The following is a 72,089-nucleotide window of genomic DNA, read 5'->3' on the forward strand; positions in this document are numbered from 1 at the left end:
TTGTATTCGCCGTTTGTTTTGGTCGCATTAGTGGGCGTGTCCCAAAAAGCAAAATGACTTCAGCATCCACGCCAAACAACCACTCTCTAACTTCTTACCTCCATGTTTTTTGTTTTGACTTCAACTGTTAACACAGCAGAGATTACACACACCTACTCCCTAACTTCTTAACTCCATGGTCCTTACTGGGAAGCCTACATTTCACAAAGGGTTGAGGACCAACCCGAACATGCCCGAAGACTTCACCTTCGGCCAACTTCGTGACTTTGTTTTTATATTCATAACAGCACGGCCATGTTGGTGGATATCAAAAACACTTAATAATAATTGTGAGGTTAAGTGTTTAATTCATAGAAAGAAAGTGCATATTTAGTAATAATCTTAAGATTATTATTCACTGTTATATTACAAGTATTCGTTATGTTCAGGATCTTTCAACGCACTAAATTAAAACAGCAAGCATCATGTACCTCGGGATCAAGTGAAAAACTTGGATATGCGATATTGAATTTTAACTAACTTTCAGATTTGCGTGTAAATTAAGAGATATGTATCATCATTTAGTTCATATTTTCTCTCTACAGGTTTTAAAGTTTAGCCTAGGTTGACGTAATTTGTTTCGTATCACGTGTCCAAATTGATCCCTTGGTTTTGTGGTACAAGATGCTTGCTGTTTTAATTTGTTACGTCGAAAGAGTATGGACATAACAAATACTAGAACATCACAAGACAAACAAATTATCTCAGGTGTTGTGAAATAATTTCTTTTGTAACTGTTTTACATTCATATATAAATTGTAATAACACAAGTTAGTATGCCCATGTTCTTTCAATGTACCAAATCAAAACATCAAGCAAAATGTACCACAGGAACAATGTATACAAGATCATGCCTTCTGGATCAAGGGATGAATTTGAATATGTTATACGGAACTTTTACCAATTTCACTTTCGGGACAAGTATGTATCACAATATCATTATCACATTAATGACGACATTAACATGGCACATTTATGTCATTACCACATCTGCATTATTATGTGACTAGCATGATTATATGGGGGTTTTAGTTGGGGAGTATTCTTATGCTTGTTTTGCACAAAATATGTTTGTGTATTAAACTAGCTTTCTGGTAACGTATTTTATGCTATTGCCATGCTTATTCTAGATTTAGAACATACCTACTACAGTATATATTTTACCTGTGGTATCATATTCTATACTTAAGAACAAGCCCTACCTGTACTAGTATAATAGAACACCATACTGAAGATATATTACATTTCATTATTATTTCTCAAGATATATATCTGATGTAACAGAAGCATATGAATGTCCTCCGTCCAAAAGTTTTTTTTCCAGTGTTTGTACTTTAAGAACGTACAGGTATGTGTGAATGCACAGGTATTATAATGTAAGCTTTAAACTTTGATTACTTGCTAACCTGTAGGAATTTAAAGTCTGTTTTCAGGATAAATTCAGGGCTATGACTAGTGTCAAAAAAAGTTTTTGTCTAATTTTTTTTTAGTTTGTGGAAAAGCCACAACGTAAGATTATTACCCACCTCTCTCCTAACAGCAAATAAAATGCACAGAGTAATTGTATTGTTTTGCGGCTTTTAATTGAATAAAGAAAAAAATTCTGAAAAACTTTTTTTCACATCCTGACATGTATCGAAATATTTCCCAAGAGAATGTTGAGGTACTTTAAGTTGTTTATCGTTTTTAAAACTGCACAAGATTTTATTAAGTTTGTTTTAATCAACAAAAGTAAGAAGAGTAGAAATTATAACTTTTTTTTTTACTTCCTGATATGTTTTTCAGTCATTACCCAAGAGAGCAATACTTGCAGCAAGAAACACATAACTCCATATGTGACAAAATCTGATTATGAGGCCCTTGTTTTTATTGAAGCAAGCTTTTTGCAAGCACAGCAGGGACTCGCACATGGCGGCGCTTGCGATATCGCAATCATGAATGTTAAAACTATTAAACTATTGGTAGACTGCTTGATGTAACACAGTGCTGTCTTACAAAATGATTCCAAAGCATTTCAGGAAGCAAAAGGTATTTTGTAATTTTTATTTTCTTGTTTGCAAAAAATCTGATAAACTGTAAAATTACAATGAACACAAAACACTACTACTTAATTACTATAACATTTTATAAAATCATAAAAATAAACCACCTACTTTTCTGGCTGCTTGTCTTAAGTTTACACAAAAAATATTTACTGTTCTGCCATTAATCTCACTTAGTGTTGCAGCATACAGTATCGCAAAATGCAGTCACTACTACAATCACCACACGTTTATATTCTATACATCTACCTGAGAAACATTAAGAGCTAAGTGCTGTTAACTATTGTTACCACTTGTATTTATAAGCAGTAGTAGTTTTTTTTTTTAATTAATGTGTGTAGGTGCTAATTTTGCCATTGCATTAAATCACCAAACACTCTTTGTGATGTAGGTATACAATATTTCCAATTTTTTATGTAACTGAATGTTTGACAAATATTTGACGTCGACCCAAGTGCCTACCTAGCTCCCTACAGGCCGTTATGACGAGGCAACGCCTCTCCTGCCAGTTAGGCATAATGATATACCAGTGTGTGTTGTTTTTTTTTTCAGCGGACTGTCATCTTTTATATTTTTGAAGGGTATTGTTGTGTTTGTACACCGGGCGACTGAGGTCCCGCCCTGCCTGCGAAACGTCATGTGCTCCGTGGGAGACGTCGAGGGGAGGGAGAGACGCGCCGGGAGGGGAAGCGCCGCGCGCGGAGCGCTCAGTCGAGTCAGTCGCGAGGGAGACACGGTCGCGAGTAGTCGCACAGTCGCTGGGCAGACGGCCCCGAGGAGTAGTCGCGGAGTAGTCGCTGGGCAGACGGCCCCGAGGAGTAGTCGCGGAGTAGTCGCTGGGCAGGCGGCCCCGAGGAGTAGTCGTGGAGAGTCGCGTGAATCGCGGGAGATTTTCGTGGCGCGGTTGCCTAACAAGCGGTCACGATTGAGACGCGGGAGAAGGCTTGCAACCTACAGAGACTTAAAACCTATCCTGAACATCGGGAAGTTAATAGTTATCGTGTCAGTGCCAGCGTCGCACGGACTTTCGGTGCGGTACGGAACGGCGTGGCACAGCCCACGGAGCCGGGCTTCACCCCAGACGGACGCAGGCAGGAACGGGGCCAGCCCCAAGTATTCCGTGTTAGTGGGCTAATAAATCATGAGTCGATCGTTGAATTTGGTATTAGTCATTTCGGGCACCAGGTTGACGTTCCCCGGAGGCCACGAGGCCTGAACCCCCTCTACCACGAGCAGCCGGGCAGCTGCACTTTTCCTGGGGAAAAACCTGGGCGACGACAAGTGGCGCTCAACTTGTGTGGCTACGAACTTTACACAGGGTAACGAACAGTAGTGAGTAATTTCAGTGACGTGCAGAGTCGTAGGACGGGCCGTGAAAGTACGCAGGGAAGCAAGAGGCACGGGGAGCGGAAGCAGGCGCGCCAGTGCGGCGCGACAGCGGGCGAAAGCACGTCGCGTCTCACGCCGGGATCAGATCGCGCGGCGAGATAGCGAGCTACGGACGATAGCACGTCGCGTCTCACGCAGGGATCAGATCGCGCGGCGAGATAGCGAGCTGCGAGTGAAGTGTCGCACGGCGGTGTTGAGTGTCGGCGCGTATTCGCTTACAAAGCTTATCGCGCGAGCGATAATGGACGGGCCTGCCGGTTCAGCCGGGTCGGAGGGACGCAGTGGCAGCATGGACTCCGACGCAACAAAGATGGAAGGGGGAGATAGGTGCGCGTGGTGCGGGCTAGTTTTTACCGCGAAACTGGGCGGCGTAAAAACGGAGGACAGTGAAGTGTGCACCTGTCCGTGGAACAAGACAGGGAATCCGGGAGTGACGCGGGAGAGTGACGGACAGAATCACGGACATTCACCTATAGTGATGCGAGTGACAGAGGTCGCCGTCGTGTTGCCGGAGTTTTCGGGAGAATTACACGAATGTCCGCGGGACTTCCTAGCCGCATGCCGGGACAGATTGGCGAGTGTGCCGAGGGACAGTTGGGTGCCCAAGGTCAGCGGGCAGCTACGGGGCCGTGCACGAACCTGGTGGACGGACACCGGCGATTACCTCACAGGATGGGAAGAGTTTGTGCGGACATTCGAGAGGCGCTTCAACGGGCCACAGGCGCGGGCCAGCTGTCATCGGCAGCTGTACTGCACGACGCAGGCGGACAGTGAAAGCGTCGAGGCATTTGTGCACATGAAAATGCGACTCTATCGCCGTTTGGACACTGGGAGGCCGACGAGCGAGATCCTCCCACTCATCTGCGAGCAGCTGTCACCGGACTTGAGACCATTCATGCGGGGCGCGACCGATTTGGAGCTGTCCGAGTTTGTCGAGCGGGCAAGGGAGGTGGAAGGCGACTTGCGTGCCAACTGGGAGGAGAGGACGCCGTTGCGCCCGAGGCGCGAGATTCGTGTTCAGGGACAGGTGGCGCCAGGGGACGCTATGGCCTTGGTGCCCTATGGGGCCCAGCCTCCCCCACGTCACTCAAGACCGCAACTCGAGGCTAGACCGGAACAAGCAGCCAGGCGGGACGGGCGGTATGCGGACAGAAGGGCGAGTGGCAGCAGGCCACCGCGGTGTCAATATTGCACCTCTGAGCAATACCACTGGCACGTGGACTGTCCGACACGGGAACAAGTGTGGCGGAAGATGGAGGCCGAGGGACGCCGGCCGGGAAACTTCCAGTAGGGGGCAGCGATTTAGTCGGCTACTGTCCCCAACGCACCCGCCCGACGATCACGAATCAGTCACTGTCGGCGGACAGAGAGAGGGGTCGCCGACAGGAATCTTCAGCCAGATTCACGGGGAACAGGACGAACGGGCAAATGTCATCAGAGGTCGCGACGTCATCCGCAGCACATCAGGGTGTACCAACACAGCTGGCACCACCAGACGTCAGCGGCGGGCCGATACCAGCAGTCGCCGGCATCACGTCATCGGCCGGCGCGGCCGAACCCACCCGGCCGCCAGTCGCCCCGGCAGCCCCCACAGCGAACTGGGCCGCACCTGTCTGCCTGGGACGGCTGGGGGAAGACGAGGCTGCTCTGCTCCGAGTCCCGGTGCTCCTGAACGGGCACCCCGTCCATGCTCTGGTGGACACGGCGGCGAGCCACTCGTACGTCGCTGCCCACCTGGTGCCGGAGGGGGAACTGGAGCAGTACGAGGGGACCGTCCTACTGGCCACCGAGGGGACCAGCGCGCCCACCTCTGGGCGCGCCCAGGTAACCATCGGCATACGTGACCAGTCTAGTCAGACGAGCGCCCTGGTCGTCCAAGGACTCCGAGATGACCTGATCCTGGGCCTACCCTGGTTGGTCCAGGAGGACGCCACCATCGACATCAGACAAGGTAGGCTGCACGTGGGTCGACGGGGCCGTCGCACGGTGTACGGCGTGGGTCGAGCAGTTCCCGCCCCGCCAGCCAACCTAGTCTGACTGGCGGACATTGCCAATGACGTGCCCCCTGAGTACGTCACCCTGTTCGAGGACATGTTGTCACAGCACCCCCAAGTCTTCGCAGCCACGGACATGCTAAGGCGCACGACAATGGCAGAACATTCTATACCTACCAGGCCCCACCAACCTATTTTTGTAAAGCCCCGCGGTTTTGGACCAGTCGAGCGGGGAGCCATACAGAAACAGATTACAGAAAAGCTCAGGGACGGGGTGATCGAGCCGAGCGAGTCCCCATACAATAGTCAAGTGGTTATGGCAAGCAAGAAGGATGGGTCTCTTCGTTTTTGTGTGAACTTTAAGCCAGTGAACTCAGTAACAATCCCTGCACCCCCACCCCTCATAAACATTGCAGATTCCCTAGCGGGATTGGGGGACGCCACTATTTTCACATCACTAGACTTAAAGAGCGGGTACTGGCAGGTCCCTGTCAAACCCGAGGACCGCCCCAAAACAGCCTTTACCGCCCCGGATGGTCGCCGATTCCAGTTCTGCGCCATGCCGTTCGGGCTGATGGACGCCCCCACGACGTTTCAGACCATGATGGTCCGCGTCCTGGATGGGTTCGTGGGCGAATTCGTCACGGCCTACCTGGACGACGTGATCGTCTGGTCCAGATTGTGGGAGGACCATGCACGACATCTTGCTTTGGTCCTCGAACGGTTGGCCAGGCACGGCCTCACCTGCGCACCACATAAGTGTCACATCGGGGCGGCGGAGCTCGAATACCTGGGGCATATGGTGGATGCCGCGGGTTGCCGACCTCTACCGAAGCACTTAGACCTCATAGAAACTAAGTCAGCACCACGCACGAGGAAGGAGTTGCAGCGCTTAATGGGCCTCTTAAATTGGCTACGCTCCTTCGTTCCGGATTTCGCGATGGTGACTGCTCCTATCACCGACTTGCTCTCGCCCAAGACAAAGTACAGGTGGACAGCCGAGAAGACTGCGCCCTGGAGGCCGTCAAGCGCCTGTTCCGGAGAAGTCATGTCCTCGCCCGTATGGCACCAGGGGAGCCCCTGTACCTGCAGACGGATGCCAGCAAGGTGGGTATGGGGGCGGTGCTATACCAGGTCGGCCCCGACGGCGAGCGGAGAGTGTTGGAGTATGCCAGCTCCAAATTCGGGCCGGCCGCGAGGAACTATGACGTAAATGAACAGGAATGCTTGGCGGTAGTGTGGGTGGTTAGTCGCTACCGGCACTACCTTGAGGGCAAAGAGTTCACTCTTAGGACAGACAGTCAATGCCTCAAATGGCTAAACACAATGCAGGGCCGCAAGTCTAAATTTACCAGGTGGGCCATGACGCTACAGAACTATGCCTTCCAAGTCGAGCATGTGCCGGGGAAAGCGAACCAGCTCGCGGACGAGCTTTCCCGGCACCCTGACCCGGCAAATGTCTACGAGGACGGAGGATCCTGGGAGGACCTGCTTCCTCCACAGGGTCACTCCTCAGCTATAGGGGAGTCATCCGGGCGTGCCGCCCTGTACGCTGTGACTCACCAGCCCCAGAGACTCGGTCGCGAGTCTGTAGACACACTAGCCGACCTCATCAATGCTGTTCAGCAGGTACAGCTGGGAGACGCCGCCGCCAGGGCCGCTGTCGAGGCGTGTGGCGCCCAGGTGACACCGTACCAGAGGGTGGTAGACGGGGTCCTGCAGAGTAGGGCACCTGGGGATATGGAGTCAAGGCGAATTTACGCCCCGGAGGGAGCCCGATCCGCCATCCTCGCCTACTTCCATGACCACCGGCTCGTGGGTCACCCCGGCGCAGAGCAGACGGCGGAGGCGCTGCGCACCACGTTTCACTGGCCGGGGGTGGCCCGGGACGTCCGGGAGTATGTGAGGAATTGTCTCCGCTGTCAACACTGCAAGGCGAGGAGGACAGATGGTGAGGAGCAGCAGCGACCGAGGCAGCCCCAACACCCCTTCCACACCATAGCGCTAGACATCATGGGTCCTTATCCTCGGAGCAGCAAGGGAAGGAGGTTCCTCGTGGTAGTCACAGACTTGTTCACCAGGTGGGTGGAGGCCTACCCTGTCTCCAACGTCCGTTCGGGTACACTAATCGCCCTGTTGGACGGGGAGGTTTTTCCCCGGTTTGGATACCCGGCAGTAGTTTTGAGTGATAATGGATGCCAGTTCACGGGTGCCAGATGGAAGCAGGCATGTCGAAGATGGGGGGTGGACCATCATACTACCCCCACATACCACCCAAGGGCCAACCCAACCGAGAGACGGAACCAGGAAATTAAGGCACAGCTCCGTCTCCGGTTGGGCGAGGACCACAGCAAGTGGGACTTGCATATTCCGGCTCTCCTGTACAGTCTGAGACGAAGGACGAATGCGGTTACGGGGTACACACCGGCAGAACTAGTCCAGGGGCAGAACTTGGCGCTGCCAGGCGAGTGCCGCGTGGCGGCGGCCGCTACAGCAGGGGAGTGGGGCGAGTCGCTGCGGGCAGAGCTGTCGGAGAAACGGGAGCAGGCAAGGCAACATCAGGAAACCTACCTCCGCAAGCACACGCCACAGACGGATAGGCCACCGCCCGTGCTAGCGCCGGGGGAGCAGGTGTTTGTGCGCCAACACCACCTGTCATCTGGAGCCAAAAAGTTCTGCGCTGGGTTAGCGCCAAAATGGGCGGGGCCCCGGCCCATTCTACGTCAGGCAGGACCAACGTCGTACATAGTACGGACGCCCAATGGAGGGCGTACCAAAATTCATAGGGACGACCTCAGACGTGCAACGGACGTGGAAACGGACACAGAGCAGCCCGGGAGTCCGGATTGGCCGCCAGCATTGCCGGCGAACACGCCCCAGGGAGCGTCCCGGACGTCAGAGCCACGTGGTCCGATAGGCCCCCAGGCCCCGGGGGAGGCAAGGGAAAATGTGCCAGACGTTACTCCCACAGACATCACTCCAGCACCAACGTCCACGGACATACTGGAGACAAGGCCAACAGACGCGACAGAGGACGTGATCCCGGATGACGAGACACGAGACGTGACTTCTGCGGCTGCGGGAGACAGGACACCAGGCAGGGCTGAAGGGGAGGAGGCAGAGCAGTGGCCTTATAGCCGGGAGCTGTGGCAGTACCTGGAGACAACGTTGGACTCTCTGGAGAGGGGTTGGAAGGGGTGGCCCGCCCTTGACACGGGGCGGCAGGCGTACCGGGACGGGTCACGGGAAATTGTCACGGAACCAGAGTCGGATGATGAAGAAGAGGGGGTCAGTGAGGAGCAGGGCCTTCCCCGCCAAATCTCTGGGGGCGGTTGCGACATTTCTGAGTGTCTGGGAACAAATGTTGAGGCGAACACAGGGGACGAGGAGGAGCGCCGCCTGCGCCAACAGATGCAGTGGACCGGGGGTGAGTGCCGTTCGGATGACCCGACCCCCACCCTGTTCGACCTGTTTCCACAGGCTGCATCCACACCTAAGGCGAGTCCGCACGCAGATTTTCCCCCTCAGGCAGGCCCCGCCGCGCTCGTAGTAAGCAAACCCGCTACACCATCTCGTCCCTCCAGGACCCGCATGGCCCCTGAATATCTGAAAGATTATGTGTGCCCCACTCTGACCATGCCAGTGCGCCGCGACGTACCCATACCCAGGTGCAGCGTGATGAGCCTGTTACCCTCCTGGGAGCAGTGCGAGGTTGACCCCCAGTGTGACCACACAGTGTTTGAATTATCCCCAAGTGCGTCGAGTGATACCTAACTGAGAGACGTTGCCGCGCATAGCGGCCTCGTGGGAGGGGGGGCATTTGACGTCGACCCAAGTGCCTACCTAGCTCCCTACAGGCCGTTATGACGAGGCAACGCCTCTCCTGCCAGTTAGGCATAATGATATACCAGTGTGTGTTGTTTTTTTTTTCAGCGGACTGTCATCTTTTATATTTTTGAAGGGTATTGTTGTGTTTGTACACCGGGCGACTGAGGTCCCGCCCTGCCTGCGAAACGTCATGTGCTCCGTGGGAGACGTCGAGGGGAGGGAGAGACGCGCCGGGAGGGGAAGCGCCGCGCGCGGAGCGCTCAGTCGAGTCAGTCGCGAGGAAAACACGGTTGCGAGTAGTCGCACAGTCGCTGGGCAGACGGCCCCGAGGAGTAGTCGCGGAGTAGTCGCTGGGCAGACGGCCCCGAGGAGTAGTCGCGGAGTAGTCGCTGGGCAGGCGGCCCCGAGGAGTAGTCGCGGAGAGTCGCGTGAATCGCGGGAGATTTTCGTGGCGCGGTTGCCTAACAAGCGGTCACGATTGAGACGCGGGAGAAGGCTTGCAACCTACAGAGACTTAAAACCTATCCTGAACATCGGGAAGTTAATAGTTATCGTGTCAGTGCCAGCGTCGCACGGACTTTCGGTGCGGTACGGAACGGCGTGGCACAGCCCACGGAGCCGGGCTTCACCCCAGACGGACGCAGGCAGGAACGGGGCCAGCCCCAAGTATTCCGTGTTAGTGGGCTAATAAATCATGAGTCGATCGTTGAATTTGGTATTAGTCATTTCGGGCACCAGGTTGACGTTCCCCGGAGGCCACGAGGCCTGAACCCCCTCTACCACGAGCAGCCGGGCAGCTGCACTTTTCCTGGGGAAAAACCTGGGCGACGACATATTAAAAACAAAAAAAAATATTGAAAGCTGTGAATACATGAAGAACAGTATACATTTAAATAAGATAGGCCTACCAAAACTATTGAGCTTATCAAATTATACATATACTTACCAAATGAAATGTGTTGACCATCTGGTGTGTATCATGTTGCCATGAATATTATTTTTCTGCTATATAGTTTCTGTTAAATACTATGTATTACTTTATTGCTCTACAGTTTCTGTTATGGACTTTGTCTCCAGATTGCCATTTATATGACTTATTCTCTACATTCTCAGTACTTGTAATTGTTTCTGTTTGTTGCAGGTATGTAAGGAAATTAGAAAATGAGCTGAAACATTAAACTCCTTGGACACTCCATAGAAAGGAAGAATTATTTTCTGTTTAATGCTGGCATGTGAAGACATTAGAACATTTTCTTGTAGATTAAATTCTTTGGACATTCAATGAAAATGAATTATTTTGTGAATTTTTGTTATAATAGTGCTTTTTTTATTTCACTTAGAATTTTATTTCATTGCCAGTTAATTGATAGTAACTAAGAAAGTGAAATAAATTTTTTTTTTTGGAAAAATAAAGAGTATTTTTTACAACCTAATATTTCATGATTGTCTATCTTCAAAACTTACCAAACTTGGGTGATTCATATGGAAAAAATAATGCTGTCATTTAAAGGAAAGAAAAGTGTAAAGATTTTTGCTGAACGTTCATAATAAATAATTTTACCTTTTGACATGTCAGTTATCTGTAAAACACATTGTAGTTATTAGTATGTACAAGAAAGAAAGTGCAAGATTTTATGCCTCCTTTAAAATATTAGTGTTTAAATATTCAATGTGTCTTCGTTTTTTTCATTCCACAGCACATAAATGAATTTTTTTTATAAAGTAAACATATAAATTTAAATGTAACATGTAACCTTAGTAGTATAGGATAGTATGTTCTGAAACAGGCTTCAGGCTGTGGAGCTGTGTGTCCTATCCGCCATCTTGGATTGTGACGTCACGGTGGCCATTTTTGACTCAAAATTCCTCAAAATTGACTCAAAATGACTCAAAAATTCCCGTTTTAAGAAAAAAATTCCCGTTTTCGAGGGAAAAATTCCCGTTTCGAGGGAAAATTTCCCGTTTTATTCCGTAAAAATCCCAGCAGCTAGAAATGTCCATATGTAGGCTTAAGCATCCATGTCTACAGCCTCAGATAAGCCTAATCATGGATAATGACGTCACCGTTGCAATTATCGTTATGGTCGCCATCTTGAAATCAAGAAACTGGAGATCAACATCTTGTTTTCGTCGGCGAGAGTGCGCTGATGTCATGTTAATTTAATTCTTATCCGGTAGAGTGCAGTAATCAATTTATGCTGTGACACCCGCCATCTTGAAATTTGGACGCCATCTTGAAAATCCGTAATTATTTAGCTATAAATTCGGGAAAAATTTTTAAAATCATTAAAAAAATTATTTAATCGAATAAATAATAAAAATCTTAAAAACCACTGTTGCAGTTATCGTTACGCTCGCCATCTTGAAAATCCGTAATTTTTATGTTAGAAAATCGGGAAAATTTTAAAAATCATTAAAAAAATTATTTGATCGAATTAAAAAAAATATTAAAAACCACTGTTGCAGTTATCGTTACGGTCGCCATCTTGGATTATATAAATGTTGCATATTTCGTTACACCCACCATCTTGGTTGAGTAACATGTCATTCTTACACTTAACGTTACAACCACCATATTGGATCCTATTAATGTTGCAATTATCGTTATGGTCGCCATCTTGAAATTTAGTCACCATCTTGAAATTTAGACGCCATCTTGGAAATCCGTAATTTTTATGTTAGAAAATCGGGAAAAATTCCAAAATTCATCAAAAAATTAACTTAATAGAATTCTGATTGATTATATCGATGTACGTCCTTGGTTCGAAACCGGTGAGGGCAAAAAATAAAAAAAATCAGATCCTTCCTCCACAGAAGCCACCTACAGACTGACCTACCACCACCAATAACTAGGTATTTACCATCAGCTGGTATGATGTCATGTCCGCCATCTTGTCTTTGTCCGCTGGAGGCAACCATCTTGTTTTCGTCTGCTAGAGTGTGCTGGAGACATGTTAGTATAATGTTCTGTTCACCATAACTTTGACCTTGACCTAGAAATTTGACCTTGAACTTTTACCTTGACCTTAAACTTTGACCTTGACCTTAAACTTTGACCTTGACCTTGAACTTTGACATTGACCTGGAAAATTGACTTTGGCCTTTGACCTTGACCTTGAACTTTGACCTTGACCTTGAAATTTGACCTTGACCTTGATGTCCATCATGGATCCGTCATTTTATGTTCAGTACATGCTAGTGGTCATTACCACCATCATGTTTTCGTCTGCTGGAGAACACCATATTGTGTGTACTCGTCTTACCATCATGCTAGTTTTATTCTAACATGCTACAGTGCAGTAATCATTTATTATTACTGAGGTGCCCACCATCTTGAAATTTGACCGCCATCTTGAAATCATGTAATTATTTAGCTAGAAATGCGGGAAAAATTCCAATAGTCTCCGAAAAAATCAATTATTAATTTACAAATTGAATCGATGGATCCCTGTCCACGGTTCGATTCTTGACCAGAGACAGTTGTAACTAATTATTAAATAAATGTTAGGTTCTGTTTTCCATTACCTTTCGTGGAGTTTATTAATCATTCACTTTACGAAAATCAACTCAAGTCAATATACCGGACCAACGAATTAAATCAGTACCGATTAGCCTATTATGAAAGTCTAATTTTTCAATAATCTGAATAACATATAAGCCGTTCATGTACAAAGCCACACATATAGATCAATTGTCTTCAGTCCATGAGACCGAGTCATGTCATTATCAGAAGTATAGGCTAGTCATTTCAGGACCACATGACCTTCGTAATCCATCGTGACATTTTTATACATTCTAAAGGACCAAGTAACCTTGTAAAATATTTTAGTAACACCAAGAGGTGATAAACTAGTAAATATTCAATCACTACATTTTGTACTACGCGCAATCAACAAAAAAGGAAGCACCAACAACGAAAAGACAGCACCACCAACGAAAAGACAGCTCATTTGGAAGCACCGACAACGAAAAGGCAGCACCGCCAACGTAAATACAGTACATTTGGAAGCACCGACAACGAAAAGACAGCAGCGACAACGAAAAGACAGAACATTTGGAAGCACCGACAACGAAAAGGCACCACATTTGGAAGCACCAACATCTAAAAGACAGCACCGCCATCGAAAAGGCAGCACATTTTGGAAGCACCGACAACGAAAAGGCAGCACCGTCATCGTAAAGGCAGTGACCGCAAGACCGGGTCATGTCAATATCAGACATATAGACCATGAACTCAGTACACACAGGAAAAAGGAATGTACACGCAGGAAAACGGAACGTACACGCTGGAAAACGGAATTTACACTCAGGAAAACGGAATGTACACGCAGGAAAACGGAATATACACACAGGAAAACGGAATTTACACTCAGGAAAACGGAACGTACACGCAAGAAAAACGGAATGTACGCGCAGGAAAACGGAAGGTACACGCAGTAAAATGGAACGTACACGCAGGAAAAACGGAATGTACACGCAGGAAAACGGAAAGTATACGCAGGAAAACGGAACGTACACGCAGGAAAACGGATCGTACACGCAGGAAAACGGAATGTTCACGCAGGAAAACGGAATGTACACGCAGGAAAACGGAATTTACACGCAGGAAAACGGAACGTACACGCAGGAAAACGGAATGTTCACGGAGGAAAACAGAATGTACACGCAGGAAAACGGAAGGTACACGCAGGAAAACGGAACGTACACGCAGGAAAACGGAATGTACACGCAGGAAAACGGAACATACACGCAGGAAAACGGATCGTACACGCAGGAAAACGGAACGTACATGCAGGAAAACGGATCGTACACGCAGGAAAACGGAACATACACGCAGGAAAACGGAATGTTCACGCAGGAAAACGGAACGTACACGCAGGAAAATGAAATTTACACACAGGAAAACAGAAAGTACACGCAGGAAAACGGAACGTACATGCAGGAAAACGGAACGTACACACAGGAAACGGAACGTACACGCAGGAAACGGAATGATCACAGGCTCCAAAATTCATTGGCTCCAATATTCATTGACTCCAATATTCATCTGATTTTTTTTATTTTTTGCCCTCACCGGTTTCGAACCAAGGACGTACATCGATATAATCAATCAGAATTCTATTAAGTTAATTTTTTGATGAATTTTGGAATTTTTCCCGATTTTCTAACATAAAAATTACGGATTTCCAAGATGGCGTCAAAATTTCAAGATGGTGACTAAATTTCAAGATGGCGACCATAACGATAATTGCAACATTAATAGGATCCAATATGGTGGTTGTAACGTAAAGTGTAAGAATGACATGTTACTCAACCAAGATGGTGGGTGTAACGAAATATGCAAAATTTATATAATCCAAGATGGCGACCGTAACGATAACTGCAACAGTGGTTTTTAATATATTTTTTTAATTCGATCAAATAATTTTTTTAATGATTTTTAAAATTTTCCCCATTTTCTAACATAAAAATTACGGATTTTCAAGATGGCGGGCGTAAGGATAACTGCAACAGTGGTTTTTAAGATTTTTATTATTTATTCGATTAAATAATTTTTTTAATGATTTTTAAAATTTTCCCGATTTTCTAACATAAAAATTACGGATTTTCAAGAAGGCGGGCGTAACGATAACTGCAACAGTGGTTTTTAAGATTTTTATTATTTATTCGATTAAATAATTTTTTTAATGATTTTAAAAAATTTTCCCGAATTTATAGCTAAATAATTACGGATTTTCAAGATGGCGTCCAAATTTCAAGATGGCGGGTGTCACAGCATAAATTGATTACTGCACTCTACCGGATAAGAATTAAATTAACATGACATCAGCACACTCTCGCCGACGAAAACAAGATGTTGATCTCCAGTTTCTTGATTTTAAGATGGCGACCATAACGATAATTGCAACATTAATAGGATCCAATATGGTGGTTGTAACGTAAAGTGTAAGAATGACATGTTACTCAACCAAGATGGTGGGTGTAACGAAATATGCAAAATTTATATAATCCAAGATGGCGACCGTAACGATAACTGCAACAGTGGTTTTTAATATATTTTTTTAATTCGATCAAATAATTTTTTTTAATGATTTTTAAAATTTTCCCGATTTTCTAACATCAAAATTATGGATTTTCAAGATGGCGGGCGTAACGATAACTGCAACAGTGGTTTTTAAGATTTTTATTATTTATTCGATTAAATAATTTTTTTAGTGATTTTTAAAATTTTCCCGATTTTCTAACATAAAAATTACGGATTTTCAAGATGGCGAGCGTAACGATAACTGCAACAGTGGTTTTTAAGATTTTTATTATTTATTCGATTAAATAATTTTTTTAATGATTTTAAAAATTTTTCCCGAATTTATAGCTAAATAATTACGGATTTTCAAGATGGCGTCCAAATTTCAAGATGGCGGGTGTCACAGCATAAATTGATTACTGCACTCTACCGGATAAGAATTAAATTAACATGACATCAGCGCACTCTCGCCGACGAAAACAAGATGTTGATCTCCAGTTTCTTGATTTCAAGATGGCGACCATAACGATAATTGCAACGGTGACGTCATTATCCATGATTAGGCTTATCTGAGGCTGTAGACATGGATGCTTAAGCCTACATATGGACATTTCTAGCTGCTGGGATTTTTACGGAATAAAACGGGAAATTTTCCCTCGAAACGGGAATTTTTCCCTCGAAAACGGGAATTTTTTTCTTAAAACGGGAATTTTTGAGTCATTTTGAGTCAATTTTGAGGAATTTTAAGGAATTTTGAGTCAAAAATGGCCACCGTGACGTCACAATCCAAGATGGCGGATAGGACACACAGCTCCACAGCCTGAAGCCTGTTTCAGAACATGCTATCCTATACTACTATGGCCGACTCCATGCAAATCCCCAATAAGACTGCTGTTAGATGTAACGTAAGCACATAACGAAGCAATCAGGAACTTTTGTCAGGGTAAAGCATAAGGTATAACGCAAAGTGTAACACCGCAATGCATAGCATGCCAATAAATGCGAGAACAAATTGACAGTGATTTCCAGTGCCCCCTTACCTAAGTTAGGCATCAGCCAACCATGCTGCTTGAGGAGTGTGATACTACTTCTCTAGTTAGTAATTCAACCACCGCCACGATCCTAGTGAACAAAGCTGGGGCCGACGACCCACCAAACAGCTGCATAAGTTAGCCTGGCACCCTCCCGGAAAGAAAATAAAATTTTTAAGCTGTAAATATATAAGGATGATTTTGAATTTTCCATGAAAAACAATTGAAACATGCTATAGATACAACACTAAATATAATTATCCTGAAACATGTTGAATTCAGTTAAGTTCTGTTACATAGTTGAACAGTGACGAGATTCTGCAAGATAGGAATAGCCTCTGTCCTTAAGTATGGGCGGTGGGCCTTCACTAATCAAAATTCCCGCGCGTCTTGTTAAAAGAAAAACAAAGTCCCGAAGTTGGCCGAAGGTTAAGTCTTCGGGCATGTTCGGGTTGGTCCTCAACCCTTTGTGAAATGTAGGCTTCCCGTCCTTACTTACTAAAACTTGAGGCGTGACAATTAGGGATATTTTATTACATAAAAAGGTTTATACATTATGTTTATTTTAATAAAAGAAAGGGGTCGTCGCACCGACTCTAGCACCGCCTCTTGCCGGGCGCCCAACACACACACACACACACACACACACGCACGGGGCGGGAGGTTTGAATAGAGGGTGGAGGTGGGTGGAGAGGGGGGTCAGTTGCGGCTTGACGTGGCACATCGGGCTAAGGGAGGGCGTAGCCCTGGTCGACGTCAGAGTGAAGTAACGCATTTGAAGTACAAATATACTTACAAATTATGCATAATTAAGTTACATAGAATTTCTTAATTTCTTGGCTAACTTATTGGTTGCGATATGTACACTTTCAAAACTTTTTTTTATGACTAGTTTCATTTTGTTTTAGTGAACCACTTTTAATATTTTGCCGCCCGGGGCACATGCCCCCCATGCCCCCCCTTAGTACCGGCCCTGACTAAAATAGACATAGAATGAACTTATCAAAAGTTTTATAATATGTAAGAAAACTGGCATTACACTGTTGATGATAAATACTAGTCTCCTAAAACTTTCAATCTTTGCGGTAGCATGTGGTTGAGAAGCTCGGGAGATTTTTTGATGTGGTTCAAACCTTGTCACTAGAAAACATTACTTTTTTTTTTTTTAATAATTTATTGGATTATACAAAATTTGCTGTAAGATAACATGTATTAATATATTTTATTTATATGTCTAATTACTATAATACTAAAGGGTATAATGTGCCTAAGGCACATGTTGAAAATTGATAAGTACAACAAACACTTCAATATAATATACTAGGTACATAAAGTTTTTTTTATTAAAAAGCAATTTTTTTAATATGGTGCAAATAAAAATTATTTCTGATATAAATATGAAATAATAGAAAATTAGTTGATAAAAAATTACACACATATATAAGTGCATCTGTGCTATTTACCAATAATTTTAGCAACAAGAAATTGACAACAAAAGCAGAATATAATATAAAATTCAAAAGGACGTAACTACAAAGAAGTAAATCGGTCAAAAAAAACTTTTGGGCATTCAAACATATATATTAAGGTGTCCCTTTTGAGGATTTTTTTTTAATTTTCTATATCTTTTATAAATATTAAACCATACTCAAATATTAAATTTTATCTTTCTAGCACGTTTACAACCCGTGTCGGCCAAGCCCCAAAAATTTGCAAAAATCTTGTTTTGCCCTAAAATTAAGTTGTATAAAATTATTAAAAATGTATTTTATGAAGTAAATAAAAGAAAAAAGGAAATAAGAGAAATATTTAATATTATTAAAACACATAAAATAACAACAATCAGGCAGGGTGACTTATATTTAGGGTACGTTTTTTTACTGTCCGGATACCAGTTTTATGTTCCTGGACACAGCACATAAGTAATTACTTATGCTCTTTGTCAGCTGTGTCATTTATAACCTTCAAAAGACTTATTCTTTTAGCCTCCATAAAAGCGGTATTATCATCCCAAGACGAAACATCTTCATGAAGAAAACTGTCATCGATTTTAAGTCGAGAAAGAAATGGTTTGAACTTTTCCGATACAAAATCATTCAGCGTTTTATCTGAAACAAAAACGGGTTAGTTATTAAAAAAAAATAATGGCAGTATTTTTTTTAATTATTTGTCGAAAATCAGGTTCAAAGCCGGGGGTCTAGTATTTTTTTCATCTTTTTCGCTTTTATCGGAACAGTTTCTTTATATAGTTTAAAATGTTGCTCTGAAAATCGAATAATTCGATAGTCTACGTAGCTGCTTCAGCAGCGAATTCTAGTGGCGGGTGCAGAAACTACGTGCGATTTGCGTCAAGAAATATAATTGAAAACACAATTTGCGTACATCTGTCACGCTCGGCATTATTTTTTAAGAATTCTACGTTGAATTTCGTGTCCGAGTTTCGCATTATAAGTGTGTTTGCATTATGAGAACTCATAAATTTGTTCATTAGATTAGGTTAGATGTTACACATCACTGGCCAGTACTGAAAGACTTGCTCGCATTTATTTTTGCGAAGAAATGTTTAATTTGAATGCAACATATTTTGAAACATGTCGATTGACGGGGGGGGGGGGGGAAAGGGGAGGGGGGGGGGGACCGTAAAATTGATGGCGTTCGTGTGTTTGGTGCGAATGTAATGGTAAGATCGTATGATTGTTTCTGTTCTTCGCTCGCAGTAACGCGATATTCTGCTGTTGCATCGCGCATTTTGTAAAAAAGAAATATACTAACGTTTCCCACTTTGTTACGTTAGAAGTATACGCTGTCTCAAAGTGCGTGGGTGCGGCGACAAGCTACCAAAACAGACGAGTGACGCCAGCGGAAGAGGACTTCTTCTCCCGTCGATGCTAGTTACGATGTGGATGCGCCTCCGAGTGCCAAACAGTGTCCAAACTGCCGTAATTCTTGGCGCCCGTAATCGAGTTTGGCGACCGCCCCTCGACCTCTGGCAGTGTAGTGCTGGGGAGGGGGGAGGGGGAGGAGGAGGGGGGAACTTGGTTGCCAGCCCGGGGCGACTGTAAGGTCTGGTTATCAACCGTCTCGTAGAGAACACTCCCCCACAGCTCTCCCCGGAGTGCAGGTTGCCGACGATATACGCAGCCAGGCCCCAGCGAGACGGAAGTGCTCTTCGTTTCCGTCACCATTAAGGGAAAGTGTTTGTGAGCGTTTATAAGAAAAATTGTCTATGAGCACGGTCACACTGGAAGACAATCACTTGTAGCTTCCAAGCTTGATCTCACTCGCCAGGTTGATTTTTTTTTTTTTAATTTTACTCGTCATTACTATTATCTAAGGGTAATATCAGAAATTTCAACTCTATTGCCTGCCTTTCATTTGTTGTTTTGTCAATAATATTTTCAACGGATAGTTACCATGTGTACCTAATATAATGGGTGTAAATGTCGTACAAGTAGTAATAATCATGAATATGTGCGATTTTTACACCCATTATATTACACTTAGTCATAATTATCACCACTTGTGCGACAATTGCACCCATTATATGACACTTAGTCGTTGAAAATATTAGTGACAGAACAATAAATGTAAGGGAAGTATCGAGGTGAAATTTCTGAAATAGCCGTGAAATAATATGTCCATAAAAGAATTTCCCAGTTATACATTTTAACAGTATCAACTGCAAGCGTTGTAGAGTGTTGGTTCAAAGTTCAAAGCTCAAACAGTTTTAAATAAGCGCATGCGCGCATACTGCTTTGTTGTTTTCTCGCTTGCAGCGTCACCTATGTTGAAAGAATGGCTCTTTCCCCAATTAGTAGAGGATGAACCTGTAGACTTTATTTGGCAACAGAATGGAGGCCCCTCACCATTGGAACCTCTTTATACGAGAGTGGTTGAACGTCGAAGTCCGTGGCCGCTGGATTGGTCACAATGTTCGAGACGACAGAGCGATTTTTCGCTGGCTTCCATGTTCACCTGACATAAGGCCAAGCGATATTTTCCTTTGAGGCTTTATAAAAGATCGTGTCTATGTTCCGCCTTACTTAATGATGTCCAGAGTTGAGGCGCAGAATTGAAGAGGCTACTGTACTGCTTTCATTACTCCGGACTTGTTAACCAAAGTGTGGGAAGTTTCGGACTTTAGGTTGGATGTGTGCCATATAACTAAAGGTGAACATATTGAGCTGAGCATTTGTAAGTAAAACTAGATTAGTTTACCTTCAGTGTGATTATGATTTGCAGTAAATAGTATATATTAAACTGTGATTGTATACAATTGAAACCGTGACATTCTTTGATGACAGCCTGTATTAATGACGAGAAAACGATATATATATATATATATATATATATATATATATATATATATATATATATATATATATATATATGGCATGTGAGACGGAACATTCAGGCAAGGTCAGTCCTGGGGTACATTCGCGATAGCACGCAACAACTCAGTCGCACACGCACAGCACAGAGGTCGAAGCTAAATTCCCACAAAATTCGACGGTTCCTAAGATTCTGTTTACTTCTGTGGAAAATCGAACTTTCATTGGTTTGAATTTTGTCATATTTCATTACCTGACGCAGTTGTTTATCTATATACAACAAGCATTTAATTTTTAAGTTTTGTTTTTTGTTTTTAAAGACTGAGAAAGTTAAACTAAAAAGCATTGCCTCGCAAATAAATACCGCGTTCAGAACAGCTGAACGTTTTACATGTGACATGCACATATCAAAAAAATGCTTAAGGCTGGACTAGATTTTCAACAGCACGCGCACAGCACAGACACGCAGAAGTAGAATGTACATAAACCACAGCTGCCTCATCGGAAAATAGCACACGCACAGCAAAACATCACGCGCTCGGCGCACAGAAAATTTAACTTTAAACGTTTCTCTGTGCTATGCGCCGATTTCTGTTTGTGGACAATCAGCATGGACTACTAAGGTAACAATTTTTTTTAATATGCGTATTTCTAAGATAAAAAATGAAACTAATTTTAATATGGAATCTATTTGCTAAGCAATTATTTGTTCATATTCGTTAAAAACAAAACGGCGAAATTAAATGCATCGATTTAGGTAACCAACAGCTTTATACAATAATAGCTGGCAAAATTAAAAAGACAGACGTTTTGCTGTGCGAGTTCGACTTTGCTATTCACGTGCTGCTTGCGTGCTATCACGAATGTTAGCGAACTAGGATTTAGCTACTCCATGCCTCTGACGTAGCGCATGCTGATTGGTCACGAACAGAAATCGGAGCACACCGTAAAGCTAGAAGTCGGACAAATGCTGTGACCCGTGCGTGCGCTTTTTTTTCCTTTGCGTGAGTTGTGTTCCAACGTAGCAGCTGCTGTGTGTTTGTGTAGGTACACTGAACTTCCATGCGAGTGTATAGTGTACTGTTGCGGATGTAGTCAAGCCTTTATCGAGCGAGTTGGCGCAAAAGTTGAAAGTTAAACTCGCATCAGGGAGGACGCGACTTCAAAGCCCGCTTCAACCATCCTGATTTCGGTTTATGTGATTTCATTCATCGTGTTAACAATGCATTAGGAGGAGCGTATTATACGCCATCGGGGGAGGCAGACTAATGATTTCCCTGTAATTCTTCATTTTGCAAGAAGAGGAAGATTGTGTAAATAAAGCAACTGAAGATGTAGATAAATTAAGGGGAATATGGTGTAAATAAAGCCAAGTGTCTCGCAGCCTGAAATTAACTTCAACCTTCACAATGAGGCAGAAGCTACACTCAAATGTCCTAGTATTTATATACTCTCGTGTTCAGAATCACTATTTGGATTTCATACAAATAAATATCCAATAACCAATACAATTCTAGCCCCACCTCCACTCGTGAAAAGGAAAAAAAAGAGGGGGGGGGGGGGGTTAGAATCGGCATAATTTTGGGACTAAAATAATTATTTATCTAGAAGTATTTTGAAATAATTTAATTTTGAAGTGTATAAAAAATTCGTTGTTGACTTGATATATTAAAAAAATTCTACATTAAATTCTCTCCAACTTATTAAATTATTAGTGTGTAAGTTTTCTTAGCACTTTTTTTTCACTCGTTCAAACTATTTTTTTAATCCCTTAGTATTAAGTACTAGCTTATTGATAAAGTTTTTTTTTAATTTCTCGTGCGTGCTTTAGGAATGACGCCCACTGATCTACTTATAAAATTATTTCTAATTAAGTTACATCACCTTAGATTTGTTTTGGAACAGACGGGTGGATGAATAGTTAAAACCGGTTCTCTTATCATAACTAACTGAAATATCCTTAAAGCAAAGACAGTGTTAGGAACTAATATTAGTTAAATTATCATCTTTACATAATTAGATATAGTGACTTTTTTGGTCTATTTCTAACAAAGCAACTGTTTCGATGTTAAGGAGGTACTTTTATGAAATGCATAAGTATTAATAATACACCTTATATCGTCTTAATATTCGGCATTGGAAAGTAGATAGCATGATATCACAGGTTCAAATAAAAAAAATGTGTAGTTAAAAAAGTAATTTATTAGCAAGTAATCATCCTCACAAATTAAGTATAAAATAACATTACAGCTGACATATATACATAAAAAAGATACTTTTAAAACAATATGTTTTATATCTGTATAGTGTAAGAAATAAGCAGATTAATTAAGAATAATCAAAATAAGACTTTATGATACTGATTATTCATGATTCGGAATTACTTTTAATTTGACAGAAATTACTTATCCACTGCAACCACTGATGAACCTTGGTTTCGTATATTTATTTGCTTCTCTTCTTTCTTGACATAAATAAAAACACTACTAAGGTGTTATTTAAACTGACGTATATCACTTGGTTCCTCTTGCGTGCGGTAAAAAAAAAAATAAGCGCGTATAATCGTGAAGAAAGTGCTGAGTATGTGTATTCAATATCCCACCTTGCCAGATCCATATCCATGACCAGAACCATATCCAGAGCTGTAGCCGGAACTGAAGCCGTGGCTAGACCCGGATCCATAGCTGAGTCCTGAGCCGTAGCCGATAGCTCCCAAGCTGCTGCCTCCGTGTCCAGAACCGTAGCCGCCGTCGATGCCTCCTCCGATGCCGCCTCCGTAGCCGCCTCCGTAGCCGCCTCCGTAGCCGCCTCCGTAGCCACCTCCGTAGCCGCCGCCGATGCCGCCTCCGTAGCCGCCGCCGATGCCGCCTCCAATCCCGTTAGCGTAGCCAAAGCCCCCGGCGCCGCCGAAGCCGCCTCCTTGGCCGGAGGAGATGAACACTGGCCTAGTGACGGTGACGGGCTGAGGCACTGGCACAGCCACGGGCTGAGGCACTTGCACAGGGACCGGCTGAGGCACGCTGACGGGGTAGGGCTGAGGGACTGGCACAGGCACGGCCTGAGGCACAGGCACAGCTACTGGCCTGGGCACACTCACAGGGTACGGCCTGGGCACAGAGACAGGTACGGGATGAGGGACACTGACGGGGTAGGGCCTGGGTACCGACACTGGGATGGGCTGTGCTACAGGTACGGGCACGGGCCTGTTGACGGTCACAGGTACGGGCTGGGCCACTGGAACCGCTACTGCTTGTGTCACGGTCCTCACTGCCGGAGCTGACACCGCCACTCCGATACCAGAGCCGATACCAAGGCCGGCACCTGAGCCAAACCCAATGCCGGAACCGAAGCCAGAGCCGTATCCAAGACCACCGCCCAGGCCGTAGCCGCCACCATAGCCGCCTCCGTAGCCGCCTCCATAGCTGCCTCCGTAGCCACCACCATAGCCGCCTCCGTAGCCGCCTCCATAGCTGCCTCCGTAGCCACCACCATAGCCGCCTCCGTAGCCGCCCCCGTAGCCGCCTCCATAGCCACCCCCGTAGCCGCCTCCGATTCCACTCAAGATGCCTCTCTTCTCTTGCTTCTTATCCTGGGTGGCTTCACTTCGGACTGCGACTACGGCAGCCAGTAAGAAACTGGAAACCTGCGAACATTCAAAAAGAAAAACTTTCAAAACTTTCTGAGTTTACATTAGCTTAAATTTTTCTGTGTGAGTTTACAATCTCACGATTACGACTATAGGTGTGTTTATATATATGTATATATAATTATTTTCCACAGCATTTAGGAAAAATATTATAAGGAACCTGTAATCTTTTATCATCTGTCTTAGCTTATTATAGAGATTTATAAATTTTTCAAATATACATTATTCTAAATGAATGAATCCAATTAAACCGCAAGTCAACTCTGGTTATGTATATCTGAGGGAAGGCACGTCCCTTGAATAGTTTGATCGATATTTTCGTTCATTGTAGAGCCAGGCGCATCTGTCACTACATCTGCGACTGTCTGTACTCAACCGATCCCTTACTGTCGTTCAGTTTGAAGAGCTTTCGTAGTGGATTCGGGGAGAACGTTCATTAACATCAGTAACAATTATTTTTAGGGCTAAATAAACGTGAAATGTTAATATGATTGTCTCTTAACTTGTCATCACGTCAAGAGAGTGAATGATCAAGACAGTAATTTTGAAAAGAGTTCATGAGGACTAACTATTTTACGGAATAAATAATTCCACTCTGCTTAGGATAAATGTGATCAAGCAGTTAGGTTTTTTTTTTCCATACATACACTCACAAATACCTTTGAATATATATACTGTATAGAAGTCGCGAGTGGATAGGATTTACTCTACGTTTTTCAGAAGCGTATGAGGAGCAGCTTGGGAACTTCACCGCTGCAGTGCGTTGCCGTAACGCCCTGTATCGTCTTAGTTGTTATTTACACGTAAGAGCGCAGCGCTGTCGCCCGCTGTCATTCCCCGCACCCCTCATCCATCATTCACTGCAGCTCAACGTCGTTCAACGGGAGGGGGAAGGGTTGTTTGAAGAGTTCGACACTTGTCCGCTAGGGACCACCACAAGTCGATGCCCTAGAGATGGTGGCGATTGCGGCGGTAAATAAATTAACTACCTCAAAACCGTATTAGAAATTTTAACCTGGGCTGGCGACTTCTATACAGTATATATATTCAAAGCACATACGCACGTGTATAGGTGATGTGTTTGACGTTAGTAAATTTAAACATATGTTTTGTAGTTTAGTTGATAAAACATTTCTATCGACTCCAAAAATTCATAAATTTTTACGGCTTTGCATTTTGACGAATAAATTATTTATCTTAATTTATAAACATTATTTACATGGATATATGTTTAATACAGTTACTTCAATTGACCATTTAATTTTCAGCCTTGTTATGAATTAAGAGAGCTGAAAAGTTTTACCTAAACCTATTATTCAATATTCGAAGTGGAATGTGAAGTAGTACCACGCCGTCACGTCGTCTACTCACCAGTAGGAACCTCATGGTGAAAGGTGAGCAGTGGATGAGTGCTGACAGTCTCACAGATGCCGCGCCGTTATATACACCTCGCCTCGACTATGCCGAAACACCCCTTCCCCGGACTTTCTCTGGCGGGGCTCGGAGCAGGAGGGTCTCCTCTCTTATCTCCCAGTCTTCCGCGTTGTGTCTGTCGCAGTTTCCTCTCTCGACGCCTTTTCTCCCCCCCCCCCCTCTTCCCCCGCACGTGTTAGCAGCCTACAGACTGCCGCTCCAGTTCGCACATTACTTTTTAATTCGTGGGGATCCTTTACATAAGCAGACTTGTTTTCGCTCACAGTTTCGGCACGCTTGCGTGGGACGCCGTCGGCAAAGGCTGGCAAGTTGAATGCACTCTAAATACCCACGTGGATGAATGAACTATTGACGACTGAAACTATGAACTGGAGCAGCGAAGTAATTAGAAGTGTGTGTGTGTGTGTGTGTGAACTGGAGTGTCCTCACGGCAGCGTCCGCCACGTTTCCAACTCGAAGATAATCCTGACTTGATCCGTGCGCCGAGTCTCGAACTAGGATAGCCTTCGTGGAGCGCGATCGCTCCAACCACTCTGCAATCGCGATACTTATTAACTAGTTCCGGGATCGCGTAGGGGAGATGGGAAAGCGTATCGACAATAAAATAATTAATTACGAGAAGTTAAGGAGGTAGGGTCCTAAATTATTTAGATTATCGTAATTTCGTGTTTTTCCACGTAATTTTAAATTATTTGGCAATATAAGCATATCTAGTTTGTAAAGCATTTCCTTTTACTAAACAAATCCTTTTTTTTAATCAACTTAATGTCAACATTTTATGACAGTCCTAGCATGTACTGAAAGGTTGAAACCATGTGGTATACCGTTTCGATTAACTTTTCGTGTGTAGCCTTCCTCTTAAGACTCTTTATTGTTAGTATATCATTTATTAAATCAATAAAAATTAGTTTTCCTCAAATCCAATTTTTTTAATGTTTTATTTTTGGATTTGGGAATTTTTTTTTATTTAATGATATATTAAAACATGAAGACCTTCTAGACGAAGGCCACGCACTAACGCTTAATCCAAAACTGTATACCACATGATTTCATTATTTCGGTACATGTAGGACTGACATAAAAATGCTGGCTTTAAATTCGTAAAAACCATTCAATAAGGGCTGGTTTTATTTTTTTTTTTTAGAAAACACGACATAAAAACAATTAAATATGGTTATTTTATGAATTGATTGAAAATAGTGTGCCGTAACACGAAATATTATAAGAATTTTTTTGTAGGATACTTGACATCGAGGTAATTATTGATAATTAATTATGATTGACGAAAATGACTGCGTGGGAGAAACATTTATAACCCGAGACAATCCGCCGACTCGTGGAAACGCCCGCTATTTTTCCCACTTGCGAGAAATCCCCCCGCCATGAATCGAACACGAGCCACCTTTTGGTGGGAGGAAAGTGGTCCGACCACCCGACCACCATGGCTCCCGCTCATAGACATTGGCATACTGCAGTATATGCATCTGGGGAGGGGTGGTTTAGTTGTAGTGAAGCGCCACAAAATAGTTTTGTTAATGTAGACCCATCGAAATTTATTTTGTGTCAGTATAGACACGTCAAAATATCTTTGTCATTATAGACCCTTATATACCAGTACAAATAGTGTTGTCACTATAGACCCGTCCAAATATTTTTGTCAGTATAAATCCGTCCAAATATCTTTAGCAGTATAGCTCCGTCTAAATATCGATGTTAGTATAGACCCGTTAAAATATTTTTTGTCAAAATTAACCATTACAAATATTTTGTTTGTGGTGACAACTAAATATTTTTTTTTGTCTCAACAAAAATCTTTATTAGTGACCAAAACTTTTTTTTCTGTAACAAGTAAACCACTCCGTGGCAAGCTAACTACGAAATTATTTAACTGTCCCACTGAGTAGATAACTAGAGAATATTATCACAGTAATTTCTCCTACAGAACCAACTAACGTTATTAACGCGATTCCGTACTAAAGTTTCAGTATTATTTTTGTTTCTGTATTTGTATTTTCTATTCCAGATGGTGGCTTACCTGATAATAACGTGCATGTGTCGGAAGCACACGTGTGAGCAGAAGGTGCGTAACATTAGCGATATTACCATTGTTTTCATGCAGTGTATTATTTACGGGACTTGTAAGAATATGGAGGAATTAAACCCATGACTTTTGAAGCATGTGTTGTATTTCTGTCCAATTATAAATACAGATTTAAAAGCGTAATTCTGGTACAGTCCAGCTTACCGTATATATATATATATATATAATATCCAGTAATGGGGACTGTCAACAGAAGTGAAAACTTAAAACTTTGTTTTTAAATGTGTAATATGACTTCATTTCTACGTCAAATGTACGTAAGAAAATGATTTCGGTATTATATCAGTACGATGGCAGCATGATATCATTTATCCTTCATCATTTTTAAGTCTCAACAGATGTCAGTGGTATGTAAAAATTACGTAAAAATTCATTACCTAGCTATGACTTACCAGTGATGTCAGACCTAGGTCTTGTATTCACGTGGTCAAATTAACTTCGTTTACTGCTACTACAGCATGTCGGTGATGCGAACTCACAAGATTTTACCCATACAAAAAAGAGTCCAACTCGCACATGATACAGTCGAATATATACAATCTATTAGTGTATATATGCGTATACATGTCCACAGGCCGGTGCGCGTCGCCAGTCTGGCGCAACACGTCACTAGCATGTCGGTGACGTGAACCCATAAGTTTTGCAAAAATCGCTCAACGCGGCTAAAGAAGTTTTCACTACAAAAAGTTAATTTATACATGCAAAATACTGTTGTAACGTTGAACAGAAAGTTAACCAGTGTATTAAAACATTTTACAACATTATTAAACAAGAATCAACTTTCTCGTCTTACGAAAAAGTTTTAATTTTCAATCGGTACAAAATACCAAATTGCCAGCCCGATTTTGCTAAGCTATTTTAGTTTACCCTAAAATGAACAATAAGTGAATTATCCTTGAAGAAAATCTTGACGTAAAATTGTAAGTATTTTTTCGTTTTGTGAATGGAGTTTTTTTACTCCATATTAAATTTTTCTGCAGTAACTCACGAGAACAAGCAAAACCCAAAGGATTATGGGACCAAAACTTGGCTAAAACCATGTGGTAAGGTAGCAGAAATATTTTATACTAATATAAAAGTTAAATTGAATTGTAAGTATGTTAAAGTATCAAGCGTATGATATTTAAATAGTATATTATTTCGAGATAAGGTGAAGCTACAATATAGAGTTAAAACCCTATTAAGTATTCAACTCGAAAGAAATCGAAAATAGACAGAGGATTTAGCTTAATTTCTGGGTACTATTAAGATAAAAAACCAACTAGAGGTTTAGTAAAACCTATGTTAAGCAAATTTTGCGAAAATTCTGGTATGGAAATCAACTAATTTCTCTCTGGAAGTCGCTGCCTACCGTGACCGCGGGCTTTTTTTTTAAAATCAAGATAGACTTCTGTGTGTATCCAACTGCGTCTTACGTAAGACGTTATTCTAAATGCGTTTTGGAGCGTGAATGACGAATAGGTATGAGTCAACTGCCGGCATGGCAGGTTTGCGTAAATTCATCGAATGTAACAATTTTCGGACGTGATAAGCGAGAAAGTAGCTGTTAGTTACGTGAGTCAGCGGATGCGTTTTTATGTATCTACTTGCAAACTTCTACTTTCTTGAATAAGTTTAGAAAATTTTAAGCAATTTACAATCTCGGTTGTATCACGTGTGATACTCAAAACGTTTTATATCGAAATGGACATGCATTGAAATTATCGTTAACTGTTACAATCACTCTTCTTGACTAATAACTATCGCACTTATACGCTTCATGAATTATGAGCCCTAAAAATTATCTGGTTTATAGTACTTTAATGCAATCTTACTTTCAAAACTTAGTATAGAATTATTCACTGTCGTTCTGTGGGCGCTTTAGTGGAGTATCTTCAGTGACCATCACGTCGGTAGGCCTTACCAGCGGCGCGTGCTTTGTTGCCTGACTGTGAGATAAGATGGAAGAGAAGCGATAAGAGTTCCCCCGAAATTAACTGTAAAGCCGGTGGCTTGCAGAACACTACAAAATACAAAATAAATAGGCAGGTAAGTCAAATGCAAGGCAGCTCGCAGCTCATGCAAGCCAACTGGAAAATAGTGTGGATGATGACCGAAAGCAATCAGTATAATTCAAGAGGTTTTGAAAAATACAGTTCTGAGGAAGTTTGAGCTATGAAATATTGCTAATGAAGACAAACATATCAAACCCAGGTGTCTGTGCTTTTATAATATTAATGTAGATTATTTGCGTCAACTTCTTATTTCTCGTTTTGTGTATTTGGAGCTATAGGCTATTTAGCAATTATAAAATAGTACTCGCCTCTTTTCTACACTCATTACGGAATGAATTTTTTCTAAATTGGTGAAAGACGCGCCCCATTCGTTTTAGTGCATATAATGCAAACTTTTTATTTCAGTTTCGTAAGGTTTGGTTATTATTATTATTGTAATAATAAATATATAAATCTTACTTTTTGTCAGCTTATTAGGAATACAATTTTAAAAACTTGTAAGAAAAATTACAGTTTTATTTCGAATGTAGATTACAGATATCAATAAAATTACTTATTTCCTATATTTGTAGATTCATAGATATGAGGGCGGTATTTCAAAATGATATACCTATAGCATAGTATTAAAATTAGCTAAATACTTTACTGGCAAAAAAAAACGTTTTCATCAAAATCCGTTGAGTAACTTTGGCGCAATGCTGGAATGATAATAGTGCGACGGGTGAGATGTGATCGGAGCGAATATTTTTCTAACAAACACCAATGTTAAACAACTGTGACGCCAGCGCGACATTAATGGCGGACGCAACGTTACTGAAATAAACGTCAGAATTTTGTTTTCGAAAGATGGTTGAACTGTTGTGTGGGTAATTAAAATATTATTAATGTAATTTTTTAAGGATTTGTTTAATAAATCGATGTGTGATGCCTCATGATGCCGGAACAAACGTACATAGCCTACTGTTTAAACAAACCTTTTTTTGTGTGTTATAAATAAAGTAAATATAAGTTTTCTAAAGGATTTCACAAATATGAACGATCTTATTAGTATCAATTATTATGCACTTCGTAGGTGACAATAAGTTTCCGTAGTGAGACGCAATAGACTTTCTCTTTGCAAGAAAATGTTTTGAGAATATTTTTGTAAGTCAATATCTGACATATCTTGTACTTTTAATAATTGTAACAATTATGTGTACTGGACAATCTTTATTGGCAAATGTGTTCCAAGAAACAACATAAATTGATGACTGTATGTAACAATAATTTGCATATTTTTTCAAGGAAAGCACATTTAGTCATTTCAGTGAAAATTAATTACTGAGAAAATATTGAAATAATGACACAGAAAAAGAGCCAATAATTTAAGTACAATTTTAAACAAATGTGGGCTTGAAAATTCAAATGGTTGTTTTAGATTCAAATTTAAAAACGCGTGTTGTTTTAATCCTTTTAATTCGACGCATACCTATAGTGTTGGATATATCGCTGGTTGTGTTATTAATGGCTAAAGGAAAAATTCTCTAGGTCAACCATCTTTTATCAAATTCCGGATTATATATTTTAACGACTTAAAAAACAAATCAACAATAGAAAAAAATTGCTTGGTTTGGAGAGTTATGTATTACAGTACATATGTTGACTGAAATATTTGACTCATGAGAGTTGGTATGCCGACGTTAGGTAAGTACTACATATGTGAGCGGGTAACGGGACGTGAATGACATATCCTTTCCTCCTAATTTAGTAGGTTCATGTTTATGTACATAGCTTATGTTTATGTTGTCTGCTAACTAATGTAGATGATTTGGACCTGCTCAGAAAATTCACAAATATACTAGATAATTTTACGATCCCATTGGGTTGTGAATGATATTTCCTTCCTCACCGTAATCTGGTACCTAAAGTACAATACGGTACTTTAATTCAGTTTATTGTAGAACTAATAAATAATTTAGCTTCATTTTGGATTTTGGGTTGAGACCACGTTCAGGGAAATTATGGCATTCCCGACGTTTCGGTATGCCTGTTTTCAGCCATCTTCTGGGTGTTCTGGCACAGCATTTGCATATGCATATGGCCATTCGCAGGCTAACTATGGTTGGTGCCTGTGGGTGGCGGGAGGAGCCTCTGACCAATCAGAATGAGCTTGCAGCAGCTTCGACTACGGTTAATGCTGGGGCAGCTATTACTAAATATGTAGTATTTTTGTGTGTAGCATCTTAGCTCTCGGTGTACGGCATTTGGTAGGAGTAATCTCGTGAATGGAGCAGAGACGTGTAACCACGGTGCTGCCATCTGTAATGAATGGCGTGAACCAAAAATTACAAAGCCAAAGGGAAAATTCATAGTATTAACTGTTTAATTAATTTTAACAAAACGGGCAGCATTCTAATAAAATTCCTTGTTGAAAATCAGCTCAAAATCCGGGGTTTAATATATCATTTCAAGTATTTTTCGCTTTTATCGGAACCGTTTTATTAAATAGTTCAAAATTTTGGTCTGCTGATTAAATGATTCAATAGTCGACTTACGTGCTCCGGCAGCAAAATCTAGCGGCGGTTGCCGAAACTACGTGTGGTTAGCTTCAAGAAATGTAGTTTTAAAACACATATTACGTTTATTTATAACGCTCGCCATTATTTGAAAGAATTCTATGTTAAATTTCGTGTTCAAATTTCGTATTATAAACGTATTTACAACATGAGAACACATTAAGTTGCTCATTACCGAGATTGGATTTGCTCTTTACACGTATCTGGCGAATACTGAAAGACTAGCTAACACAACATTCGCTTTCTTTGTCTTCTCAGATTAATGAGTGGTTGTAGTTGAAAGTGTTCGCAATGCTTTGGGCTCGGTCCAAGTGGCTTCGCGTGTGCTGTTTCATTGTAGCGCTGCGCTACGGCCGAGCCTGCAATCTAGATGTTAGCGGGTAATTAGGGGCCGCTGCGAGCCGTGACCGAGCTGCAGTTGCACGATGCACTCGACTGTCGGCGTGTCGCCACTGCAGCGGAAACGAGGCATCCCGGGCGAGAGAGGCGTTCCGTGGAGATGACCGCGCGCGCCGCGGGGGGTGTCAACAAGTGCTGGAGGACTCAGCGCGCTTTCACTCGTCTGGGAGCACATTGCTCGGAGCGACTCACTTGCATTCGTTAAGGCTCCTTAGCTTCACGTACAACTATTTCATTACTCTAAGCATATTTATATGAGCCTTAACAAACAAACGCTTCAAGTATAGGTAGTAATATAATGAAAAGGTCTAAACAGAGGTAAAAAAATAGTTAAAAAAACTCTTTAACCCCCCAAAAAATTTCAAGCACTGACCATAAAACATCTCTAGATTCCAGTATTAATAACAGTTCCAGTCAAATATACAAAAAAAAAAAAAACTTGTAATGCTTGGCTTAGGAGCTTATATGGCTCCATAAATCGACAGAGTCAGTGCCACACTCGTGGCACCAAAACATGGATTTAAGGAGCCTATGAAGGATGCTACTTAGATTAGAAAGACTTAAAAACGCGTTACTTTCAATGTGATCAAAATGTTTGCAGTTACCTCAATTAACACAGTTAACATTTTGTGAATGTATAAAATAATTCTAGGTACATACACGTAATATACATACATAATAACATACAGGTATAAATATTATTTCTGCTTACACAGAGAAAAAAAGTTTATTTGAGTGAAATAAATATTTGTTTATTCATAGCGAAAAAAATATAAGTAACAAAATATTTTATTGGCCTAACCAAATTTGGTGTGTAAGAAAATTGATTTGTTACACTTAACAAAATATACAGTTGCGTTTTCGAAATATTTTTTTTTTTGGTCAACAGATCTTTCATACTACAAAATATTTGTTAGAATCAACAAAATATATATTTATTTCGCCATATACAAATTAATATTTTGTTGTTGCAAAAAATCTTTCACTCAGTGAAGATTTTTAAATAGTTTTTCATTTCATAGTCAAATCAAAAGTTTATATATAACCTTAAAAATAAAACTCTAAAATATAAAACATTTTAATAGTCACGATAAATGACGTAAATTTGAACAAAACATTTAAAAAATGTTACATAAAATCAAATAACTAAAAATATCGGTCCAGTTCGTTAATGGGCCAAATACTGCCAAAGGGGTAGAAATGAAAAAAAGTTTTTTGAAAAATAGAAAATTCGCTATAACTTCCATAATATGACGAATATCGCTTACATTTGAACGTTTTATGCTGTATGAATACATTATGAATGTATTGTGTCAAAACACATTTTTGATACACCAAACAATAACTGCAAGGGATGGAAAAAACAAGGGTTGGAGGACAAAAAAAAAATCCCATAACTTCCCTTAGTAGGGACATAATGAAATGCGTGTAAACTGTTTGTAAATATTATAATTTTTATATAAAACGTTTGTCTGAAGCAATTTTTGATAAGACGAACCATTGCTATAAGGGGTTGAAAAATAGGGGGTTGGAATAAAAGGATTGATAAATTCTCCGTACCATGTACACTATGTAATATGTTCTTATCTATTTTAAACTTTCTAAATATTTTCTAAAATTATTGCCCTAAGTAAATTTTTATTTAACCAACCATTACTGCAAGGGGTATAAATAACAAGGGTTGATAGAAAAAAAAAACATAATTTTTTTTAGTAGGTATAATATCAAATACGATTTTTTTTGTGAAAATTCTAAACAATATATGAAAAATTTGGCTGAAACAATATTTGATGAAATGAACTATTACCGTAAACAGTCGTGTTTAAATTAAAAAAAATACTTCCTTACCATCAAATTCGTTCAAATATATTTTAAACCAATCTAATATTAATTAAATCTTGGTCTAAAGCAAATTTTTATATGACTAGGTATTACTGCAAGAGATGAAAAATGTTTGAAAAAATTTCATAATTACCTTAGTAGATATAGTATGAAAATAATTCTAAGTTGTTCATGCTAGATGCATTGAGTTAGAAACATTCAAAATATTTTCGCTGCATGGAATATGAGAAAATGTTTTAACAATCATTTTTAATATTTAGACAACGTATGGGATGTTATGTACATAAAATTCTTAATATATTCCAGAAGTTTATAGAAGTTTTCAGAACGTTTCCAGAAGAAATAAATACTTCGTAAACGATCTAAGCCTGCAGGAGGTGCCAAAAGGGATTTATTTTTAAAATCAGATGTTGGAAATGTTTTATACTTAATTTAATGTTTATTAATTTTATAGTTGTTTAAGCATATATTAAGTAATTTTCCAGGTACCTTCATGCATAACAAAATTAAGTAAATTCACCTTTTTATAAGAAATTTTCTTCCAAATGCAGTACTGGTTCTTGTTTTGCAAGGAATAAAATTCAACAGTACCAGTTCTTGTAATTCAAGAAATAAAAGGCCACTTGCATGTTGTTAAGAGTTTGTGTTTTTAAATGGTTATGTACTGAGGATCTACATTACGTTTTATTGTTTTATTCTGCATTAACGTTGTACCCATTAGCAATCCACGCATTAAGTCGTAGAACATAATATGCACTCACAAACATAATACTCATGATTTATGAAAAAACTTCCACTACACCGTGACGTACGTTTCCATTATAATGCTCATGTTTTAAGTCGTTTTAGTAAAAGACCTCTGTATTTCTGTGTGTAGTTCGCGTAGCACGGAACCGGTATGCCTAGCCGTGAAACTTGATACGTGGATTCTCCAGGGTGCGTCGTTTTCATATTGAAGCTAATTTTTCAAAATTCGTTTAGTTTAAATTAATTTTCTTAGCTTTCGACCACATTTTATCGATAATGTCCATGATAACCTCTATCGCAATTTCGATTAAGCTTTATTCATCCCCTGGCAATGGCTATTGCATTGTTGATGCTTTCTTCGTCTCCTGGCAATGGCTATTGCATTGTTGATGCTTTCTTCGTCTCTTGGCAACGTCTTTCTGTAATCATCTTTTCCATCATATTGAAACAGTACTGGTTAAATAAATTATAATTTGAAGGCTTTTAAAAACTGTTGATCCAAGATGGTCTTATATTTCTTTTATATTTATTTTTATATTTTTCAGTTTATCTTTGTTCTAACGATTCTTTTGATTCATAAGTTGATTTTAAAAATTCAAATTAATTAATTATTGATATATAAACATTATATCTCTCGGTATACGGCTTTTGGTAGGAGGGAATTCATAAAAATGGAACGGAAGTCGATGAACGGAAACGTATCACAACAATGGCGCACCCACGTGTAGCAACATAAACACTTATGTATTCACTTTCGTTAAAATTAGGGGACATACCAAATGTACCAGTGTGCCCAATGAAAAGTTATGACAATGAAACTACCATGGAATATATTTGCAAACTAAAAAAGGCATAGTAAATGTAATCAGAAGTTTAAAAATACCTAAACAATCTGGCATTATAATACATTTTCTCATTTTGAATTCCCAAGATTCTTTGTAGCACAGTGGTAGAGCGCGCGCTTGTTAACCGCAAGGGACGGGGTTTGAATCATGTCACTGTACTTTTTAAAACTTTTTAATAACATTATAATATAAGATGTAATATATTGTATCAGTTCAATAAGGTTAAGGTTTGTTTGTAGTAAATATTTGCAGACTGATTTCAGTCGTTTAAGGTAATACAAATACATAAAAATATACTCAGTGTTATAACATGTGTTTAAAAATAGTTTCAGGTTAATATTTTAGTAATGCCTGAGCAGTATAACTTTGAACGTGTGCGTAAACTTAAAAAAAAATTAACTAATTAATGAATTTCTAAAATATGGGCAGTATTTTAGTAAAATGTCTAGCAAAATATCAGGTCTAAAGCTGGAGTTTGATCGGAGCAGTTTCTAGTAGTTTAACATATTAGGTGGTTTCGTGCTGCTAATTTATCTGTACATTTGCTGGTGGCAAGCAGTGATTCAGGCAGCAAATTACAGTTCCTGGCGGAAAAATACGAGTGTGATTCGCATCCAGACATTTTGGTTTTTAAAAGGGACTACAATTTTTTATCAGTTTATTTATCACGGTCGGCATTATTTTAAAGAATTCTGCGTTGATATTCGTGTTCGAGTATCGTATAGCAAACAAAATGAGAACACATGAATTTGCTCGTTACCGATGTTTAAGTGTTTACACATTACTGGCAGCACTGAAAGACTCGCTCACATTTTTCCCTCCCTTCGAGTCGCGGCGGTAGCGTACCAGCGAGGCGAGGCATGTACAGTGAGCTTGTTCTACTGTAGACTGCCGCTGCGAAGCACGGGTGCCGGCTAAAAGTCATAAAAGCTCATAAATATATATGTTTATAGTCACGAGCTATTTATCATAGGTTTCTTACATCCATGTCGATTAATGGCTAGCTTTTTCGTAAAAGTTAAGGGATCTAATAAATTAGTTTTAAAAATAATGTTTTACACATATAAAACTACAATGGTTTTGATTTATTATATATTAATAAATATATATTTTTTACGTCTCGCCAGAAATTAACAAAAGTCCGTAACTACCACATATGGTAGCGATATACATAAGAAAAATTGTAGACTAAATTGGTTTTGAAATATATTAATTATGTCAACAACTGGGTTTCTTGGCGAGGACTTTACGAAGGTGAGTGTGATATAGAGTTATGTTAAGTGTATTTTCTTAATAAAACTATCTATATAATTGTAATTTGGAGTTTAATTTAAATACGATAAAATTAAATGAATTTACTGCCATCCATTACTTAATGTGTGACTTTTATATCAACACTTATTAGGTACTTAAATTTAAAAAAACAGCATATAGGCAAAAAATATTCCAAGGAATGCAGATTAAATGTCTGTATGACAACTTTTTATTGTATTAGCAAAGATTCCACAAATCATATTCTCAAATCCAAAACTTAATAGGTCAAGGTAACAACCTATGAATGAGAAAGATAAAGCAATATATCCACTTATAAATCAATTTGGCTATCATGTATAGTGTTATAAATAACTTTGAAACAATTATAACATTTGAACACTCATAAAAATGATACGAGACATTAACTTTATAGAAATGAGTAAAGTTCAAAAATTTTAAGATAACAAATATCAAAGTCAAGTTCTCATTAGTCATAGCTAAAAATGTAATAAATAATACAAATAAAATCCAGTGTATTTATTTACATTAATGTAAATATATTCAGGTCAAAATTTATTGCTAACAAATTTATACTGATTTAAATGCAAATGTATAAGTTACATGTTAAAATATAACATCTGATGTCTTTGGTGGGTGTTCCAGTAGAAGACAGACGATTCATTCTGAAGCTAACTCGGCTGACACAGTTCTCATGAGCGTAATTTTCAATCAATGCTTGCTGTATCCTGATCCGTGGCCATAACCATACCCATGGCTGAAGCCTAATCCCAGGCCGTAGCCAGAGCCAGATGCATAGCCAAAACTGTGTCCAGAACCGTAGCCGCCTCCTAAACCTCCGCCGATGCCGCCTCCGTAGCCGCCGATGCCGCCTCCAATCCCGGAAGCGTAGCTAAAGCCCCCGGCGCCGCCGAAGCCGCCTCCTTGGCCAGAGGAGATGAACACTGGCCTAGTGACGGTGACGGGCTGAGGCACTGGCACAGCCACGGGCTGAGGCACTTGCACAGGGACCGCCTGAGGCACGCTGACGGGGTAGGGCTGAGGGACTGGCACAGGCACGGCCTGAGGCACAGGCACAGCTACTGGCCTGGGCACACTCACAGGGTACGGCCTGGGCACAGATACAGGTACGGGATGAGGGACACTGACGGGGTAGGGCCTGGGTACCGACACTGGGACGGGCTGTGCTACAGGTACGGGCACGGGCCTGTTGACGGTCACAGGTACGGGCTGGGCCACTGGAACCGCTACTGCTTGAGTCACGGTCCTCACTGCCGGAGCTGACACCGCCACTCCGATACCAGAGCCGATACCAAGGCCGGCACCTGAGCCAAACCCAATGGCGGAACCGAAGCCAGAGCCGTATCCAAGACCACCGCCCAGGCCGTAGCCGCCACCATAGTCGCCTCCGTAGCCGCCTCCATAGCCACCTCCGTAGCCGCCACCATAGCCGCCCCCGTAGCTGCTACCATAGCCGCCTCCGTAGCCGCCACCATAGCCGCCTCCGTAGTTGCCACCATAGCTGCCCCCCTAGCCGCCACCATAGCCGCCTCCGTAGCCGCCACCATAGCCGCCTCCGTAGCCGCCACCATAGCCGCCTCCGTAGTTGCCACCATAGCTGCCCCCCTAGCCGCCACCATAGCCGCCTCCGTAGCCGCCACCATAGCCGCCTCCGTAGCTACTCAGTAGACCTCTCTTCTCATGCTTTTTTTCTTCAGTGGTTGAGGCCCGGACTGTGGCTATGACAGCCAGCAAGATGGCGGAGGCCTGCGAACAAACGAAAAATTATCTTATCTTTTAAATAAAATATAATTATAAAAAGTATTATTTTATGTACTCCTATATGCATTTTAAGTTTAGAAGTAAATTATGAAATTTTGTTTTGAAGTTACGTAGCATGCAGCATCTCCTAAATTATTCATAGATTCTTTTACTATATATATATATCAAAGTATTTATATCACCTTTACCATTAACATAAACAGGTTATAGTTAATGAACCTTCATTAAACTAAGCTTGTGGTTTTGCAAGCGAGTATAAAGTATATCTGCCTTATGTGAGTTTAGACATCTGGCTTACGGACGAGCGCGGTAATCGCACACGTGTTTCAAGTCTCGACTGTCGCCGACGCCAGGGCCTAACAGCCTGCTGCACTCACCAGAAGCAGTCTCATGGTTGCGCCGAGTGTGTGTGGAGAGTCGAGGATGACTGCTGTCTCGCTGCGGTCCCGCTGGTTTTATACGCCTTGTTCGGCAACTGCTCGCTTTCATAACACCCACCGCTCCCTCCCTTCCTGCTCCGACTGGCGGCAGTTTGTTCTGCCTTGTTTCCTGGGCACGCATTCTCACCATGTTTAATCCGCATTAATCCGCTTATGTTAGCAGTAAAATCGATTATATGCATGATGAGTCTAGATTGCTGCCTACCACATTCTAATACTATATTTTTTATTTTAATATAAATCTTCCTTAGATAAGCCTTGTTATCCGTCGGTACCTTAGTAGCTCCATCGTCGACGTCTATCTTGCAAGAATTCATGGCTTTGCAAGTCCTGCCATGTCTTTGTAAGGTATCACTTTGCGTAATCAACTTGCCACACCGAACACTACTTAACATTTTAAGAAGCCATTCATCTCATGTCGTTTAGCACACTTACTCTGGAAAATTCCTTCCTGCAGAAACTGCACATGGGTTCATACGATAAAGCTTCAGGGATCGGTCCGGAATCCATATTAGCTTCTATGACTCTGGCCAGATGCATACTGAAGTTCATATTAAAATCAAATACTTAACTAGGAATTTAAATAATCCATCAGCGAGAGAAATGTTTTCATTTTAAAAAATTTATGCTCCAAGTAGTTCTGCTATTTTACCAACACATGTCGCATCATGAAGTGACTATCAATATTTCGTCAAAGAGAAATAATTTATCTCATGCAAAAACATGATGAAAGTAGTTTTGATTCATGCCTAAAGATTTAGTCTCGCGTTATTTTGAAGTAAATATATATTAATTTTCATTTGGGATGCGGGATTCTCTCTCGCGATCTTTGAGAGCCAGGGCTTCACTAGATCTCAAGAGGAAAAGGAATCATCTTGCATGATAGTTTTTCTCAGCGGGTTTGAAGCATATTAATAGACTGAGTAAAAAATATTTCCGTTTGTATTCCACATTATAAAAATATTATTAGTCCTAATTTGGTAACAGGAACTCAGGAACCAAAATAATTTTTCTCATTGTATCTCAAGTCAGAAATAATATAATTCCACAGAAATAGTCTATAATAAGTAGTTTCTCCGGCTACTGGGTTCTGGGTGTTGAGCCTGAGCCCAAAGAAGTATAACTTCAAAACCTTTTTTTAAGTTATATTTCTTTAGGTGAATTATTAATAAGTTATGAGAGTATATTGTTACGACGCGCACGCAACATACAATGAAATTTTAACGGGCTGAAAAAAGGGTAAATACAAATAAAAATTATATATGTACCTACTTTTAAATCTTATACGTCAATGCTATTAAATACTGGCTCATATCGTTAAAAAAAAGTTATTTATTTTTGAAGTGAATCTTCTAATGCGACTTCCAGCAAGGTTTTGTTAAACGTTTAACGCTACCATGGAGAAAGCACTGTTGCGTTAAACGTTCAACGCTCCTGGGGAGGGGGAATAGAAAGAGACAGCGAGAGTGAATGCGTGGCACTCGAACGCATACGCGTAGTATACCTGTTACAGGCCAGCGCGAGCGTTAGCAACGAGTAGCGTCCAATATTCCAACGCAAGAGGGAGAGAGAAAGAAAGATACACAAAGGTAGAAAGTAGGAGAGAGAAAAAGAGAGTGAGTCGGTAAATCCCAAGCACATGCGCGTGGTATTCTTGCTATGCAGCGAAGTAAACAGTGAAGTTTCACTTCTTCCGCACGGAGGGACTCCACGCACTATTTTTTTAATATTAGAAATTGTGTACGCTTTTACAAGTGTATTTTTAAGTGTATTTATATAAGTGAGGTTGGGTTATACTTCTTTATACACGCTATGAAAAAATGATGAGAATGAATTTTTATGATGCGGGCGCAGCATGCAACAAAAATTGACAAAATGAAAAAAAAAGGGGTACATGAAAATAAAAATAATTTATGTGCTCTTAAATAATATAGATTGATATAGCATACAAGTCCATATAATTATAAACATTAATTTACTATGAACTAGCTGAAATACCCGGCGTTGCCCGGCCTAAAAAATCATAATACAAGTAACATAAAGTCTGCAGGACATACACTTGAAAAAAGGAAAATTTTGATTTTGAATTTCCATTGATAACACAATCTTGGTGCATCGAGGATACGCATCAGAAAAACTGGGACCCCAATCTTCAGCTTAATTTTGTGGGAAGGCTGGTAACCCCCTAGGTAAGACGTGACTGACGACTGACGCACGTTACAAATTCAAGGCAATGCCATTAATTCATGAAGTTCTGAACTAAACGTTATTAGCGCCTTTAGTTCGCTGACAGTCGCGAGTTTCACTAAGCGAAAGGTTTCGCCAAGAAGGATAGGAATTTGCAAGACCTTACTTTATGACCGTGTGGCGAACATACATAAATGAGACAAACTCACCGTTTGTCTGTCTATGACCTACCTCCTATCATTTTCTCTTATAAAACTGAGTTTACCTTGTTTCACATCCTTAGAAATGTATTTTTATTATTATATATAGCAAATATCGTAATAGAACAATATGGGAAACACTGGACAATTAGCATAAGTGAAGCGCGAGACAATTTACTGCATTGCTTTCAAGATATTTTACACTCCACGCCGCTAGATGCCACTACTGTAAACTAATTTTAACCCACTTAATACGTAGCTACACTACACACCGCCAGGTTCGCTGGCATCACTTGTCTCGCGTATTTTTTTTTACAAGTTTCCCATATTTTTCCTATTACAATATTTGTATGTAGTCTATGTCTTTTTCCGACCCATAAAAAATCTACATGCAAAAAGTCATGTCGATCCGTTGCTCCATGGCTGCGTGAAAGAAGGACAAACATACAAACATATTTATGCATTTATAATATTATTAGGGATATTAGTGATATATATTGTGTTTATAAACTTTTTCAAGTGTATTTTCATGTGTATTCATATAAGTGAGGTTATATTCCAATATGTATAATGATGCCAGATTGCTTGTAAGCTTCCATTGTCGCTGGCAGGGAGTGTGTGGAAATTATGTATTCTTCTGTCTGTTTTCATGGGAATGTTTGTGAGGTTTTATTCATGTATGTATAATTTATTTGAATTATAAATTATAAATTATGACATTATTATATAATAAATGATTAAAATTAATGTATTCGAATTACATTCAGCATATTTATAAATTTTTATTAATAATACATATCTCGATTATTTTACTAAATTAATTAATTTTATACATATGTTAGTAAAATTTAAATTTAAATTTCTAATTTGTTTAAATTTATTATTTAAAAACTGTATCTATAATATTAAACCATACATTTATTATTGTATTTCTATTAATTATTTGCATGCAAATTTAGAGTTAGATTTTTATTCTGGTATGTAATTATAACTTCTAACGCACGTATATAGATACATACACATATTTATTTATTTTGGTTTTAATTTAAACATACTTATCCATGAAGATGAATGTACATCCAAACGAGAGTTATTTTTGTTGAATATGTGTCAAAATGTGTTTCCTTTTTGTTGAATGTATGTCCAATGTGTTTCTCGTTTATTTTGTTGTATGTGTCTCTAACTATATGTCCTTGATGATTAATGTCTGTCTAAATGTGTGTCCTTCTTGATAAATTTGTGTCCAATGTGTGTCCTAGATGACAAAAAATATACACCTGTATGTACTAGATGACAAATGTTAGTCCTGTTGTATATCTTTTTTGTTGAATATGTGTCCAACATGTGTTGTAGATAACGAAAGTATATTAAATGCGTGTCCTGGATGACAAATGTATGTCCAACTATGTGTCCTTGATGATAAATGTCAGGCTACGTATGTTTCCTTTTTATTAAATGCGAGTTAAATTTTTGTCCTAGATGACTTAAGTGTTTACAACTTTGTGTACTATAATACGAATGTGAATCCAAATGTGGATCCTTTTTGTTTAATGTGTGTACACTATGAATAAAGTATGTCATAGATGGTGAATGTGTGTCCAAATGAGTGTCCTAGAGGACGAATGTGTGGTAGATTGGTATCATACATGTTGAAACCGTGACCAAATGTGTGTTATTTTGTTGAATGTGTGCCCAACATTTGTCCTTGAAGACGAAAGTTTGTCCAGCTGTGTGTCCTACTGTGTTGAAATAAAATAAATACTTACTTACTTATAAATTAATTCTAATATATTTAAAATCAATCTATTATTAATTGAATTTTTGTCCTAATTAAAATTTACATATATATTACTGTAAGGGAAGAAAAATAGTGTTAAAAAATTCATATTTACCTTTGTAGGCACAATATGTAAATAATTCTAAGTTATTCTTGCTAGATGCATTGAGTTAGAAACATTAAAAATATTTTCGCCGCATGGAATATGAGAAAATGTTTTATCAATCATTTTGATTAATTAGAAAACGTATGGAATTTTATGTACATTAAGTTTTTAAGTTGTTCCAGAAGTTAACAGAAGTAAACCAGATAAAATAGATACTTCGTAAACTACCTATGCCTGTAGGCTGTGCAAAAATGATTTTATTTTAAAATCAGATTTTGGTAATATTACATAATTTATTTTATATTTAATTAACTGTTTATTAATTTAATGATAGTTTAAGAATATATTCATTAATTTTCCAGGTACCTTCATAAATAACAAAATTAAGTAAATGCACCTCTTTATCAGAAATTTTCTTCCAAATGTAGTACCGCTTCTTGTAATTCAAGAAATAAAAGATCACTGTACCGGTTGTTGTAATTCAAAAAATAAAAGATCACAATACCGGAGGTTGTAATTCAAGAAATAAAACGTTACTAGTGTCAGCTTGCAAGTTGTTAGATATTTGTGTTTTTAAATAGTTGTGTACTGAGGATCCACATTACGTTTTATTGTTTTCGTCTGCATTAACTTGTACCCATCAATTCGTTTAACATAATATGCATTCACAAATAATAATAATAATATTAATGATTTATAAAAAAAACATTTCCAGTGCGTTTCCATTCTAATGCTCATATTATAGGTAGTTTTACTTAAAGACCTCTACATTTCTGTCTGTACTTCGCGTAGCACGGAGCCGACGATGCCTAGAGCCGTGAAATTTGATACGCTGATTCTCCAGGATGCGTCTGTTTTAATTTTGAAGCTACGTTTTCAAAGTTGTTTTTAGTTTTGTTTAATTCAATTTTCTTAGATTTCGACCACATTTTCTCGATAATATCCATGGCAACAGCTGTCGCATTTTCGATTAAGTTATCTTCATCACCTGGCCATGGCTATTGCATTGTGCTTTTTTAGTCTCCTGGCCATGGCTGTTCCATTATGCTTTCTTAGTCTCCTGGCCATGGCTGTTGCATTATGCTTTCTTAGTCTCCTGACCATGGCTATTGCGTTGTGATTTCTTAGTCTCTTTCAATGGCTATTGCATTGTGCTTTCTTAGTCTCCTGGCAATGGCTATCACATTGTGCTTTCTTAGTCTCCTAGCAATGGCTATCACATTGTGCTTTCTTAGTCTCCTGGCCAGCGACTGATCAAGAGTTCTGACCACCCTAGGCTAGTTATGAGGACGCGCCCCCGCTAGGTGTGTGTGTGTTACGGTCGGCCTAAAAAGTAGTATATTAGTTTTGACTTTGTTTACTAGTGTGAAAATTTTAACATGGTTCATACAACCTTTACAAGTTTTCAGATCGATCTGCAAGCGAAACTAACGTTGTCCTTTAATCTGCACGACATTAAATCTTAGGGTGGCAAACCATTTTTTTAGCTGACCGTACATAAAGGCAAAACACCTCACGCATTTACGACCAAAATCATGACAAGTGATTGCAGGCTACCAAGTAGGAAACCAAATCCATGTCGTGTTTGGCCGCATTACTTGTATTGGCTTAGTTTATATAGACAACTTAATTGTAACGGCCATTTACCATGAGCGTGGTCATCTAGTGTGTGAAATTGCTTCGACTTCAAGTATTTTTTTAAATTTTACACTTCTGTTGTTATCTTTAAAAAATACGAGAGGCATCATAGGTATACTGGTGAAACATTTTTGCAAATGATTAATGATTTATTTGAAAATTATAGTAATTAAGTAAATATTATTAGCTTATACAAAAGTACTTTTTCGTGCTTTAGCGTTTGCAAATATTTCGACAATTTTTTTCAAATTTAATAGTTTGTAAAAAATCATTTTCTATGTAGGTACATTAGCGAGAGCGCTGCAAGTTTTTGCTGGTGGAGTGTGGAGCACAAGTAATTTTCTTTTAAGTGCTGAAAAAGTCCTTTCCCAGCTTTAGGTGGTATCACTCATTGTCAAAAAAATTCTTAATATTATCTCCACATTCGGGAACATGCATGAAATATTAAAACTTTTTATAAACTGCAACAAACCCTTTGGGGTTCTGGCAGAAATAGAATGCTCGACCTCGGTGTCAGATTTTAAAAACTGCTCCAAATGGACGCATTCTTCTGCAAAGGTTTCTTCTAAATCAGTGGCATATAGTTGTTTTAACTCCTTTGCTTATTTCTAATAAATTCACTGTCGTCTAGTTCATGCAGTTTCCATAAGAAACCAAACTTTGTGTTTACTGTATTATAAATAACTAGCTGCCCGACCCGGCTTCGCACGGCTATACTAATGGAAAAAAATTAAGCCACATCTCCCATTTACAGTAATGGTAAATAAAAAAAATTCAGTGAAAATTTATTACAATGCTGTATAATGTACCGGAGAGAAAATGAATAGCACCGATGGTTTCCCGACTCGTGCACGCAAAGTACAACTGATGTACCCGTACTTCGCTACGGCAGTCTACAGGCAGATCACTCTTGCGCCGCTCTTTATATATGCCCCTCCTTGTGGGTACGCCACTGCCGCGCGATGCCCGTTGCCATGGAGACGCAGAAGGCATGAACAATGAAAAATCCTGTTCTCATGCAGACAAAGTACCAACTTTTGCCTGGTTTTAACCACCCATTGAATCTAATTTTCGGAAAATGTCATCCTGCGTAACATAAGGAACATTTCTGTGAAGTTTAAAGTCTGTAAAATATATATACTTGAAAAAAAGAGCAATTTTTGATATTTAAAGTACCCGCAAAATTTCAACGGTGATGAGGACTGCACCAACAATGAAATAGTCGTTGCCATAGAGACGTTTGAAGCATCAACAAAGCAACAGCCGTTGCCATGGTGATTTCCTATCAAAAACTGGAAATTTTGATATATTACGCACCCGAAACTCCCCTTGGGATCGGATTTCCGCAGAATCCTTTCTTAGTGAGCGTCTACATCACAAAATAAGTAACTATGCTAAATTTCAAGTCAATCGGGTGTATAGTTTTAGAGATCTCGTGATGAGTGAGTCAGTGAGTGGTATTTCGCTTATATATAATATAAGACTTCTAGCGCCTGCGGCATTGTCAACACACACTTCGTAAGTGTACTGCATGTTGTATCTAACCCCCTTCAACGCATTTGATTCTAAATTGGACTTTTAGTAAGGATCCCTAATGTTATTGATAATATAATATAGCCTATAGCCTTCCTCGATAAATGTACTATCCAACACTGAAAGAATTTTTCAAATCGGACCAGTGGTTCCTGAGATTAGCGGGTTCAAACAAACATACAAACTCTTCAGCTTTATAATATTAGTATAGATTTGCCGGTTTTTTAAGTGCACTTTAAGACAATAAATAGCTGCATAATAATTATTAACGATGAAAGATCGTCTCCCTTCTAACTCAATGTGCCCCATTTTAACTTCATCAAAATGAAATTTTGGTTTATTTCTTCTTCTTACATCTTTTTTGTATGTGGTCACTTCGCATCTCTTGATTGCCTCTGATTCAAAAATTTTGAACTCTTTTTCGTCACGCAACGTATCAAGATAAGCATGTAAGTTCTCATAAAGAGTAGCAACGTTAGATAAATCAACAGATCTTGCTTTTAGCTGTGCACTAACGATTTGAAACTTTACGAGCACAGAGTTCCAAAAGCACTACATTACTGTAATTTCTAGAGCTTTCATTTTTCTAATATTGCTTTTGCTTCTATTTTGGTCTCTTTACTTTGATTTTCATCTCCGCAAATAGAGTTTAATGCTTCTAGAACTTGTTTGTATGAACTGTATAAGGCTTTGCTTGCATCTGATCGCGCACTCCATCGAGTTTTCGATAGATTTTTTTAGAACCGTCGAATCTTCATCCAATTTGGATAACAAAATTTGCCATCTGCTTGTAAATCCAGAAAAAAAAAATTGTTGAGTTTTTGTTTCAGCGTAAAAAAGCAGCTGTCTCGTCACTACTTTCCGCGGCAGCCGATCCCACGAGTTGGAGAGAATGCGCTGTACAAGGAACAAAAGTAGCCGGAGGATTTACAGCTTTAATTCTTGACTGTAGACCTTTGTATTGACCAGGCATATTGCTAGCATTATCATAACTTTGGCCACGACAGTCTTTAATATCAAGTTCCAAAGTTTTATCAATTGTCGCAAGGACAGCCTTCTCCATGTCTTCACCTATTCACCTTTATGACCGCAATTGGGTAAAAATGTGACAAAGCGTTCGAAAGGTTCCCCGTCAGGCAAAATATAACGAATTATAAACGTCAACTGATCGGTGTGTGAAATATATGGAGTAAAATCAATGCTATCGAATAATATTTTGCTTTTTTATTTCTCCTATAATCGAAAGTCGAACTTCGTCAGCGAGAAGTAAAATAAATTAATCGATTATAGAGGATGACCAGTACGATGGAGAACCTCTGCCTTTTTGTCCTAATCTCACCAAATGCTCAGCCATGAAAGGATCGAATTTAGATATAAGCTTAATAGAGCCAAGAAAATTTCCGTTTAGTGCAGATCCAATAATTTCATTTTGACCGTGAAATGGAAGCCCACTAGAAGCTAAAAACTTAATTGTTTCTATGACACGTAGTAATACATTTCGGCAATAAGTTATTTCTTCATTATATTGTTTGATTATTTGGGTATCCTATCGTTGAAAAAGTTTTCCTCTACATACACATTGTTCCAAACATTTACGATGATCCGGAGAATTGTCATGATAGTTATTAAAGTAGAATTTTTCCTGTCATTAAATCCACTTTTGGCAAATACGGATGTTCCTCCATATAATTTGCAAGGACCACAAAACACGTGACCTGTGGATTCTGAGTACACTAACCAGCTTCTCTTCACAATTTCGCCATTAACAAGCTTTATCTCAAACATATTTTTAGATAGAAATCTTTTTTTTGACTTTTATACTGCCTTTCTGATCTGGAAAAATCTAATTCTTAGTTTTGTTCAAGTCCTTTTTTAACAATATAAACTATAAATTAATCGTTTACTTGCCACAGTGCAGGGTCACTTGACGGAATAGACGGTTTTTCTTCTATTAGAATTTCGTCTTCATGGTGATCGTCGGCGTCGTCGCTACTATAGGGCTAGTGTTGGACGGAGAAACGTAAGAACAGTCCGCGGTAGAGGGATGAGGGCAAGAAATCGCTGGCGATAGTGCAGTATTCGTCACCGTTTTGTTCCTTTCTGCACAGGTCGTAAAAAATGTTTCTAGTTTACGAGTATGTTTTAAAATGTTTTCTATCTTCTTTTCCTTTTCTTTTGCTTTTTTTCTGTATTCTGCTCCACTTGGATTTTTTACTATCGAACTACTCTCATTACCACTCATAGTCTAAAAAAAACACGGAAACCCTAAGGAAAGGACAATAAATATCAATCACAAAGAAAACGAATATACTCGAGCGCGTGATATGACGGACGAACGACGATTAACGAAAGAGATAAGACAAATGAATGAAGCGTGGCAAAGAATACTAACTATTAACCACCGGGGAGTTGATGTGTTTCATCGCGCGCGGCGAGCTGCGCTGTTGCCAGCTCACTCACTCGCTCGACCACCGACCGATTCGAGTGACAAGTCAGTGTTTGTTTTACGCGCGCTTTTTAAAATTTCAAAATTTATTGTTAAAATCAGTTCAGAGCGCAGTTTGTTTTAGTGTTTTGTCTCGGTCTAGTTGAAATATGTAGGGTAGATGCAATGATGCTAGATTGATAGTGCATGCGAAGACACGATTTCAGCGCCCCCCTCCGCGCCCCCCCGTAACCCGCGTCCCAGGCTGCAGCCGAATTAACCTATTAGCCTAAGGGTTAATCAGACCCTGCTCCTGGCAATGGCTGCGACAGTGCCTCATTCGTTTTCAAATCATATTTACGTCTTTCTGTAATCATATTTCCCATCATATTGACACATTACTGGTTAAATAAATTATAATTTGAAGGATTTTAAAAACTGTTGATCCAAGATAATGTCTTATATTTCTTTTATATTTATTTTTATATTTCTTCCTGTTTATCTGAGTTCTAAATATTCCTTTAATTCATAAGTTGATTTTTAAAATTCAAATTATTTAGTTTTATTAGTTAATTTGTTTATTTTGCTTGATTAATTAATTTAATCTCTCGGTATACAGCTTTTTGTAGGAGGGATTTCGTAAAAAAAAAAAATGGAAAGGAAGTCGATGAACGGTAATGTGTTACAAAGATGGTGGACCCACGTGCAGCAACATATACCCGTATATAATCACGTTCGTAAACATTAGAGGGGACATACCAAATGTATCGGTGTGCAAATTAAACTTTATGATAGTGAAACTACCCTGGGATATATCTGGAAACTAAAATAGACACAATAAAAGTAACCACAAGTTTTTAAATACCTAAACATTTTGGCATTACAAAAATTATAATACATTTTCACATTCTGAATTCCCAAGAGGCTTTGTAGCACAGTGGTAGAGCGCGCGCTTGTTAACCTCAAGGGACGGGGTTTGAATCATGTCACTTTTTAATAACATTATAATATAAGGATAGTAATCTTGAATAACCTCAATAAGGTTAAGGTTTGTTTATAGTAAATAAGTGCAGACTGATTTCAGTCGTTTAAGGTAATACAAATATACAAACACTAGCTGCCCGACCCAGCTTCGCACGGCTATACAAATGGAAAAAAATTAAGCCACATCTCCCATTTACAGTAATGGTAAAAAAAAACATTCAGTGAAAATTTATTACAATGTTGTATAATGTACCGGAGAGAAAATGAATAGCACCGATGGTTTCCCGACTCGTGCACGCAAAGTACAACTGATGTACCCGTACTTCGCTACGGCAGTCTACAGGCAGATCACTCTTGCGCCGCTCTTTATACATGCCCCTCCTTGTAGGCACGCCACTGCCGCGCGATGCCCGTTGCCATGGAGACGCAGAAGGCATGAACAATGCAAAATTCTGTTCTCATGCAGACAAAGTACCCACTTTTGCCTGGTTTTAACCACCCATTGAATCTAATTTTCAGTTAATGTCATCCTGCGTAACATAAGGAACATTACTGTGAAGTTTAAAGTCTGTAAAATATATATACTTGAAAAAAAGGGCAATTTTTGATATTTAAAGTACCCGCAAAATTTCAACGGTGATGAGGACTGCACTAACAATGAAATAGTCGTTGCCATAGAGACGAATGAAGCATCAACAAAGCAACAGCCGTTGCCATGGTGATTTCCTACCAAAAACTGGTAATTTTGATATATTACGCACCCGAAACTCCCCTTGGGATCGTATTTCCGCAGAATCCGTTCTTAGTGAGCGTCTACATCACAAAATGAGTAACTATGCTAAATTTCAAGTCAATCTGGTGTATAGTTTTAGAGATCTCGTGATGAGTGAGTCAGTGAGTGGTATTTTGCTTACATACACACACACACACACCTACACACACACACACACACACACATATATATATATATATGTGTGTGTGTGTGTGTATACAAGTCCTTGTCAGAATTGTAACGGGAGAGGAAAATTATCGATCGTCCGAAAAATGAATATTAATTAAAAATAATAAAAATAATTCTAGTAAAACAAACAAATTAAACACAGAGATAAGAAAAAAAACAATAGTTTAGGTTTGCGATTTAAAGTGATAAAAAGCATTTAAATACTAATTGAAATCTTTTGAGGGTACTGATTGCTTCGTTGTTAATATCACACGGGTGTTTTTTACTTGTATGAGAAAATTAAGAATGATAAGGCATCTAGTGCGTGGCAACAATGTTAATAGGCAATAGGAAATAAACGTTTAGCGCCTGTGGCATTGTCAACACACACTTCGTACGTGTACTGCATGTTGTATCTAACCCCCTCCAACGCATTTGATTCTAAATTGGATTTTTAGTAAGGACCCCTAATGTTATTGATAATATAATATAGCCTATAGCATTCCTCGATAAATGTACTATCCAACACTGAAATAATTTTTCAAATCGGACTAGTGGTTCCTGAGATTAGCGCGTTCAAACAAACAAACAAACAAACTCTTCAGCTTAATAATATTAGTATAGATATACTCAGTGTTATAACGTGTGTTTTAAAATTGTTTCAGGTTAACATTTTAGTAATGCCACAAAAGTATAACTTCTAACGTGTGCGTAAACTTTAAAGCATTAAATAATTACTGAATTATAAAAAACATGGGCACTATTCTATTAAAATTCATTGTAAAATATCAGGTCTAAAGCTGGAGTTTTATCGGAGCAGTTTTTAGTAGTTTAAAATATTAGGTGGTTTCGTGCTGCGAAGTGATCTTTGAGTTCGATGGTGGCAAGCAATGTTTCAGTCAGCAAATTACAGAATCGGGCGGAGAACGTATGTGTTTGTTTCGCGTCCAGAAAATTTGTTGTTTTAAAAGGGACTTTATATTTTTATAAGTTTATTTATCACGCTCGGCATTATTTTAAAGAATTATACGTTAAATTTCGTGTTCGAGTTTTGTATCACGAACAACATGAGATCAGATTAAATCTCTCGTTACCGATGTTTAAATGTTTACATATTACTGGCGAGTAATGAAACACTCGCTCACATATTTTTTTTTCTCCGTTCGAAGCGTGGCGGTTGCGTACCAGCGAGGTGAAGCATGTACAGTGAGCATGTTCTGCTGTACTGCCGCAGCAAAGTTAAGGTGCTGGCTAATAGTCATATAAGCTCATAAATATATATGTTCATAGTCAAGAGCTATTTATCATAGGTTTTTTAAAGCCATGTCGATTAATGGCTAGCTTTTTTGTAAATGTTAAGGGATCTAACAACTTAGTTTTATTAATCATGTTTTACACATAAAGCTACATTGGTTTTAATTTATTCTATAATATAAAAAAATACTTTTTTTACGTCTTACAAGAAGTCAAGAAAAGTCCGTAACTACTACATATGATAGCGATATACATAAAAAAATTGTAGACGAAATTGGCTTTGAAATAGGCCTATATCACGTTATGGCAACAATTGGGTTTTTCGGTTAGGAATTCACAAAGGTGAGTGGGATATAGAGTTATGTTAAGTTTATTTTCTTAATCAACGTATATTAGATTGTAATATTTATTAGAAATTTAACTTAAACAATAGTATGTGGACAAAGTTTATTCCAAGGAATGCAGATTTAAATTCTTTATGACAGTTTGCTATTGTATAAGCAAATATTACACACATTATAACCAAATCAGAAAGACAAAGCAATATATCATTAATCAATTTTGGCTATCATGTATAATGTAATAAATAACTCTGAAACAATTATAACATTTCAAACACTCATAAAAAATATATGATGACATTATCTTAGTGAGAAATAGGTAACGCTTAATAAATTTTAAGATAAAAATGACTATAATAAAGTTTTCTTTAGGCATATCTAAAATATGCATAAGTTAATGTAAAGAAATACTACAAAATATTATCAAACATTATTTATTTACATAAAAGTAAATATTAAAAGTAAGAATTTCTTGTTAACAAATATATATTTTTTAATCGCAAAGGTATAACATGTTAAAATATGACATCCGATGTCCTTGGTGGGTGTTCGAGTAGAAGACAGACGATTCATTTAAGCTGACTCGGCTGGCACAGATCTCATGAGCGGAATTTTCAATCAGTGCTTGCTGTATCCTGATCCGTGGCCATAACCATACCCATGGCTGAAGCCTGATCCCAAGCCGTAGCCAGAGCCAGATGCATAGCCAAAGCTGAGTCCAGAACCGTAGCCGCCTCCTAAACCGCCGCCGATGCCGCCTCCAATCCCGGAAGCGTAGCCAAAGCCCCCGGCGCCGCCGAAGCCGCCTCCTTGGCCGGAGGAGATGAACACTGGCCTAGTGACGGTGACGGGCTGAGGCACTGGCACAGCCACGGGCTGAGGCACTTGCACAGGGACCGGCTGAGGCACGCTGACGGGGTAGGGCTGAGGGACTGCCACAGGCACGGCCTGAGGCACAGGTACAGCTACTGGCCTGGGCACACTCACAGGGTACGGCCTGGGCACAGATACAGGTACGGGATGAGGGACACTGACGGGGTAGGGCCTGGGTACCGACACTGGGACGGGCTGTGCTACAGGTACGGGCACGGGCCTGTTGACGGTCACAGGTACGGGCTGGGCCACTGGAACCGCTACTGCTTGAGTCACGGTCCTCACTGCCGGAGCTGACACCGCCACTCCGATACCAGAGCCGATACCAAGGCCGGCACCTGAGCCAAACCCAATGCCGGAACCGAAGCCAGAGCCGTATCCAAGACCACCGCCCAGGCCGTAGCCGCCCCCGTAGCCGCCTCCATAGCCACCTCCGTAGCTACTCAGTAGACCTCGTTTCTCATGCTTCTTTTCTCCAGTGGTTGCTGGCTGGGCTGCGGCCACGGCAGCCAGCAAGATGGCGGATAACTGAGAGCAAACGAAATCTCCGTTACTTTTACCCACATACTATAGCTACGCATGCTTAAGTTTGGTTGGTTAGTTTGCCTTTCACAAATCGTTGCTAAATCTATAATATAAAAATGAATCGCAAAATGTGTTGGTAAGCGCATAACTCAACAACGCCTGGACCAATTTGGCCAATTTTTTTTTTAATGTTCTTTGAAGATCAAAGATGGTTTTTACGGCGAGAAAAATTCGAATAATTGCCGGAAAAACCCTAAAACCAGCCCTTATCTTTTTCCCATACAAACGTTTTCTAACTAAAACGAGCACTCATTGTTGTTTAAACAATGTAGGTATGTTCCTAACGTCAAAGAGTCAATTTGCACTTTATTACCTCTGTACAAAGTTCAATCATATCTATCAAAACAGTGTGCGTTGGAGCACAGATAAAAAAAAAAACCGAAATTGAATAGTTCAATTTGGTCGGCTTCGCGATATTATTTCATTTGTTTTACTTTAAAATGCATCAGTTTTCAAGTAATTACATCAGTCAAACAAAACCAGCGTTACCAAAAGTATTTCATAAGTTTAAGTTTTTGTTATTTCATTTCCCTATTTTAAATACAGCTTGAAGAATTTGACTCCAAGTCATATCAAATTTAAAAAAAGTTGAAACAACAACAAACTGTCAATGTCAGTGTTTTTTTTTTCTTGGATTTTAGGTTACCTACCCTAATGAGTTTGCTTTTGTCAACTTATACACGAAACAAATTCTTACCTATATAGTGTTTTGTGCAGTGTTCATTTACCTATGATCACTAATTATTGCATGTGACAAAATAATCTATAATAGGCCTATAGATATGCCTCCTATTAGACGAATCAATTTAGGTAGAATAACCCGAGATGCTACAAACCAAGCTAATTACCGATCTAATCATGCACTACAATGAAAATAAAAATTATTATTTTTCACATGATTAACAATAAAGATATTACTAATTTTTTTATTTATCTTTTTATTTATATGTTTTATATTTAATTATATTTCTTATTCACAACAGCCTATCACCAGGGTGCCCCGACTATAAAATATGTAGGAACAAAAAAAATGTCACATTACCAATCATTTTGACAGGACTTTATTGCAATTTAATTAGGCAGTACGAAGTCTGCCAGGTCAGCTAGTTATAGATATAAATAAATGTTAACTCGAAAACTGAAGCAGGGTTGAGGCAGTGTTGTATATGTAATATTTTTTGCATTTTTTTCATTACAAATAATTTCTTATATTCATGATATGTCACTAATCTTTATGGTACCTGACACCTCGACTAAACAGTAAGATTTAAAATAAGTTATAAATAAGTAAAAAAACCGATAATATTAATTTACTGTCACCCACATTGCGAAGTTGCTCATGTTAGCTAGAATTTGGATATTGAGGCAAATAACTCAGAAATCTTTTATGAAAACTTAAATTATAACATATTTATCATTACAGTAACATAAATCGGTTCTAGTTAATGAACCTTCATTAAACTAAGCTTGTGGTTTTGCAAGCGAGTATAAAGTATATCTGCCTTATGTGAGTTCAGACATCCGGCTTACGGACGAACGCGGTAATCGCACACGTGTTTCAAGTCTCGACTGTCGCCGACGCCAGGGCCTAACAGCCTGCTGCACTCACCAGAAGCAGTCTCATGGTTGCGCCGAGTGTGTGTGGAGAGTCGAGGATGACTGCTGTCTCGCTGCGGTCCCGCTGGTTTTATACGCCTTGTTCGGCAACTGCTCGCTTTCATAACACCCGCCGCTCCCTCCCTTCCTGCTCCGACTGGCGGGAGTTTGTTCTGCCTTGTTTCCTAGGCACGCATTCTCACCATGTTTAATTCGCTCCTGTTCTGTGTGGAAAAATGCAACATACACAGACTGCCCTATAACTCAAAGTCTAGGCCGTAAAATTCGGTTCCGAATTCAAAAAACCCAAACGTTTTAGAGTAATAGGCACTCTTTCAAAGATTTTTAATCCTCACCTTGCACTTAATTATTAAATACTGTGACTTAAAATGATTTGTTACACAATCATAAACAACTCTATTATTGATAAAAATAATATAAAACTCGCTATTCTTTTAAAGGAATAATTTTGGTGAACTTTTCAGCAAAAAAAAAGTTTTAATTTGGTAAATGTTAATAATAATAATACCGTAAAAAGTTCCTTTGCTAACCTAGCAAGTTACTTGAAATGTTCTCTACTTAAAAAATAGGTTACTTTTTTCACACTGTGAATAGTCGAAGTTACCCGATAAATTTTTTTTGCATAAGTCAAGCATATAACGTTTTTTCCCCAAATGTAGGCTATAGCATGTTTAGTTTTATTTTGAATTGATATCAATTGCTGTGTAATTTAAGATTGCGTAGCAAAAAACAAAATATAGCCACAGTGTCTTACGAACAATTTGGTGTATGGTGCGATTTTAAATACTCCGAAAAAATTAATATAACTTGAAGGAATCTTACGATACTATTTGAAATTTGGATTTTTTATTCAGAAACATTATTAGTTGTCCTATAAACTATTCTCGACTTGATGTTTAGTTATGGGATATCCGGTATATGATGGATCTAGATTCGACTGACAAACTTCTGCTGTATGTTTATTCCGAAGAAAAATATTCAATAAAATATAATAAAATTTTTAATCTGAAGTACTTTACAATGATGCATGTCCGAAGCTTCGATAGTACAATCAGATTCGAATTTTTTTAAATACTCGATAACACTTCTAAACGATATGAACTATTCGCTTTAAGCGAAGCTTCGTATCATTCAAGTCTTATACGTCACACATGCGATTTATTTTCTGTTAACTTAGGAAGATCGACCTTTCGCACGAGTGTGACTACATAAAAGATTAATCTAAAGAGTTACATAACCTATTGCAGCATTGTGTCGCCTACCGGGCTTATAAATTTTGTTTAACGAAATTATAAATGGATAAAGACGCAGAGAGATCATCACAATCTAAAGAAATACCGTCAAAAAGAAAAAAAAAATGAAACGTAGTGCAGTTTGGAATTTTTTTCACAGATGTTGGTGATTTTTCCGAACAATGCGATAAATGCAAACAATTGTTCAAATGCCCGCGTGGTAGGTTATATTACAATGATAATTGTATTGTTTTGATAATTTGTATGTCGTACAAAGCGATATAATTTATTATATGCTTGGTAATAACTGTTCTCCGATTGTAATGCAATATACAGCGTTAAAAAAGACAAAGTAAAACGCAGTTATGTCACGTTGCGACCACTCTAGAAATGTATTTTTTCCGCTCGTTTTCTTGTGCCTTCAAACTAATAACGTTTCATGTTGACTACTTTTAGACAATATTTTCGTCGTAACGTTCATAATAATGGTTTCGCGGGGATTTTTGAAGCCATGATGAAATAATTTGCTATAAAAGTGTTAATGTGTGTGTGGTAGGTTGATATTGTTTAGATAGCAAATTTGGCTATTTTACTCTCTTTCTACAATACCAAATTTTTCCCAAAACACGTATCGTATTATCGCTTAATTTTGAATAGTATTTTGATGTGGATGAGACTTTATTGATCTGTGGAATAAATAATTATTCTAGTTTTGGTGTTTTCTAATACAGTTAGAGTTAATCCAAAAAATTAAAAATACAGAAAATGGTATTTTTGAGTAGGCTACTAAAAAACCACAAAGAAATATTTTTAATGTTGCTAACCTTATCTAACAAAAAATGAATGCCAACTGACAGTATTTTAATTGGTAGCTATGCTTACCTAACCAATGGTTCAAGCGTTTAAACAATAGGGCCTATTTTATATATAGTAAAACACCCTAACCACCCATTCAAATGATTTAGAATATCTTAAATGTAGCTAAGCTAAGCTAACCTAACTTAACCTTACCTAAAGAAATGTTAAAACTGCAAACGACCGATTAACAACTTGAAATACTGCAATGAAGTGTACCAGAGTCATCAACTAAAATAAAAGGAACTCAAAATTAAAATTTTCATAACGTATTTTTCAGAAGAAAACATATTCTATAATATTGCACTAATTTTAATTGTCATCTGAGGGCAGTTTTGTTATTACAGATGATTTACATTTTAAAAATGAGAACAGTTGAATGCCTTTTGTTTAAATATTTAAAATATCACTTTTTATATTTTAAAAACACATCTAGTATATTTTATATGTTATATTGATTTTACAAATGACATCATTTACTCAAGAAAATGAGTATGACATATCAAAAAAATAATTCTTGCAGGCACTACAACAAGACTCCAGAACCATTTGGAGGCAAAACACACTGTGTTGTACAAGGAGCAATTGAAAGATAGAGAAAAAAAATTCATGAACTTGAAGAAACTTCTAAAAAGAAAAAAACACAATTGCTGCAATCTACTTTATCGACTATGTTCAGAAGTACGCAGAAGATGTCTCCAACCGATCCTAAAGCATAAAGTATTACAAAACAAATTGCCAAAATGTTGGCAACAAAACTTTTGCCTTATGAGTTTGTAGAAGGGCGTGGTTTTCAAGAATTAATGGGACACAAAATTGTTGCACCTACATATACAGTACAATGTAGAACTACTTTCTCTGAACATTACATTCCAGCTGTTTATGAGGAAAAGAAAATTGGTTGTCTGTAAAGTCGGTTTACGGACGATAGTTTAACGTGACAACGTCTTAACAAAACATTGATGAAATTATTTATCCAGAAGAAAAGGAAATATCATATTCGGCCTGAGACTGAGCCGTAATAGGTTTTTGCAACCAAACCAGTTAGGCATTAAAAAATATTATATTCTTTGAGGAAGATTTTTTTTTTAATTTTTCTATCTTTTGTATGATAAAATTTACCTCTGCATACTTTTATGAATAAAATTGAATCATTTTTATCGAATTATCACTATTTTGTATGGATACAAAGGAGTGAAATGAAATGAACAATTTAATTAATAAATTTAATTTTATTTGCATTCATTAATTCAAATATATTTATTACTTTTGAAAAGGTGCGTGCACCGTATTTATTTTTACAAGTACAAAAAAACTTCGCAGCTGACGGAATTGAACCTACAGCCTTTACATGGGAAATTAGCGACGCTGACCGCGCAGCCACGAGGCCATACTTTAAAACATATAGTTTCAGATGGTATACATAAATTTATAAAAATTTGGTTCATGGTAGGGGAATAATATTATTTCGTTTTTATAACACTATTTTATAACAAATACGCATCCAAAACACACCAAACTTATTTATAATGTGTTACAATATTTTTTAAAACATTGTGCAAAAGATACCGGGTGTAATTTGAATAATTATGTGTAACTGCAAAACACCATTGTTGGATCAAAACGTATTTGAATATTCAACATTACATTGATGAAAATTGGTGGACGATCGTTAAATTACATAATATTAATAATTCAAACGACGAAAATTTGATTGAAAAGTCAAATCGATGGTTCCAATCGAGTGGAAGAGAGATGCCACGCATGCGTACAATGAGAAAACAGGACACATCCGTAGTGGGACATCCGTAGTGGGACACATTTTCGTGCGTGCAGCCGGCGTTCATCGATTTATTAGACGTTGTCACGTCAAAAAAACAAACCCTCAAGGAAATGCTTGTACAAGATTTACCAACAATATCATCCATAGCATTTACATCTGATAGCTGGACTTCACGTTCAACAGTCAGTTACATCAGTCTTACCTGCCATTATCTCTGACCTGACTTCACTTCTGTGTCATTTGAAATGAGCAACACTGTTGCAAATGAATCCCACACAAGTGTTCATGTGGCTGATACCCTAAAAAATGTTCTAATTGACTGGGGAATCGACCCAGCAGTGTCACCTATACCATTATTCTGTATCACTGACAATGCCCATAATTTCAGACAGGCTTCTGCATCATTATTTAGTGATGGTTCAAGATCATGTTTTGCTCATAACTTCAAATTGCAATTGAAAACAGCAAGAATGATTGCCCAGGTACAACCACATTTCTTAGTAAGGCCAGGAGTATAGTTGGTCATTACCGAAGAAGCACTCGTGCTAGGAAAAGACTACACTCACTCCAGGAGCAGTTGAACATGCCTAAACTAGAGGTAGTTCAGCATGTTGATACTCGTTGGTGCTCAGAGAACCAAATGCTGAAGAGACTGCTGGAAATGAAACCTGCTCTTGTTGCCGACCACGTGAACTCTGGTGATACAGACATGCTGACCGCAGTTGAATGGAAACATGCTGAGAACTTTGTTCAAGTTTTACTACCACTTGCAGAGGCCACAGAAGAAATGAGTGGAAATACTTACCCAACATTTTCTATGATCATTCCAGTACTTCACTGTCTTCTTTGCAACCTCGAATCGCACATCGCTACTAAAAAATATGGAGTGACACATGCAAGACGTTGCATAAAAACCTTAAGTCGAGGTTTCCAAACTATATTCAAGATCCCCTACAGCGTGCTGCAATGTTGGTAGATCCCAGATTTAAAAGCGTTCTTCTATCAACAATGGAATCAGAAGCCATTCTTTTGTCAGAAATTAAAAGTACGAAAACAGATTCCATTCATGCAGTTAAAGAAGTTAAATCTAGCATTCCCAGCTCTGCACCAACGTTTTTTTTATGGGCTGTCTTGGATAATATTCAAAATCAAGAAAATAAAGATTATGATGAACGAGAAGAAGAGGTACGACGGTACTTAAAAGAACCCCGCATCAGCAGACATGAGAATCTATTATATTGGTGGAAAAATGAAGGCACAAAGTACCGATATTTATCCAAAGTAGCTTTTAAGTATCTCGGGATTACTTCCACACAAGTAAATTCAGAGCGTCTCTTTTCAGCAGCTGGGAATGTTATTTCAGCACGAAGGGAAAACTTGCTTCCTCAGCATGTAGAGCAATTGGTGTTTTTACATGCCAATTTAAAATAGAAGCTTAACTGCTGACATGCTATAACTAGGGCCTAGTGATTAAATGTTGTATATAGTAATATTTTTAAATGGTGTTTTGTGTGTGATATTTTAAAATAGTATTTGTGTTTTGTTCTTGTCCCAAATGGACTTTGTAGTTAAATAATTTTTTTTCGGTGTAGTAAAGATGGACATTTTTTGAAGGCTCAAAAGAACAGTACTTCAATTTATGTTGTGTGATGGTGTACGTGTTTATAAAACTATAATTTTACATAATAAGTATTTTTTCAAAATAGTTTGTTTCATTTTTTTTTAAATAAAACAGATTAAAGCTGCATTTTTTTTTATGTGGGGGACTATTATTGGGGTTGGCGAGTTGAGATAAAAAAATTAAAAGAATTTTTTTGCTTGTAAAACGCAACTATTCGCATTCGATTCGACTTCGCACAAATATTTACTATTCGCTTCGTACTTCGATTCGCAATGAAAATTTAACATTCGCACAATGCAATGCTGGCATACGCCTCACTAGCATATAATAGTTCCCCCGAGGACTGGCTTCTGGCTGTGAATTGTGATTGTCAACGTCATCTTGGATTGTGACGGCCATTTGGGGGTCAAATTCCCTCAAAATTCCTTAAAAGGACTCAAAATTCTTAAAAAATTTCCCTATTTTGAGGGAAAAATCCCGTTTTGAAGGAAAAATTCCCGTTATAGTCCTCAAAAATGCCATTTGCTTGAAAAGTCTGCAAAGTGGCTATAAGAATCCATATCTACAAACCACTCTAAGTCACCGAGTTCATGACCTTGACAATTAGGATACCATAACCGCCATATTCAATTATGACGTAACAGCTGCAATTTTCGTTACGGCCGCCATCATGAAAATTCATAATTTTTATGCTATAAAATGGGGAAAAATTAAAATATTTATAAAAAATTCATAAAAATTTACATAAAAACACTCCGCCACATTGTATTATGCCGTCACGGTCGCCTACATGATAATCCGTAATTATCATAACTAAAAAAAAAATCAAAGTTTAATAAAATGTTAATAAAAACGCACTTACATCATGGAGTCCTCGGTTATAACGCGGCGAGGGCAAAAATAAATGATGACAGATACTACCTTCATGAAAGCCACCGACAGACAGCCGCCGGTTGATCATCATTGGGGCGCAGCCCCTCAGCGCGGGGGAGGTACAAACCCGTAGGGGCTCTCTTGTCCTCCCAGGTGGTCATCATTAGTTAGATGGAGGGACTGAGAAGGATAGCTCCTCCCCTCCCCCCTCGTCTTTAGAACTGTACGGGCTGATTCCCACATTTATTCCAAGGTGAATATATGACCAGCTAGTATGGCGTCAAGTCCGCCATCTTGTATTCGTCTGCTAGAGTGCGCTACCGCCATGTTAGTTTCATTTTTACCTACTATAGAGCAGTAATAACTTATTATTACTGTGGCGTCGACCGTCTTGAAATTTTGACGCCATCTTGGATATCTGTATTTATTTAGCTATAAATTCGGTAAAAATGCCAAAATCCATCACAATATATGCTATTAATATATTGATTGATTCGTTGGTTTCCCATCCTTGGTTCTATACTTGATCAATGCAAAAATATTATTTTACACAAAAAAAAAGACTTATTTAATTAAATCATGTTCAAAATCCTAATAGCATCTTAAGTTCCTCATATACCAGCTTCCTGTAAGCCGATATGTCTGCCACCTTGGAAATTCGTAATTATTTAGCTAGAAATACGTAAAATTCCAAAATTCATAAAAAAAAACACTTTTTAAATTAATGTTTGACGTGATAGATTTCCGTCTTTGGTTTAATTTTTAAGCCAGTGATAAAGATAACTAAAGCTTTAAATAAAATTTAAATTCGGTTTTCTGTTACCTTTCATGGACTTTATTCATTCACTCTACGAAAAACAACACTAGAAAAAATACATGTCCGACGAATTAAATAGGTTGTCGCGCTGTCTAACATATAAGTCTTTATGCATGAATACATTCCAGCCCTATATATATAGGCCAAGTCTCTTCAGACCACGAGACCATGTCATGAAAAATGTCACACATATAAACCAGACATTTCCGAACCTCAAGACCTTCTTCGTTGTTATCTAATATAACATATTTCAAGCAGTCAAGACAGAGTCTTCGAGCTGTCAGACCTAAGGTATCGATAAAATTAATTACAAGCATTTAGACCAACTAAAAAAATCCGTGAATTTTTTTTTATCAAGAACAAGAGGTTTTGAACCAGTAAATATTCAGAGCTACTACAGATTGGACTAAGCACATTTATTGAAACGACACACATTCAACAAAAGAAAGAATACACAGTACACAAACTGACACACAGTACACACACATTACACACTGTTATGGCTTTTGGTGTCCATAACACACATATATATATAGTATACATAGTAAAGAAAATAATAATTCACCTTGGAAGCGACTGTGATTTAAAAAAAGAAACAGGCTTATAGAACATGGAACCTCAGAGGCGACACTAAAGGCCAAACAAAGAAAAGACTGTGGGGACTGTGGATCTGTAACTTTAAATTAATAAATAATAATGCAGTTTCGTCTATAGACGTGTTTCGATAAATTTTACTTCATAAGTCTGAATTGTTACCAAAGGAAACAAACATCATTTTGGATAGTTAAATAATTGAATGATGTGGTTAGCTGAATAATAATAATAATTGAACTTTATACTAGAGTAACTTTATATCTAATAATAATCACAATAAGTTGAGTTTATGACAGGGCTAAATATATAAAAGGGCCAGCCCAAAAATTACACAAATGCATTAAGACATAATTAAAAATAAAACGCAATACAATATGTTAAACATATAGAATTTACACACTGGCACTTTTGTTTGTTACCTACAAAAGTAATTATAAAAATATGGCGCAGTTTAAGTCTGCTTGGAAAATGCAGGGTGTTTTAGGTAATAAATTATACCAATTTAAATTTCACATATTTGCTCGACTTGCTGATATCCTAAATCTTTCAGAAATGGCCCGCTGTGGGTGTCACGGAAAAGAAAGGGGCTCTGAGTCGTCGTGAAGAATTTAGAAGCTTAGTTTGTGGGTCGGGAATGATTCCTTATGGTGCTAGGAAGACCATTTGGCTGCAATCTCGGCTCCAGTTCTTGGACTCTGTCTGCGAAAAAGCCAAATCCAAAAGAATTAGACATTCTCCAAAGACAGTCGTTAAATAGGCACAAATGCCTGCAAAAAAGGGAGTTATCGGGAAAGAGAATGGGTATCGACAAAACACCAAAACAGGGTGTATTTGTAAAATAATAATTACAGGTTTTTGCGATGGTGGACAAATTTCAAAATGGTGGGTTTCCTGGCAATAAATAATTACTGAACTCTAGAGGATAAAAATTAAACTGATGTGGCAGCAGTGCTCTCTAGCAGACGATAGTGGCCTCAACAGACAAAATCAAAATGGAGGACGTGGCGTCATACTGACTGACGTAATATCTGCTTTGGTATTAGTGGACGGAGGTCAGTCTGTCGGTGATTTCCATGGAGGAAGTACACATCTACATTTTTATTTTTGTTGTCACTGGGTTTTTATAAAATTTTATTAATTTATTTTATAAATTTTGAATGTTTTCCTACTAAAATATAATAATAAGGGATTTTCAAGAGGGCGGATGTGTTGTCATGATTCAAGATTGCGGATTGTTTTTTTTTACTATAACTTTTTATTAATTAAAAAAAATACCTTAATTTCTAGCTTAATATCTGCAGATTTTCAAGATGGAGGCCGTAACAAAAATTCCAGCGATGATATCACAATTCGAAAAGGCGATTTTGACATTCTTATTGTCAAGGTCATGAGAAGTTTTCCCTTAAAACAGGAATTTTTCCCTCGAAATAAGGAAATTTTTATTTTTTATAATTTTTTGGGATTTTTAAGCAGATTAAAAAAGGAACTTTTTACGGATTAGGGCGAATTTTTTGCCAGTTTTGAAGAATTTTGAGAAATTTATTTAAATTTTTGCAAATATTAAAGGTCAAGGTCATCCAATATGGTCCGCCGTGAGGCGACAATCCAATATGACAGACATCAGCTCCCGGATACACAGGCTCCACAACCTGAAGCATACCGCCGGACCGGATATTATATAATACTCAACTTATCTTATTTGGCATCTGTAAATACACACCATAAAATACCTGTATTCTTTAAAAACGAATGAGTAAATTTTACGAGCCTATGAATCGCCTTAAATGTGAAAAAATAAAAATTTTCAATGAGCCATTTTAGTATTTCTTTGATTTATAGGTACTTAGAAAATTATGGTAGTTTTATGTTATGATGAAATTTGAAAAGATTTTCAGTCTTTAAAGATTTAATTGTCCATTACAAAATTAGTTCTGTTAAACCAATGTTGTATCAAACAACCAGCACAGCCAAAATAGCAGGGAAAAACAATATTAGTAATTGATGTGTTCCCAGTAGTATAGGATAGCCGGTCCGAGGACTGGCGCTGGCGCGTGGTGTGTGGTCGATGGTGTTATCCGCCATCTTGGATTGTGACGTCACGGCGACCATCTTGGATTGTGACGTCACGGCGGCCATCTTGGAGGAGTGTAACGGGACACATCGTAACGGGACACAACATAACGGGACATAACGTAACGGGACAAGTAGATCACGGCGGCCATTTTGGATCCGCCATCTTGGATCCGCCATTTTGGATGACGTCATTTTGTTTTCTAGAAAATTCCGGTGATATGTTTTCCGTCATTTTGAATGATGACGTCACCGTGCCAATTTCCGTTACGGCCGCCATCTTTAACTTTTTTATTTATTATCCGATTTAAACGAATTTTTTTTTAAATTAATAAAAAAATCCATTTAATAAAATTTTAATAAAAAATATTTAAAAATCATACATTAACGACACGGAGCTCGGAGTCCACGGTTCGAACCCGGTGAGGGCAAAAAAAAAATTAAAAATGGCGACCGATCCTTCCCCCTAGGTGACTGCAGGCAGACTGACTCCCACCACTTTTTTTCAAAGCATATATATCGTCACCTAGTATGACGTCATGTCCGTCATCTTGTCTTCGATGCTGGAGACCACCATCTTGTTTTCGGCCGCTAGAGTACGCTGACGCCATGTTAGTTTAACTCTTACCCGCTAGAGTGCAGTAATCATTTATTATTGCTGTGACACCCGCCATCTTGTCATTTGGCCGCCATCTTGAAAATCCGTAATTATTTAGCTAGAAATTCGGGAAAAGTTCCAAAATTCATTAAATAAATCACTCATTAATTTACGTATTGATTCGATGGATTCCAGTCCTCGGTTCGACCCTCGATCGTTACAATAATGTTTAATTTTATGAAAAAAAAATAATAATTTCAATAAACCATGTTCAAAATTCATTAAATAAATTTGTAATCTATATACTGACTGATTAGATCGACTAAGCTCCTTGGTTCGATCCCTGGATGATACAAAACAACTTTAATTTTAAAAAAGTACCACTAATGTGTAAGGTTTGAGAAAATAAAAACACCGCAAGTTCTATTAAAAAATACTTTTATTACATACATACTACACTACTACAAGTACAAAAAAATTACACAGACAAATTACTAAAGCCTTGTGGATTTCTCGACGTCTGCATCTGCCACCCACGAATTGAAGTGAGGTGGAAAGCCCCACCACTTGACGTAGGACAGTCCATTTCTTCGTTTTATAATCTTCTCCACCAAGTACGTATCGGGATACAACGTAGGCTGAATCTCTTCGGCATAGAAGCCGCCATGGATAGGTTTGTGGTCCAAATCTTCGAGGTAGTAGGTCCTAGGCTCTGATTCACGAACATGTGTCACACGGAAAAGTTCGGGACTCCAGTTCGCAGTGAAACCTTTCTCGAAGATACCTTTCTGCTTGGAGATTCGCACAATGTCGCCGACGTTAGCTTTACGCTTTCGTGGATCTTTCTTCTTCGTGTTGGGAAAAACTGTTTGAAGCAGGCGATTATCCTTTACGTCCTTTGGCTTCATTTTCGTGGTAGAATGCACAGTGGAATTATACTCGCTTATTAGTTTCGGCAAGATGTCAAGCCACTTGTAATTTCCGTTAGCCGTGAACTGCCGCCACATCTTGGAACGCAAAGTTCTGTTAAACCTTTCGACAACGGAGGCTTTGACGTTACTAAATGTAGAGTAGTGTTTGATGCCATACTTCTTCATCAAAGCCTTGAAGGTCGCATTGTAGAATTCTTTCCCGAGGTCCGTTTGCAGGTGCGACGGTACACGTCCATCACGCAAAATATTGTTCATGGCCTTGGCTACGTCAGTTGCAGTCTTTGATTTGACAGGTCTAGCCCAAGCGAACTTGCTATAAACATCGATGACTGTCAACATGTACTTGAAACCTTTATTCAATCGGGAATACGGTATCATCTCAACAAGGTCCGCCTGGAATAAATCATCAATTCCACGAACTATGACTTTGCGACGAAGGTATTTCCGTCTAGCAGGAGCATGAAGTTCGCGAGCGATTCCGGTTCGACTCATTGTATGTAGCCGGCTTCCTTCAGTTCTTCAAGTATGGAGACTATTTCGTTGATGTGCGAATAGTTTCCTACACTAAGCGATGCATGTAGAATTCTAAGGCGATCAACTAATTCATTAGGGTCGTCCCAATATACATAGTCAAATGTCTGACCACTTTCTAGCTTTTTTAAACCTTCGCCATGTATTGTTAGTTCACTGAAGAGATTAGCGAGAATGTCGATTTTTTCATGATCTACGTCTTTATATACACCACTATCTGGATCGTTATCGCGAAAATGTGCATTGGTTAGCTCTAGCAGTTTTTTGTACTCTTGTAAGTCGTTGTGAGAATATCCTTTAGGCTCCCTGCGAAACAGCAATTCGTACAGACCCGGAGTCCCGCGCGTTTTGAACTCTGCTACGCGCACGATATTTCCTGGTAGAAAGTCTATTTCTTTAGCACCGAGGAACCATTTATTATGTTTTCTGTACACTCCGTAGGTCGTGTCATTATTCCGGCTCGTAAACGATATCAGGTATGGTCGGACCATTGCATTAACTTGATGTCCCTTTTTCGGTATTTTTTTCTTGTGCATGGACTCTGTACTTGTTAAGTCCTCTTCTTCTCGATCTGGTTCATACTTTCTCTTCTTTACAGTCGGCATTTCATCTTCAACTTCTGTCTTCACAATGAAGGCTGGTTCTTCCGTGTTTTTAAGTTCGTCGAGGCGACTAGTGATTGGTTTAAATATCTCCTCATTTTCCATCTCACTTGCAAGTCTGGTTCGTCTAGCAAGTAAATATTTTTCGCGAACAGACTGTATAGCTCGATGAAGGTCACTGGCCAGGTCCGACATTGTACTGGCTGAAAACTTATTGCAAGACCTCCTTTTATACTTTTCTATTCGTTCGCAGAAACTTCTTTCTTGTGTTTGGCCAAATCTGAATTTGTTGACGATTGAGATAGTGATGCTTTCAGACTACTTTGAAAGGTCCTCAGATCGTCCCGTCTTTGTGCATTCGAAACTTCGATCATGTCGCGAATGCGAGAATCCGAAGCTTCCACGCGCTGGTCTATGGCTACGAGGTACTCAAGTAATTCCTTTTTCACCCCGTCTATTTTTTGAGCCAGTAGCGAAATGTATTTGCGGATAACGTCGTCATGAGACTTGAGAGCAGTACGTAAGTCTCGACTGCTACGACCGAATTTCGAAATGCTATGACTCATGTTTGGTGATAAACTGATCGAAACCTCGTCTGTACCTGCCCTTATATAGAGGCCAGTCTTTGACTATAACTAGGAATCCGTGTTCTTCTTTCCAACACAAGGAACACATGTCTTTAAATTCCTGAAACGACATGTCGGTGTTTACGTGATCGTCGTAAGCGTGGCGTAAATTAAGTTCGTCCATGCGAAACAAAACTATGACATTTGCGTTGTCTCGTAGGAGATGTTTTGGAATACGACTGTACGTCTGACACAGGTAAACGCAGTCTACCTTGGCGTGTCTGCCCATGGAAAAGTACTCTTGTATTATGCCTTGTTTCTCGCACATTACATCGTCGAAAACAAACACGGAATTGGCTTTTGCTTCGCTTGGAGGTACAACATCGGTATTATCGCTAAACGGAAAATACTCCAGACCATCCACAGATCGTAGAACAGTTGCTAGGCGCTGGTACTTTGGCTGTTGCAACGACTTGGAATACAAGTAAACGTTCTCGAACCGAAGACCATTTGGTTCCTCCAGTAAACTCAGTAAAACACACGTTTTACCGCAGTTGGACGGACCCGCCATTATGCAACGTACGGCAGAAGGCAACAGTAAGCCATGTCGTGATTCACGCGCACTAAATACATCGTCTTGCGTAATGCGCACGGGCAAACACACGTCTTGCTTGACGACCTGCATTGTACTAAAGTAATTGTATAAAATCAAACACATTTATACTTTCTGGTCAGTTGTGCGTAATGACTCGAAGAGGTAAGAACAAAAAACACATCGGCGCAGGACTCGTGAACTCTCTGATAAACAATCTACCATTCGAGCTACACATTCCCGGCTACAGATTTTGCGGCCCCGGCACGAAACTATCGAAAAGGTTAGCTCGTGGTGACGTGGGCATTAATTCTCTCGACGAAAAGTGCAAGCAGCACGATATCGCATATTCATTAAGCAAGGATCTGGAATCCAGGCACCGGGCCGACGAGATATTGGCACAGGAAGCCGAAGATATAAGTAAATCGTCGAACGCGGGACTAGGAGAGAAAATCGCAGCGTGGGGCGTATCTAAGATCATGAAGGCAAAGACGAAATTAGGACTGGGTGCTCGTCGAACCAGCTACATCAAGTCAAAGACTAACTCACGCAAGACCAAGAAGCGCAAGATCGGTGCAGGCGTGCAAAAAGCCAAGCAAAAACTACAGACTCTCGACAAGAAGATTATAGGAGGATTTCTTCCTTTGCTTTTGCCTGCATTGGGTGCTCTCGGAGGCCTTATCGGTGCAACGAGCGGTATAGTGCGGGCAGTCAACACTTCGAAGAATGAACACAAGCAGTTAAAAGAAGCTCAGTGACACAATGCCAGCATGGAAGCCATTGCCATCGGTAAAAAAAACGGCGCAGGACTGTACTTGCATCCTCACAAGACAGGACGAGGCATGAGAAAGAAACGTGTAAAGAGAAAATCCTAAGTTCCCTACCGAAACGACCGCTCACCAACGTAGATTTAATAAAGTACGCGTGCAAACTGAAAATACCAAATTTCCGCGGCGTGTTTATGCGAAACACTTTGCCCAGCAAGCCAAAGACACGTGAGTGCGCCATAATTAACTTAGACACGTCGGCGGGTCGCGGCACGCACTGGGTGGCGTACATAAAGTCTGGAAATAAAGCTACTTACTACGACAGTTTTGGAAATTTACGCCCTCCGCCCGAACTGCGACAGTACCTGGGCCGGTCCACTACGTTGTTTTACAATTACGAAACGGAACAGAAGCCTAATCAAACAAACTGCGGACACTTGTGTCTTCGCTTTTTAACAAACAAAAATTAGCTGACAAATAAAAATTGCTACTTAAAGGGTGTGCAGTGATGTTAATTTATTAGTCATGTCGATAACACTTACCCTGACAGGTCACGCATCTGAGCTGCGGGCGGTTCATTTCCCGCCTCTGGATTTAGACGGAGAATGGTGTATCGGACTCGTAGATTTTCAAACGTATAATGCCATACCTAATATAGACGAAGAAAATTGCAAGATCTGCTTCCTGAAAAGTGATGGGACCGCTCATGAAATACGGTTACCTGTTGGCTCTTACGAAATTGACGACATTGCAAATTACATCAGGGATATGTTACCACAGGATGTAGACTTTCAACTGCGTGGAAATCCAAACACTCAAAAAAGCATTCTAACATGCAGTGAAAATGTCGACTTTACGAAACCTGGCACCATAGGTACGATGCTCGGATTCGAATCAAAGGTTTATGATACGGGAAGAACGTACGAATCTACACGCGCAGTAAACATTTTGCCTGTGAATGTCATAAGAATAAACTGTAATTTGGCAAGTGGAACGTATCTCAACGGAAGACTAAGCAACATGCTGCACGAGTTTTCGCCGATGGTCCCGCCAGGATATAAACTGGTAGAAGTACCGCAAAGTATCATTTACGTTCCAGTCGTCGTGAAGTGCGCACACGAAGTCGTCGTCCGAATCGTTGACCAGCGAGGACGATTGGTGAATTTTCAAGACGAAGAAATTACATTACGTCTGCACTTGAAGCGATGGGCATAAAGTTCGTAACACCGAACAGTTATAAAAGAAATCGTATTGCCGTGAATAAGAACAGTTCTCTACCAGACATCGGTGTGTTAACACCTGACAACATAAAGTATCTTCTCAGTATTGGACAAGTGCCGAATAAATATGGAAGACGAAATCCTCAACGTGGAAGATCCAGTCATTTTTGATGACAGCATTACGAAAATGGAATTGCACGAGTACCAGCCTTTCCTGCTCGGGCCGTACGCACTACCATC

The 72,089-nt window shown here is 39.4% G+C and overlaps 2 protein-coding genes across 2 annotated transcripts; both read right to left on the bottom strand.

Moving 5' to 3' along the window:
- Positions 1-22,863: 22,863 nt before the first annotated feature.
- Positions 22,864-25,736, bottom strand: LOC134535297 (uncharacterized). Its single transcript, XM_063374364.1, has 2 exons — positions 25,697-25,736; positions 22,864-24,322 (listed from the first exon to the last, which is right to left on the bottom strand). The coding sequence occupies exons 1-2, from the start codon at positions 25,709-25,711 to the stop codon at positions 23,270-23,272; spliced, it is 1,068 nt and encodes a 355-aa protein (XP_063230434.1). The 5' UTR covers positions 25,712-25,736; the 3' UTR covers positions 22,864-23,269.
- Positions 25,737-38,225: 12,489 nt separating this feature from the next.
- Positions 38,226-56,203, bottom strand: LOC134535350 (pupal cuticle protein 36-like). The gene is made up of 3 exons (XM_063374421.1): positions 56,189-56,203; positions 53,780-54,522; positions 38,226-39,036 (listed from the first exon to the last, which is right to left on the bottom strand). The coding sequence occupies exons 1-3, from the start codon at positions 56,201-56,203 to the stop codon at positions 38,226-38,228; spliced, it is 1,569 nt and encodes a 522-aa protein (XP_063230491.1).
- Positions 56,204-72,089: the final 15,886 nt, after the last annotated feature.

This window comes from Bacillus rossius, chromosome 8 (assembly GCF_032445375.1).
Source record: "Bacillus rossius redtenbacheri isolate Brsri chromosome 8, Brsri_v3, whole genome shotgun sequence".
NCBI lineage: Eukaryota > Metazoa > Arthropoda > Insecta > Phasmatodea > Bacillidae > Bacillus > Bacillus rossius.

Bases quoted from the DNA above. Each gene is read 5' to 3' on its own strand.
- LOC134535350 (XM_063374421.1), bottom strand. The intron at 39,037-53,779 runs GTATGGTTATGG...CTAGGGGGGCAG, and splicing joins GGATCAGGCTTCAGCCATGG to CTATGGTGGCAACTACGGAG.